Source organism: Fundulus heteroclitus, unplaced genomic scaffold (genome assembly GCF_011125445.2).
Source record: "Fundulus heteroclitus isolate FHET01 unplaced genomic scaffold, MU-UCD_Fhet_4.1 scaffold_42, whole genome shotgun sequence".
Classification (NCBI taxonomy): Eukaryota; Metazoa; Chordata; class Actinopteri; order Cyprinodontiformes; family Fundulidae; genus Fundulus; species Fundulus heteroclitus.
In genome coordinates, this window is record NW_023396835.1 from 792,608 (window position 1) to 863,402 (window position 70,795).

At 42.4% G+C, this 70,795-nt stretch overlaps 5 protein-coding genes and 1 long non-coding RNA gene across 10 annotated transcripts; 4 read left to right on the top strand and 2 right to left on the bottom strand.

Annotated features, from left to right (window-relative positions):
- Nucleotides 1-6,236: 6,236 nt before the first annotated feature.
- Nucleotides 6,237-8,523, bottom strand: LOC118556313 (E3 ubiquitin/ISG15 ligase TRIM25-like). The gene has a single exon (XM_036131357.1). The coding sequence runs from the start codon at nt 8,255-8,257 to the stop codon at nt 6,596-6,598; it is 1,662 nt and encodes a 553-aa protein (XP_035987250.1). The 5' UTR covers nt 8,258-8,523; the 3' UTR covers nt 6,237-6,595.
- Nucleotides 8,524-9,255: 732 nt separating this feature from the next.
- Nucleotides 9,256-9,680, bottom strand: LOC118560378. Its single transcript, XR_004929292.1, has 2 exons — nt 9,642-9,680; nt 9,256-9,552 (listed from the first exon to the last, which is right to left on the bottom strand). It is a non-coding gene; the product is annotated as an uncharacterized LOC118560378 (long non-coding RNA).
- A 1,652-nt stretch (nt 9,681-11,332) lies between these two features.
- On the top strand, nt 11,333-19,782 carry LOC118560377 (intraflagellar transport protein 57 homolog). 5 transcript variants are annotated; one of them, XM_036131353.1, is made up of 12 exons: nt 11,665-11,788; nt 13,852-14,403; nt 15,057-15,231; nt 15,499-15,617; nt 15,699-15,789; nt 15,921-16,004; nt 16,086-16,208; nt 16,291-16,362; nt 19,009-19,140; nt 19,231-19,293; nt 19,386-19,452; nt 19,542-19,782. In XM_036131353.1, the coding sequence occupies exons 3-12, from the start codon at nt 15,112-15,114 to the stop codon at nt 19,721-19,723; spliced, it is 1,053 nt and encodes a 350-aa protein (XP_035987246.1). In that variant the 5' UTR covers nt 11,665-11,788; nt 13,852-14,403; nt 15,057-15,111; the 3' UTR covers nt 19,724-19,782. The 5 variants fall into 5 exon arrangements, with proteins under 5 accessions (XP_035987248.1, XP_035987247.1, XP_035987244.1 ...); XM_036131351.1 differs by lacking the exon at nt 13,852-14,403 and having other exon boundaries at nt 11,337-11,788; XM_036131352.1 differs by lacking the exon at nt 11,665-11,788 and having other exon boundaries at nt 13,674-14,403.
- Nucleotides 19,783-19,858: 76 nt separating this feature from the next.
- On the top strand, nt 19,859-22,531 carry LOC118560375 (E3 ubiquitin/ISG15 ligase TRIM25-like). The gene is made up of 2 exons (XM_036131348.1): nt 19,859-20,958; nt 21,040-22,531. The coding sequence occupies exons 1-2, from the start codon at nt 20,499-20,501 to the stop codon at nt 22,161-22,163; spliced, it is 1,584 nt and encodes a 527-aa protein (XP_035987241.1). The 5' UTR covers nt 19,859-20,498; the 3' UTR covers nt 22,164-22,531.
- Nucleotides 22,532-34,734: 12,203 nt separating this feature from the next.
- LOC118560376 (E3 ubiquitin/ISG15 ligase TRIM25-like) lies at nt 34,735-36,776 on the top strand. The gene has a single exon (XM_036131349.1). It carries the CDS (start codon nt 34,735-34,737, stop codon nt 36,394-36,396), a length of 1,662 nt encoding a protein of 553 aa, XP_035987242.1. The 3' UTR covers nt 36,397-36,776.
- Nucleotides 36,777-45,780: 9,004 nt separating this feature from the next.
- On the top strand, nt 45,781-57,929 carry LOC118560304 (zinc finger MYM-type protein 1-like). Its single transcript, XM_036131217.1, has 2 exons — nt 45,781-45,836; nt 56,000-57,929. The coding sequence occupies exons 1-2, from the start codon at nt 45,781-45,783 to the stop codon at nt 57,255-57,257; spliced, it is 1,314 nt and encodes a 437-aa protein (XP_035987110.1). The 3' UTR covers nt 57,258-57,929.
- Nucleotides 57,930-70,795: the final 12,866 nt, after the last annotated feature.

The window sequence follows — 70,795 nt, forward strand, 5'->3', positions numbered from 1 at the left end:
AGTTCTCTGCAACATAATTTCATCAACATATTCGTTTCATGACATTTCCCGTTTTATTTTGAAAACCCAACTGAGAAAAAGAAAGCCTTTCCATGTGAAAGCCTTTTCCCTCTCTCCCTCTTTTTTTTTTTTAAAGAAAGCGAGGTGCTGTTCTGCACCGAAAAGACAAAATATTTACACCATGCTGTTACTGTTCAAGGACGCCAAGGTTCTACAAACAAAGCAATGAGAGAGAACAGGAGCTTTTGAAAACGCTCTAACATTGTAGAACAACTAAAGCTACTTAAGCAAATCAGAATTAGTTCCCAAATTAATCCTAAAATAAAGTAAACCATACATGTGATTAGTTATTTTCTTAAACTGAGGATTAAGGACTTTTATTAAGAAGTTCTTGGGTGAACGCGTCTCTGCATTCCTATTTGTCTAGGCCTCTGCAATCTGATCTATGATCTATGTATTCTGAGTGCCTGGTCAGGAAAGGTTAAGGTTCTCCGAAGCTTTCTGTTTTCAGCAACCCTGAAAACCCAGAACCCTTTACAGTCAGTGTAAGGTGTCAGATGACATGTGGGACCACCTTGTCGTCCCTCTGGTTCCACCAGCTGTGTCAAGTCCACAGCAGCTCGTCCTGGGTGCCATGCCCCAGGGGTCTCCACACCCCCCTGTGTGGAACGTCTCTCATTGTAAGGATCTCACCTTATGTCCCGTTCAAAACAGGAGTTCCAATGTGGGGTGTCTTTGCTGCTTTAATGTTCCTCAGAGAAAACCTTCATTCATTGATATCACCTTCAAGCTGTTACCCTTTTATCATCACAGCCCCCCAACCATCCTGACCAGATCCAAAATGTCCCCATAATTTAATCTAATTAAATTAATCTTACTTATTTTCCGTATGTAAGACGATAACCATTAAATTATCCTGATCTAAAAGCCCTCAGGTTAACAGGTTAACTGGTTAAAAAGACTTTTGAGTTATTTGTGTTCTAGTTGAAAGATATTAAATCTCCATAAATATTGTAACCATTGTACACTGATGCTTTAATCCTAAATTTACCCATGTTAGTTAGTAGGATGTGTCATTATGCTAATTTTTTGCAACCTTATCCATTTTAGCCAGTAACCTTTTCTTTGCGTTTTATTGAAGCCTGCCAGAGTAGCAGAAATCAGCTTACTCTTAAGATGTTTATTAAATGAAATGCTATTTAAGAGTTCAGATTACTCTACCTATATAGTGAAAACTAATTCATTCATTTATTTATTTAACTGTTGATATAATACCCACTTAATTTATTAAGTTGCTCCATGATTCCATCAAGGTGCTTCTTTAAAAGTTTTCACCTTTACATAATCTTTATGTGTTTTGTAATGTGTGTTTTGTTTTAATTGTGTACAACAAAATCTGAAGTGAAATGCATGAAGTCGTGTCTGCAGAACTCATCTGTGTTTGTTGTCGAAGGTTGTCCGATGCCTCAGTCATAGTCCTTCATTGTCCATTTTCAGTCCAATGTCTAAATTCAGCAGCCCAACATTCTCCTTCTCATCAAGAGCCCATCCTCCAGTCCTCACGCCTGCAAACAGAATGAATTCTGCCAGCATTTTTTGCCAAAGAAAACGCTCCATAGGTTGAAAAGAAATTACAGCAAAGCAGTCACAAACATTTTAACTACAGTGTTCCCTCTAACAGGACAAACATAAAAGAAACAAAAGGATAAAAAAAAAAAAATCAAACTTTGTCTCTGACAAAATAAAACTCAAAACTGGATCAGGCTGAAGTCAATGACATCACCTTTTCTCTTTTGTCCCAAGGATCAGCCCCCATGGCACTGCGGCACTGTTTCTGCATTCTCTCGCATCTGAGAATGTCTAAAATGAGACTAAATCTCTATGTTAGCACAATCCTATCATATTGACCAGGTTTCTTTGCAAAGAAAAAGAAGCAGAAAGATAGAGCTGTTAATAGCAGAAAGCAACAAACATCTTTAAGACACCACCTTTCCTGCTGGAAGATCTGGCATAACTTGGTTAAAACTAAGTATAATTTAGTGTCCAAATCTGATTATAACTCCTTTAATCTGAAAGCAATAACTCAGAGAAAAACAAGAGTGTTAATAGCATGCAGTTAAAACCCTGGTCCCCTTAGTGTCCCTTTAACGTGATGTTTTTTTCCCCCTTTTTTCTCTGATCCTGGGAAGGTTTCTATTCTTCCCCTTTCCTTTGAAACTTTGTTCAAAACACCTCCAAAAGGAAGGAAAAAAACCCGAAAGAAATTAACCAAACAAAACTAAAACAAAATTGTTTTCCAAGGAGCACAATTATGTCTTTTCTAATATGACATAGGTTTTTGACTTATTACAAACCTTTTTGATATCCTTCTGGTCCTTTGACCATGTGTATTTGCTGTTAGTAATACTTTTATTCATATATACCTTTTCAATCTTAATTGGTCAAGGGTGAAACTTTAAAACAATGATTTTTCCCTTTTAGTTTACTGAACTTCTAGTGTTTCTCTATAAATGATAAGAGTTTTCCCCATAATTCCGCACATTGAGAAGGCTACCCAAAACAAACCAAGATTAGAATTAGAATTTAACTGAAGGGTTAAAGCTGGCTTTATTTTATTTTTCCCCTCTGACATAGTTTTCGTGCCCCAGGCCAGAACACACAGACCCAGCCTCGCCATAAACATTCAGATGTTTACATCATGGTCAGATTTGTTTATCATATCTATTGTCCTTCTCAGGTTATACTGTCCCTCTGAGGATCGCCTCAGCTCAGCATAACTAATAACATCAGATGATTTTGTAACTGATGACGCGTGTAACGTGGCCTTCTGATATTTTGACGCTTTTCAACATTTCTCATTAGTTGCATTCAAATCCCAAGTAAAAAGAAATAAAATAAATGAATAGAAAACCCTAGAAAAGCAACCATATTTAGTTCCATACAGTTTGTTCAAAGCACAGTTTTCCCTCATCTATTTAAATCAAAAATCTTGTATATCTAAACTTCTTTCAACTGGACTGGTTTGTGATGAATCATTATTATTACAAGCAATGAGATCTCAGTAATTTTAAATTACTTTAGGGCTAAAAAACAAGTGATAGGATCTCAGCCTAAATTTGTAAAACAGTAAACTTAACAAGCTTATGTAACGCTTATTTCCAATTTCTAACAAAGCTGAAATATTTCCGTTCAAGCCATGTTAATCTCTCCGTGTATCAATTTAATTTGGTCCTGATATTTAATGTTAAAAAAACAAACTTTGTTATTTAAATCTCTCTTTTACTGTACCTCTATTGTTAACATAGTCCATGCTTAAAATGTCATTTGAATTACGGAGCTGCAGTTCTCCCAAAACAAATGAACATTCTGAAACCATGAACATTACTTTTACCCCGAATTAATTCACACAGACGAACGTTTAGTTACATAGATACATACATACGTACGGTTACATACAAATGATGACATTCAGACAGACAAACACGAGCAGGCCTGCTTTTTCACCATCTTAAATAGTTTTTCATAATTTTTAAACGTCAACGCCGAAAGATGTTTTCAACGCGTTAAGTTCCCGCTTAGTTTAAAAGGTGGAGAGCGTGCGCTGGTTACGACCCCCCGATGCTTCGTCCACACGCGGTTTTACGCTTCAGTCCCGCAAGAATACAACTCTGTGTCTCGCAGACACTTGGACGCTTACCCATTTTTGAAAGTTATACGTCGCTATTAGCAGTTCAGACCAGTTTTATCCACAACGGAAGTGCCTAATCGGTCCCCACGTAAACGCTTCCCCGGTGCAACGCCTTTTTAGTTTCGTTTCCGTGTTTTTATCGCTTTTCTTTTTTCTCTTAATTTTATTTTTATTATTTAGTAGCAGTACTGCAATAAAATAAAATAATAGTAATAATAATAATCCCTATGTGAGAAATCTGCATGTTTAATCAAATCATTTCAAATCATTTATGCATGTCATGCGTCTGGGCCCCTACGTTTTTCAGCATGAAATCGAACGTCTCACCCTGGGGCAAGGCTGGACCCTGAAAAACTCTGCCTTTCCCCCATTACACTGACTCTTCTGCTTCCAGACTTTTTTTTTATTATTTTATTTATTTTATCCTTTTTTTGTGTTTTTATTATTATTTTTTACGTCCTTAGCACGATCGACCAACTAAATGAAAGGCCTCACATCCGATGGTCGCCTTTTTGGTATAATGGTCGGGGTCCCCACTTATCAAAGCTGCAAACGTCTTCGCAACAGTCAAGGACTTAAGCATCCCTGCCGCTTTCATCCACAACAGAAGTGGACAGCCTCTTGAACAAACCCAAGACAAGAGGACTTTAATGGACCAGCTGCAAACTGCTCAGCCGGTCACCTGTTCTCCAGGTGAAAATCACTCTGCCACTCCTCCCCCCTTGTGGGAAAGTCCGTATTTCAGCTGAAAACGTATTCTAATTAAATTTTGAATTTTAGTCTAATGTTTAAACCTTAGTCACCGTTCGGTATTGCGAACCCTGTTTTATTTGCCTTAAGGATTAAATATAATTCATTATTTCTACCGGCTTTTACTTTTACTACCTTTTAGGTTTACAGTTTTAAATTTAAAAATTTCTTGAGGTATACTTTAAAATGGGGTTTAAAATTTAAAAGCTTGCAAGCATTTTTGACCAATCGCGTTTGTTTTTAAAAGAGCTGGAAAATAATCCCCTTACCGTCTCATGAAAGAAAGGTTCGGATCTTCGCGCCGACGCCCAGAGACGCTCCGAGACCAGGAGCTGCTCCACATCCCTTGAAAATCCATTCGGGGTACCAGAGGCCGGATAACCTCTCCGGGCCGGCCAAAGCAGCTCCTGTCCCCGGACTCCCTCGCTCGTCGGTCGGAGATCTTGTTCGTTTACGCCAAATTGTTGTGGGAGTTTTGGGTGGAATATTAAACAATAGTAACTGAGTTCCCATCTTTACTAAATGACGAGACGGTGGTATAACGTTCCAGCACTTTTATTGAGAAACAGAGCAGATATTCACATAGATGGAAAGTAATCGCACCCCACGGTTCCGCTGCAGTCTGCGTCTGCCCTGTCTCTGTCTGTGTCACTTTTCGGGCTTCCCCTAATACTGCACCGTGGCCTTCCCATGAGACAAAACAAAGACAGTCTATCGTAAACAATCAGTATCCCTCAGCAGCTGCAGCATTTGGCCTTGCAATCAGAAAACAGTGGATCTTATACACAGACATCAGGTCTCCAGGCCTCCTCTGTCCGAGTGGTGTGAGGCCATAGTGACTTCAGAATAATAATTCTTATAACAGTTGTCCTTTATGGAACTGATGGAACTTCATTTAGTTCCTTTTTGCAGTGAAGATTGATGCATTGATACAGGATGGTCTTTTTCTGGGCTCATTTAACCATTAAACTATATTTTAATCAGTCAAACTTTATTTATTGAGCATTTTTCAAACAATAAAACTGCTTATACTGAAATGGAAATAAGACTTTGCATGGTTGGGACGGTCATGCAGTCACGCCGCTGCAGTACTGTGGAAGGTATGTTTATTTAAATAAAAGGTAACTTGATAACTGCTACAATTATGATGTCATCTTGGTAATATTTCTCTCAATAAGCAGCAGTGTAACTTCAAGTGCCTCTGTTGTGCTTTGCTATGATGCTCTGCTTAGCAGCCAAGGTTAGGGCAGTTAGAAGGCCAAGTTTTTTCAGCTCACTGCTGTGAAAATGCTCATGTTAGGCCTCTTTCTAAAAGCTGACATCTCACTAAATTCAGACGCTTCATGGATTTAAAAGTTGCTTTCGATGGAAGTCAGAATAGAAAATTAAGCTTTTAGAAGCTTTCGCTGTTAATTTAGACTTATGTTACGGTCTGTACTGTCCACAGAGGTGGGCAGTAACTAGTTACATTTAATAATAATAATGATAATAAGAATACATTTTATTTGTAATGCACATTACATTTAAGAAAAATCTCAATCATCATAGAAGGGTAAAAGCAAAATTTTAAACTAAACATCGCTGTTTAGTTTTAAATTCTTGTTTCTTATGCACACATACATTTTTAACACAAAGATCAAACAATTGTACTTTTTTACTTTTACATGGAACGACTTGGAAATGATTAAAATATATTCCCATTATGCTAAGAAATGTGCGGCAAAATACAATATTAACACACACACACGTATAGATATATCTATCTCTCTCTCTATATATATATATATACACACACACACACACTTTTACAAGAGAGTAGAGAGAGATGAGAGTTGAAAATAATTCAAATTCAGATAATTTAAATCAAATTATCATGATTCTGAGATATGTGTGATTTATTTACATTTTCAAAAGAAAAAGAAAAAAACGTTACATTTTTTTCTATTTTGTTGCTGATCAGCTGGTTTAGAAAACAGTGCTGAGAAATGAACAAACCCAACAGAACCAGAACATCAATTCTGAAGGAAAACAAGTGCTGACAATCTCTGACTATTGATTTCTGTGCAGTTTAGACATAAAACAACAACCATCAAGAAAATAATCTGCTGGAGATTTAAAAACCAGAATCAAACTCACTGAACCTTCAGTGGATTCTGTCTATTTGGGTTTACAGAACTCAGCAGAACCTTCATAACAAACATTAACTCCAGCATGTAGCGGCTGAGTGAAGGTGGTCTGGACTCTGTGGAGGAGAGTCATGGTTTCAGAGACGCTGTAGAAGGACAGAATACCTGCTCTGTGATCCAGGTACACTCCTATTCTGGAGGAACCAGGACCTGAGATGGAGGTCCAGATGTTGTTGTGACCAAATTCATATCCATCTATGTCACAATCTAATGCCCAAGATTTGTCATTACGTCCAAATTTACATTCATTCCCTCTTCCTGCTCTGCTGATATTCTTGTATGTGACTGCTACATCAACTCTCTCTCTCCTCTCCACCTCCCAGTAACAACGTCCAGTCAGACTCTCTCTACTCAGAACCTGAAAACAACCAGTGAATCTGTCTGGATGACTAGAATCAGACTGAGGTTGATACATCCCTGTCACCTTCCTGTTCCCCTCTGATAGTAACAGCTTCCTGTGTGCTGTGTTTGGATCCAGTGTGATTTCACATGAATATCTCAAGAATCCAGCTCTGCTCTTTGGTTCTGGTTCTGACAGTGAAACATCCACCTCAGTGAGTCTCAGTGAGATGTTTGTCCATGCGTCTCTCAGGATGTCCTGTAGTTGATCTCTGAGCTCTGACACAGCTGCTGTCACATCCTCAAAGTAGCTCAGAGGACGGATCTTGATGCTGGATGAGTGTGTAGACTCACTGAGTGCTGACAGTGAGGGGTAGTTGTGGAGAAATTGGTTGTGATCCTCTGTGTCTGAGAGCTGCTTCAGCTCAGCGTCTTTCCTCTTCAGCTCAGTGATCTCCTGCTCCAGCTTCTCCTGAAGCTCTTTGACTCGACTCCCTTCAGTTTCCTGCTGGGATCTGATCTGCTGCTTCACATCAGAGCTTCTTTTCTGGATGAGACGGATCAGCTGAGTGAAGATCTTCTCACTGTCCTCCACTGTTTTATCAGCAGAGTGCTTGATGGCCTCCAGCTCCTGTTGAAGCAGCTTCACATCTTTCTCTCTGTCCTGGATTCTCTGCTGGATGTTTTCTCGTCTCACCTCCAGCTCTCTCTGCCTCTCAGTCCTTTCTGCTGCAGCTGACACTGTGTCGTGGCCTTTATGTTCATCCACAGAGCAGAGATAACAGATACACTTCTGATCAGTACGACAGAACATCTTCATCACCTCATCATGACGAGAGCAGATGTTCTCCTGGAGGTTCTTGGAGGGCTCCACCAGCTTGTGTTTCTTTAGTGGAGCCACATCATAATGAGGCTGAAGGTGTTTCTCACAGAAAGAGGCCAGACAGACTAAACAGGACTTGATGGCTTTCAGTTTTCTTCCAGAGCAGGAATCACAGGCCACATCTTCAGGTCCAGCATAGCAGAGATCAGCAGGAGCAGCTTGGAGTCCAGTCTTCTTCAGCTGCTCCACTAAAGCTGCTAACATGGTGTTTTTACTCAGCTCAGGCCTCGGTAGAAAAGTTTTCCTGCACTGAGGGCAGCTGTGGATTCCTTTCTGATCCTCTTCATCCCAGAAGTTTTTAATACACTTCATACAGTAGCTGTGTCCACAGGGAATAGCCACCGGATCCTTCAGTAGATCCAGACAGATCGAACAGGAGAAGGTTTCTCGGTCCAGCTGGTTCTGCTCCATTTCTCCTCTCGGTCACAGTGACTGTGTGAGTTTCATTTCCTGAAAACAGCAACAGCTCTGAGCTCTGATCTACGAATCACGTGTCAGAGCAGAGAGGCTGCAGCCAATCAGCTTTCACCTCCAGCAGATGTTGCTCCACCAGCTTCAAGGTGTGTCTGAGAGCAGGAAGAACAGGGAGGGTTATCAGGTTTTACAGCCTGCAGGATAAGGAGCAGGGCCTCATTTATACAACATTTTAGGGAATCTATACTAAAAGTGTACGAACACCAAGAAATAAACTATGTTTTCGCTTAGTTTTCTCAGCATTAAAATCGGAGTAGAACTGGAAGGTTATTTGTTGTCCACTTTAAAATGGATTTTTAAAAACTAAGCAGAGAACTTTAACGTTATCATTCAGTAAACTAATGACACACCTAAAGGTTTTTAAGAGAACTTCCAAACTAAAACTGGACTTGAAAGTTTATTAGAAGTAAATCAAAAGTACCTGGAAGACTTCAAAGTTCTTAAATTGGGCCACTTCAGTCCCAAGAATATATTTTTGGTGATCTTCTAGTATACCTGCATAGATTACCTTGGTGATTTTGGGATGTATACTTCTGTAATCTTTGTTCTGGTAGAGGTTCAGATGGTTTTCTGACTGTAAGAATTTTATTTTGAAGGGTTCAGCGTCGTCTACCGGCAAAAACATCCGGTTATGAGAGGTTTTTTGTTGAACTTTCCAGTAACTCTCAGCTGAAATATTGTGGGAAGTTTCTGCTTTCCTGGCGAGCTCTGCAGGAAATCTTTCTTTCTTTGCTCCCATCAAAACTAATCAGTTTTAATCCGTTTAAAGCTCAACAGACGCTGATTTAGATGCTGCAACGGCGACATGTGGTGGAGGGTTTGCATAATTACACCTAAAAAGAATTTAGCCGTTTAGAAAAAAAATCTGTTTATTTAAACAACAAAACAACAAAACAACAAAATATATTACAGAATGAAATAAATATATTTCATAACACAAAACAGATGTTTGCTGGTTTTCTGCTCAGTCTTCAGGACAGAACAACACTCCCGTCCCGTCTGGAAGAACAGAACCTGCTGAGGGCTCTGGGGCCCGTCCCGTCGGCGGTTCTAAGCCAAGGGCCCGGCGGCGGGCTCGGGGATGTTGGTGGCGTGCATGTCCCGCGTCATGTTGGACTTCTCTTTGAGTTTGGCCTGCAGCAGCGTGTGCTGGACCACGCCTATCCTCACGTCCATCTGGACCATCTCCTGCTTCAGCTTGGTGAGGCTCTGTTTGATTTTCACCAGCGGGGCTGGAGAGGAGAGATGGGAACACAGACAGAGGAGGGATGTCAGACACGCTGGGGGCAAAAACAAGGACTCCTCTAGAAGTCTGCTTCACCTCCATCACACATGCCGCAGTGACATTTTCTGGCCTAGATGATTTTTCCATGTCTGGCTTCTAAACTCAACGAGTCTTCTGGACGTTTCTTAAACAGATCCCCAGGGTCCGTCTCCCAGGGATCTCTGTTTCTGGTCCTCATGGACCGATGTCCAGCAACGCTTACATCTGTCTCTTCCTCATCACACATGAAACAAATAACCGGGCCCCTAGCAGGACTCTGCAGTATGTGCCTGCATGCTGAGGAGGTGATTCAGCCACTTGGTTCAGGTGTAGGTAGCACTGTTGCCTTGCAGCACGGAAATAAATGAATAAATACAAATAATAACAGCAATGAATGAAAACCATCAACATCAAAGATTAAAAGTACAAAATCACACAGTTTGCACACAATAACTCTATACAAAAGCTACATTTACACTCTGCAGATGCTTTATACAAAAAGTTAATAAAATAACTATAAACCAAAGCTATAAAACTACTTTTATCCAACTAGATTTAAAACTGTGGATAAAAAGGAGTCATTTTACAGACGTCTAGTGGTGCTTTTTACCACAGCCACTAGAGATGGAAACTATGCCTCAACTCAAGCTCAGCTCTCCTGCTACAGCTGTACTTTCCTAGATCTGCAAAGCAAAGTTTCTATGGTTCTGTTAATACCATTTATAGCAACATTCAACAATTTCCCCCTGGGATTATTAAAGTATGTCTGATTCTGATTCTGAAATGAGAATCACTTTATGTTTCAATCTACTTTAGCTTTTCCATTTTAAGACGTAATGATAGTAACTGATTTTAATATGAATATATTAAAGGGTTTTCTTCTGTTTTGTGGTGCCCACAGGGGGCCAAAGGGCCCTTGTTGTTTATTGCTGAATGGACCAATCAGGTCTAAAGGATGGATGGACGGATTTAGGTGTGTTAGACCAGAGAGACATCTTAAAGGTGCAGTCCTCAAGAGCTGGAGGTAGAGGCCCCTTTTAGAGCCATGAATCCCATCTCCAGCAGAAAGTGGTTTGTGCAAATGGAGTCTTTGCAAAAAGAAAAAAAACAAACAAAAATAACTCTACATGTTTGAAAACATGACCATCAAAGCTTAATAAAAAATAAATAAATGTTGATGCCGAGCGTGCAGCAAAATCCAGACAACTGTTGTCATTGTTTTCTCTCAGAATCAGTCATCAAGAAACAGAAATGGTGGAAATCATGATTTGAATGTAAAGAGTTTAATAAATAAATAGGAAATAAACTTGCAGATGAGCTAAAAGTGAAGGTTTGAGTTACAGCTAAAAAACTGTTTGGAGGAGAAAAGAGGAAACAGCATTTATATAACTGAAAAATGTGTCATTGTAAAATATTATAAGAAATATAATAGAAGAAACAACAAATAAATCAGGATTGGCAAGTAGCCTATAATGTTTGTTATATGGAACAGGAGCAACAGTTTGGCCTGCAGTAGATATGAAAGAGAAAGGAGGAGGAGAGTGGACTTTGATGGAGGTTTCAGGAACAGACTGGGAGGCAGATGGTCCAATAAACACCAAGAAAGCATTTTACTTGTTATTTTAAGCGAAACGGATGAAATAAATAAAGTAAAAAAATAATCAACTGCTGTTGCGCCACTGGTGTACAGTAGGTGGCGGTATGCACCTTTACGTTCTTGCAATCCTGCCAGTAAAAACGAAAAGAAGAAGAAGAAGAAGATGAAGACCGTGTAGCTTCGCCACCGCGTCACACTAAACGCAGTTTATCACCAGGATCGTATCTACACCATTTAGACTTTAAACGCAAATCTTAAATATATAAACACGTTTAAACTTGGACTTAATTACCATGCTAGCAGCTAGCATTAGCCACATCTGCGGCTAGCGGCGGTTAGCTTTCGGTTGCCGTGGCAACGGGCAGCGCGAGCACCGAGGAGGCCGCGGAGCGACTCCCTGGGCGCCATTCAGCTGTTTTTATTGTCAGCGTTAGTATTTAGGTGATTAACGGATGGCCGAGGAGGGGAGACGCGGAGAGGAGGAGGACCGGGGGCCCGGGGCGGCTCACCGGGGCTTTGTGCTGATGGAGGAGCTTGTGGAGAAGCTGAAGCTGCTGAACTACGAGGAGGAAGTTCTGGTGAAACACAACATGAAGAGCCTGAGCAGGTGAGCCCCGGCGGGCCCCGAGAGGCCCTGCAAGGCCCTGGAGCTCCATGGAGAGCCGCTTTCTTTCTCCTCCGGGGGGGAAATGTGCAGCTTGGGGTGTAGAAGGGGGACAACATGGCGCCCTCGGTGTGTTCAAAGTGTGGAGCAAATCTTTCAGGTTTTCCCAGCAGGAGGTCTGGAGACACGGAGGCGTGAAGCAGGTTCCTCCTCAGGTCTGTCATTAAGATGGTTAGAAAGCTTTGGAGCCTGAGCCGATCCGCTAGGATCCAGTACCAGAACCGCCCAGATCCACTCCTCTCCTCAGACTCCTTGCAGCTTTGCAGCAGTCAGCAAAGCAGCAATCTGACTGAAGCTTGTTTCCTTTGCTGTAGAAGAAGTTGAACTGTTTGAGAAATGCTCAATAAATCAAGTTTGACTGACTGAGATCTAGTTTAAGGTGTGAATGAGGCCAGAAAAAGACCTTGCATTTATTCTGCTGCCCTCTGCTCATCTCACATTCTGACCTTAAACATGTGGAAAATGATCTGGATTCACTTTGATGGTGAATCTTTCTGCTTCTAATTTAAAATAATCTGTGTAGAACCCTGACAACGTGCCTCCTTTACACAGTGACCATGTAAACCAGGCAGAACTGAGAACCACGTGTTAAAATCTGCCCATAAACTGAAGCACTGCAGGGGAACGAGTTCCACCGACGGAGAACCAGAACACATGAAACATGTGAGGAACACGTTCTGATGCTGGCCTGAATTTTAGAAGGTCTGCTAAAGAGAGAGCAGACGGTTGTGGACGCGTTGCCAGCGGCTCCATCCAGGAGCGTCAGAACGGTGCAAACAGGAAGGTTTAATGTGAGCTGAAGGAGACGTTTGTTTCCTCAGACGTTTAACGCTGCCTTTCTGCAGCTTTTGGTGAAGAAGGCCAACTGGATGTGGTTGGTGTGGATCAGGCCAGACATGAAGGGCTCAGAGCGTCAGTGTGGACCGGCTCCTTCTGCTCCTTTCCACACATCTGCTGCACGCCGCTCTCTTTGTTACACTTCTTCACAACAAGGAGAGCAAAGAGACTTTTTAGGTCTGTGTAGAGCCGTCAGAGCAGCTCACACTGACCTCAACTACAGAGTTCCTGCCAATCCTTAAAAAGGCTTAAAAGGCATTGGATTCTTCAGTATAAAACTAAGGCCTTTATTGGTATTAAAATGTCTTAAATAGGGCTGAACAATTAATCGCATTTTCAATATAATCGTGATTTAAAATAACGCAATTTCCAAATCGCAGAGTCTGCAATTTTTGGCTATGTAACAATTAGGGAATTAGACGCGTCCATTAGGTGTTGGTAAAATGTTTAAAGTGGGTTTGCCTCCACATGGAAGGGAAGACAGTTGCAGCAGTGAGATAATCTAATTTTATTACTTGTTTTAGAGTTTTTATAATCATACAAAGCATTAAGTACTGGTCAATGAGTTTAATACATAGACTTGCTTGTTGGTTGGACTTTGCACTTTATCTTCTACAAGGATTGATGTCTAATTAAATTAAAAGCTGTTCTCTTGAATAATATTCTGATCAATAGAAACATTAAAAGTTCATATTTAAAATAGTCCTTGTTTACAAACATCTTTATTTAGAGGCCATTTTTGTTGCTTGTGGTTAATGCGGAGAAAAGTCAAAATTGCAATTTTGATTGAAATATATTGTAGGCAGAACGCAATCATGTCTGCTCCGAGTTTAGATGCTGTGGGTCTTTTAGCAACTAATTCACATGGCGAGGAAACAAATTGATTTGTTGTTTGTATATATTTTGAAACACTTGATAAATTAAACTGGGAAAAAAAATTGTATTAAATCACAATATTAAGAAGAAAAAAATCGCAATTAGATTATTTTACAAAATCGTTCAGCCCTAGTCTTAAATCAGTCATTCATAGGTCTTAAATTTGTTACCACGTCATAAATAGGATTTTAGTTTTGTAATCCATATCAAGCATTAAAATAACTACAACAGTTATTTATTTATTTTACCTACTGAACGGCTCGCTGTACCCTTTATTGGTTCTGTCCCAATAGAGAAACCAATAAAAACCATGTTGTGGACTTTGGGGAGATGCGCCACTTTTTATCTGGACAACATGGGGAAGTGTAAATTCGTCCAGCCAAGAGTTTTCTGCATGGCTAAAACCAGGACCAGGGAATGTGTATGAGGCAACGGCGTATTTTGTGCAAGGAGTCATTGAAGCTCGGCATGATGGGAATGAAGGCGGTGGAGTCACACATGTGAAGGTGAAACACAAAGCGTCCAAATCAAGTTACCCAGAAATAGCAGGTATGTCTCAGTTGTGTTCCTCCTCGTCTCTGCGATGCCTCCACAGCCGTCTCCGTCATCAACGACAGTGATGTTGGTCATCGCTGTGGCACAGCAACAAACCTCTGGACAATGTTTGGCGGTACCAAAGCAGAGGTGTTGTGGACTTTGAACACGGTGACGGCACAACTTATCACCAAATCCAACACGCTAAGAAGGCGATATAAAGACAAAATGGCAAAGTTGGAGGTGGAGGAGGAACTGAAGAAAGCCTGCAGTACCACGCCATGCTAACACACTGCAAAAAGGGAACTCAAGTAAGGAATATTTTCTTGAAATTTTTGTATTTTTCCTTGTTTTGAGCAAGTAAACAAGATTATTTGCCAATGGAATAAGATTTTTGCACTTAAAATAAGAACAATTCATCTCCATCATCTTATTTCAAGTGCAGGGCATCTAAGTATCTTATTTTAGGGGTAAAAATACTCATCCCATTGGCAAATAGTCTTATTTAGCTGCTCAAATCGAGGAAAAATACACTAATTTCAATAAAATTTTACTTGCAAAAGGAGCTAGCACTGATTATGTTGTGGTTTTTGAAACTGATTTATTGTTTATTTTACTAGGGAACAAAACAAAGTTCATGAATTCAGTTCAATAGTTGTTAAAAAATATATCTGTCATTTATGTGCTTTTAGCTTTCTTCCTGTATGGAAAGTTTTTCAAAATTAGAAACATTCTACTGACCAGAAAGTAACGCTTTATGTTAAAATAAACATTTGGGTAAAGCAGTTTGTTGGTCTTAACTTTTTATTTCAAGTGGCCTTAAAAAGTGTAAAGTAGGAACCCTGAACTAAGTCAGGGATGGTTTCCAGCAGGTCTGCTAGAACGGTTGTGGGTTGAAATCCCAGCCCAGCTGGAAGGAAACGTGTTGAGCAGCTTGATGAAGCCTTCTGCTCTTCCTGCGCAGACATTACTTTGTCTCCAGTCCCTACCTGGCGTCCAACCCCGGCGAGCAGTTCTACATGTTCACCATCATCGCTGCCTGGCTCATCAACGTGGCGGGGCGGCCGTTCACAGAGCCCCAGGAGTACGACGAGCCCAACGCCACCGTGTCCAACATCCTGGCAGAACTCAGGGCCTTGGTGAGTCCATCATGCTGGAGCCGGAACGGCGCTGAGTTGCTGCAGCAGCGGCCATTTAAAGCCATCGCTGTGGTTTCTGTCTCTGCTTCTTAGCTGAAACGCTCCAGCTGGGGGTTTCTCACCTTTTTCAGCAAACGTCTGCTTTTTATCTGCTGCAGTAAATCTGCTGAATAAGTTTGCAGTGACGGTGAATGAGCTGCTGAATGGATGAAAGTGTTGAAAGAGAAGCAGCAGAGATGTAGGGATGGTCTCTCCCGTCTCTGTCAGGGTGTCCAGGTGGACTTTCCTCCCTCCAGACTGAAGTCGGGCTCAGGTGAGCACGTCTGCCTGGTGCTGGACCACCTGGCTGAGGAGGCGCTGAAGAGGAGAGGCTTCACCTTCACCAGGTTCTCCCACATTTCTTCCTCCCTGCGTGTTAGCGGCCGCTAGCAGAGCAGCTTGTTGATGCGGCCCGTTTCCTCCCTCAGACCCAAGTACCCTGCAGAAAAGCCGGAGGAAGACGGCGTGATGGACGACGACGCAGAGCTGACGCTCAGCAGAGTGGAGGAGGAGATGATTGTAGGGGCCTCGCTGGAGAACTTCACGCTTCTGATCAATGGAGGCCAAGCAGCCGCTGATGCAGCTGCTGCTAGAAGGTTCTCAGGGGTTCTGCTGGTTCTGATGCTTGTTGGCTTTTCATGTGACCCCAGGAGGAAGCTGACCATGAGGAGGAGGAGGAGGAGGAGGAGAACATGATGGACCTGGAGGCTCTGAAGCTACCGAGCTCTCACGCGGTGAGATTTGGTCCCGGCTGCTGGCAGAGATCGCAGCTTTGCTTTCAGTCAGGAAGTGAAACAGATTCTGTGTTCTGGCAGCAATCAGAACCGAGCTCCAAGCCGGACCGGATCCTGGAGTCCACTGTGGACGCTGCAGAGTGGAGGCTGGAGGTGGAGAGGGTCCTGCCGCAGCTCAGAGTCACCATCAGGACCGACAACAAGGCCAGAGCTCACCTTCAGCGCCTGAAGCTTAGCGGCTGGCTTCTGTGGCCAGCTTGGTTCTGACCGTGTTCTGCTCCTCCAGGACTGGAGGATCCATCTGGACCAGATGCACCAACACAGAGACGGGATCACGTCATCGCTCAGAGACACCAGGGTGAGTTCACCTGAACACGGTGGCCACCACAGCAGGAGCCAGCCATGGCTCGGTTCTGCTCAGTCCAACCGGGTCACTGCTTCAGCTGCAGAGACTCCGCTTTGCCTCTCTGTTGGTTCTGGTCCGGACCGTCGGTCTGTTGGTCCCTGCTGGTTTTCACTGAGTAACTGGGAGCCAGAAATCTGCCGGGAACAACGAGCCTCCTTAGACTTCAGGGATGAAGCGGCGCTGTTGACCCGCAGCAGAACCTTTTCACAGAACCCGTCTTAAACTGGACCTTTGTCTGCTCTCCGTTCACAGCGTCCCTCTGAGACCAGATCAAGCTCTCTGATGTCAGCAGCTAAAGGAGGAAAGGACCTCATGAGTCCTAAAGCCTTCATCCTTCTGCAGCAAATGCGTCTGAGAAAAGCTGCTTTCCACACTTTAGCCTCCCACAACCTGGAGGCACTTTTCTTCATTATTGCTGCAAAGAACTCGTTTCCTGAATGCTGATTAGAACAAAATGCAAAACTGAAGAAAAGCTTTGGAGAGGAACTTTGATGTTTTCTCACATTTTCTCACATTTTCTTCACTTCTAACTCTTGACGCACATTGACCAATAAAATGTTGTTGCTAACGTCTTCGCTGACCAATAAGAATGCGTCTTTGTTGACCAATAGGAATGCGTCTTCGCTGACCAATAGGAATGAGTCTTTGTTGACCAATAGGAATGCGTCTTTGTTGACCAATAGGAATGCGTCTTCGTTGACCAATAGGAATGTGTCTTCGCTGACCAATAAGAATGCGTCTTTGTTGACCAATAGGAATGTGTCTTTGTTGACCAATAGGAATGCGTCTTTGTTGACCAATAGGAATGCGTCTTCGCTGACCAATAGGAATGTGTCTTCGCTGACCAATAGGAATGCATCTTCGCTGACCAATAGGAATGCGTCTTCGCTGACCAATAGGAATGCGTCTTTGTTGAACAATAGGAATGCGTCTTCGCTGACCAATAGGAATGCGTCTTTGTTGAACAATAGGAATGCGTCCTCGCTGACCAATAGGAATGCGTCTTCGCTGACAAATAGGAATGCGTCTTCGCTGACCAATAGGAATGCATCTTCGCTGACCAATAGGAATGCGTCTTTGTTGACAAATAGGAAAGCGTCTTTGTTGACAAATAGGAATGCGTCTTCGCTGACCAATAGGAATGCGTCTTTGTTGAACAATAGGAATGCGTCTTCGCTGACCAATAGGAATGCGTCCTCGCTGACCAATAGGAATGCATCTTCGCTGACCAATAGGAATGCGTCTTTGTTGACAAATAGGAATGCGTCTTTGTTGACAAATAGGAATGCGTCTTCGCTGACCAATAGGAATGCATCTTCGCCGACCAATAGGAATGCGTCTTTGTTGACAAATAGGAAAGCGTCTTTGTTGACAAATAGGAATGCGTCTTTGCTGACCAATAGGAATGCGTCTTTGTTGAACAATAGGAATGCGTCTTCGCTGACCAATAGGAATGCGTCCTCGCTGACCAATAGGAATGCGTCTTTGTTGACCAATAGGAATGCGTCTTTGTTGACCAATAGGAATGTGTTTTTGTTGACCAATAGGAATGCGTCTTTGTTGACCAATAGGAATGCGTCTTCACTCTTCAGAGGAAATTTGCCCCAAAGGTGAAGACACTGTGATCTGAAAAACATACTTAGAAAAATTTAATTACAAAGTATACAATTTTAAATAAAATTGAAAAAATAAAAAAATAAAATATTTTTATATGTTGATCAAAAAGTAAAATATAAAATCTGTAAAAAAAAATTAAATAAAATTTGGGTATGAAATTTGAGTATGAAATAGAAAATAGAAAAAATAAAATATTTTTATCTGTTGATCAAAAGATAAAATCTGTAAAATGAAATAAAATTTGAGTATGAAAAAGTTATATTTTTTATATAAAATCTTAGAAAACATGAAAGTCGCCCTAGAAGTGAAGAAAATGTGATCTGAAAAACATTGTTAGAAAAAATAAAATTAGAAAGTATGAAATTGAAAAGAAAATAAGAAAACAGATTTTTTTTGTTGATCAAAAAGGAAAATATAAAATCTGTAAAAAAAAAAAAGAAATTAAATTTGAAAGAATATGGGGGGGGGGGGGGGGGGAAGAAGAATATTTGTTATATAAAATCAGAGAAAACATGAAATTTACCCTGAAAACCTTTTTTGATTAAGACATTTTTCAAAGTTTAAAATCTGGGCTGCATTTTTTTTCTAATTTCCTTTTCCAAACCGTGTTGTTTGTAACAATAAAGGAATGAAATAGTCTCCACAGCAGAAGCTCTTCAGCTGCAGTCTCAGCAGAGATCTCCTCCACAGACCGCCTGTTTTAACCTCAAACATCTTCTGCTGCTTCCAGGGTTCCTAGCCTCAAACTTGTGTCACGTCTCCCTCCGCAGCAACAAGTCCTGGAAAACCTGAACACCAAGGCGGCTGATTGTGGTCCAGAAATGTTCTGATTGAACCTACTTTCATCTCCACATGTATCATCTGGACATGAAAGCTTGGGCCTTGTAGTCGTTTCTCCAGCTGCTGGAGGACTCAGCGCTTCTCTCTCTCTGGACGTCCTTTGTTCTGTCCACCATGTTCATGTCCTCTCTGTGTCCGCAGAGCTACCTGGACAAGCTTCAGGAAGACATGGGGAAGACTCTGGAGAAGGTGGGCAGCAGAGAGAAGTACATCAACAAGCAGCTGGAGCAACTGATCCAGGAGTACCGCAGCGCTCAGGCCAAACTCAGCCAGGTGAACCAAGCTCACGCCTCCAACAGCCAAAACATGTGCAGCTTTAAAAGCTTTCTCCTGGAATAACTGCATCAACGTGTCCTCCATCAGGCCAAGGAGCGCTACAAGCAGGCGAGCGGAGGAGAGACGGAGAGAAGCAGAGTCCTGGCTGAGGTCAGCCAACACATCATCATCATCATCATCATCATCATCTTCTCTGCTGCAGCTCCAGCAAACATTGACACCAATTCTTCTATTTGTTTCAGATCAGCGAGGAGCTGGAGAAGGTGAAGCAGGAGATGGAGGACAAGGGCAGCAGCATGTGTGATGGAGGTGAAGCAGACTTCTAGAGGAGTCCTTGTTTTTGCCCCCAGCGTGTCTGACATCCCTCCTCTGTCTGTGTTCCCATCTCTCCTCTCCAGCCCCGCTGGTGAAAATCAAACAGAGCCTCACCAAGCTGAAGCAGGAGATGGTCCAGATGGACGTGAGGATAGGCGTGGTCCAGCACACGCTGCTGCAGGCCAAACTCAAAGAGAAGTCCAACATGACGCGGGACATGCACGCCACCAACATCCCCGAGCCCGCCGCCGGGCCCTTGGCTTAGAACCGCCGACGGGACGGGCCCCAGAGCCCTCAGCAGGTTCTGTTCTTCCAGACGGGACGGGAGTGTTGTTCTGTCCTGAAGACTGAGCAGAAAACCGGCAAACATCTGTTTTGTCTTATAAAAACTATTTATTTCATTCTGTAATATATTTTGTATTTTTGTTGTTTAAATAAACAGTTTTTTTTTTCTAAACGGCTGAATTCTTTTTAGGTGTAATTATGCAAAGCGTCCACCAGATGTCGCCGTTGCAGCATCTAAATCAGCGTCTGTTGAGCTTTAAACGGATTAAAACTGATTAGTTTTGATGGGAGCAAAGAAAGAAAGATTTCCTGCAGAGCTCGCCAGGAAAGCAGAAACTTCCCACAATATTTCAGCTGAGATTTACTGGAAAGTTCAAACAAAACCTCTCATAACCGGATGTTTGTGCCGGAAGTCGATGCTTAAACCATCAAAATAAAATGCTTACAAAAATAAAGAAAAGTAAGTGACAAAAATAGTTTATTTCTTAGTGTACGTACACTTTTAGTATAGATTCCCTACAATGTTGTATAAATGAGGCCCTGCTCCTTATCCTGCAGGCTGTAAAGCCTGATAACCCTCCCTGTTCTTCCTGCTCTCAGACACACCTTGAAGCTGGTGGAGCAACGTCTGCTGGAGCTGAAAGCTGATTGGCTGCAGCCTCTCTGCTCTGACACGTGATTCGTAGATCAGAGCTCAGAGCTGTTGCTGTTTTCAGGAAATGAAACTCACACAGTCACTGTGACCGAGAGGAGAAATGGAGCAGAACCAGCTGGACCGAGAAACCTTCTCCTGTTCGATCTGTCTGGATCTACTGAAGGATCCGGTGGCTATTCCCTGTGGACACAGCTACTGTATGAAGTGTATTAAAAACTTCTGGGATGGAGAGGATCAGAAAGGAATCCACAGCTGCCCTCAGTGCAGGAAAACTTTTCTACCGAGGCCTGAGCTGAGTAAAAACACCATGTTAGCAGCTTTAGTGGAGCAGCTGAAGAAGACTGGACTCCAAGCTGCTCCTGCTGATCTCTGCTATGCTGGACCTGAAGATGTGGCCTGTGATTTCTGCTCTGGAAGAAAACTGAAAGCCATCAAGTCCTGTTTATTCTGTCTGACCTCTTTCTGTGAGAAACACCTTCAGCCTCATTATAATGTGGCTCCACTAAAGAAACACAAGCTGGTGGAGCCCTCCAAGAACCTCCAGGAGAACATCTGCTCTCGTCATGATGAGGTGATGAAGATGTTCTGTCGTACTGATCAGAAGTGTATCTGTTATCTCTGCTCTGTGGATGAACATAAAGGCCACGACACAGTGTCAGCTGCAGCAGAAAGGACTGAGAGGCAGAGAGAGCTGGAGGTGAGACGAGAAAACATCCAGCAGAGAATCCAGGACAGAGAGAAAGATGTGAAGCTGCTTCAACAGGAGCTGGAGGCCATCAAGCACTCTGCTGATAAAACAGTGGAGGACAGTGAGAAGATCTTCACTCAGCTGATCCGTCTCATCCAGAAAAGAAGCTCTGATGTGAAGCAGCAGATCAGATCCCAGCAGGAAACTGAAGGGAGTCGAGTCAAAGAGCTTCAGGAGAAGCTGGAGCAGGAGATCACTGAGCTGAAGAGGAAAGACGCTGAGCTGAAGCAGCTCTCAGACACAGAGGATCACAACCAGTTTCTCCACAACTACCCCTCACTGTCAGCACTCAGTGAGTCTACACACTCATCCAGCATCAAGATCCGTCCTCTGAGCTACTTTGAGGATGTGACAGCAGCTGTGTCAGAGCTCAGAGATCAACTACAGGACATCCTGAGAGACGCATGGACAAACATCTCACTGAGACTCACTGAGGTGGATGTTTCACTGTCAGAACCAGAACCAAAGAGCAGAGCTGGATTCTTGAGATATTCATGTGAAATCACACTGGATCCAAACACAGCACACAGTCTTCTGTTACTATCAGAGGGGAACAGGAAGGTGACGAAGATGAAACAACCTCAGTCTGATTCTAGTCATCCAGACAGATTCACTAGTTGGTCTCAGGTTCTGAGTAGAGAGAGTCTGACTGGACGTTGTTACTGGGAGGTGGAGTGGAGAGAGAGAGTTTATGTAGCAGTCGCATACAAGAATATCAGCAGAGCAGGAGGAGGGAATGAATGTGGATTTGGATGGAATGACAAATCTTGGGCATTAGATTGTTACCAAGGAGGTTATAAATTTGGTCACAACAACATCTGGACCTCCATCTCAGGTCCTGGTTCCTCCAGAGTAGGAGTGTACCTGCATCACAGAGCAGGTATTCTGTCCTTCTACAGCGTCTCTGAAACCATGACTCTCCTCCACAGAGTCCAGACCACCTTCACTCAGCCGCTACATGCTGGAGTTTATGTTTGGATCACTGGAGGTTCTGCTGAGTTCTGTAAACCCAAATAGACAGAATCCACTGAAGGTTCAGTGAGTTTGATTCTGGTTTTTAAATCTCCAGCAGATTATTTTCTTGATGGTTGTTGTTTTATGTCTAAACTGCACAGAAATCAATAGTCAGAGATTGTCAGCACTTGTTTTTCTTCAGAATTGATGTTCTGGTTCTGTTGGGTTTGTTATTTTCTCATCATTGTTTTCTAAACCAGCTGATCAGCACCAGAATAAAAAAAATTTCAAATTGCTTAATTTTTCTGTTGAAAATGTAAAAAAATCAAACATATCTCAGATTCATGAGAATTCGTTTGAATTATTTCAAAAACTCTTTCAACATATAATTATAAAAAAGAATTATTGTTTTATTTTTGTTTTAAAATGTAAATAAATTACATTTCTTAGAATCATGATAATTTGAATAATTTTCAACTCTCTATGTAAAAATAAAAATATATATATATATATATATATATATATATATATATATATATATATATATATATATAAACTGTTTAATTTTGTGTTAAAAATGTAAATAAATGACATTTCTCAGAATCATGAGAATTTATTTGAATTATTTACAACTCTTTCTATATTAATTTAAAATATATATTTGTGTTAAAATGTTTGTGTGCATATAGAAAAATATGAATGCTGAAAAACAGTATTTGCGGACAACAAAACTACTCCTAAAAGTACATTTTGTCCAAAAAGTTGCTAAAGTTAACGTAACTGAGTAAATGTAACTAGTTACTGCCCACCTCTGTGGACAGTACAGTAACCGTAACATAAGTCTAAATTAACAGCTAAAGCTTCTAAAAGCTTAATTTTCTATTTTGACTCCCATCAAAAGCAACTTTTAAATCCATGAAGCGTCTGAATTTAGTGAGATGTCAGCTTTTAGAAAGAGGCCTAACATGAGCATTTTCACAGCAGTGAGCTGAAAAAACTTGGCCTTCTAACTGCCCTAACCTTGGCTGCTAAGCAGAGCATCATAGCAAAGCACAACAGAGGCACTTGAAGTTCCACTGCTGCTTATTGAGAGAAATATTACCAAGATGACATCATAATTGTAGCAGTTATCAAGTTACCTTTTATTTAAATAAACATACCTTCCACAGTACTGCAGCGGCGTGACTGCATGACCGTCCCAACCCTGAAAAGTCTTATTTCCATTTCTCTATAAGCAGTTTTATTGTTTGAAAAATGCTCAATAAATAAAGTTTGACTGATTAAAATATTGTTTAATGTCTCAATGATCCCAGAAAAAGACCATCCTGTATCAGTGCATCAATCTTCACTGCAAAAAGGAACTAAATGAAGTAAAATCTTTATGAAATGAGTGTATTTGTCCTTGATGGGTGGGCCTGGGTGGGTCTAGGCTCTCCCACTTGTTTGTTGTTAATTGTTGCTATATAAATAAAACTGAATGAATAGCGTGTTAGCAGAAGAAGAAGAGAGAAGAGGACAAGGAGAAGTTTCCTTCCAGCTGATTCAGACATGAGGGTCTTTGGTTGAGCTCCAAAATGTGCTGGAATGGTTGAGTCAGCTCTCCTCTTCCCTGCTGGCTTCTGCTGGGGGTTTTGAATGGAGCGCTGACAGAAGGGGAGGAGGAGGTGGATCTCAGAGGAGATGCCACTTTCACATCATGCTAGCTCTCCATCATTACCAACTATAGCTTTAAGGCTATTTAGATGGAGCCAATGACTGCTGAGATATTCACCAGCTACTATAAAACTCAGGAGCTGAGTCCAGAGAGCACAATCTGTAGCGCTAGCTGACAGTGGACAGCCCATCTCTGCAGGAAAACCTCACAAAGACGTTTAAATGTGGCATTAAAATAATTGGCAGACAAAACTTGTTCTTCTGCAGCTTTTTGTGGAACGGTGGTGCTCAACCAGTTCTGCTGGAAACTGATTGGTTTCACCACAGCACACAAGGCAACTTGTGTCAGAACTGCTTCATGGAGTTGGTGCTTCTGGTCAACTAGTGGTGGAAGGATTTCCATCCATGTCTCCAGGAAGCCGCCTGTCTGCACACATAATCCTTGTCAGAACTATGGACGGTGCCAGAGACGCCTGGACTCAGGCCAATGGTTTTGTTGATGTCCCGCTGGATTCTACAGGGAACAATGTGAGCATTGACTGAAGAGTAAGGTGACCAGATTTCTAAAATCAAATCTGGGGACATTTCTTGCTCGTGGATAAAAATCAATACATCTAATCAAGATGAAATTAGGAAACGGGGACAGTAATGGTTTCATTTATTTTTACATGTTTATTAATATTTAAACAATAAAAATCAAGTGTAAAAGACAGGAATGTGCCTCTCCAGACCTTTAGTGCATCCTAAGATTAATAAAATCAATAAATAGTGTTATTAATAGAAACTAGAACTGTGTCTCTGGGTTGGGGCAAAGTGGTGGGAGTGGGAGTGGAGGGGTCCAGAGTGGTTAGCAGGGTTTTTCAATTTTGTGGGGCCCAAAGAGCTCTGCCACCCCCTAAGGGGAAAGTGACATGAGGAAAAGAAAAACCAGTAAATACAAACATTTAGCCTGTGGCTGTCTGTGGAGACAGAGTCCCCCAAATTTCAAAAAACTGCAACAAATACTCATTCTGTTCACATCTACATACCTATGAGAAATAGTTTTTTCTGCGTTAACATCAAAAAGTAGCAGTCAAGCCCGCTGGTAAAGGATGATTTATGTTTCTTACTGTCAACTGACCACATAAGGGTTCTGTGCATCACAAAGCAGATTAATTTCTCCCATAATGGGCTATAAGCACATAGAGCACATAGTGCATAGAGCCTGTTTGGGACAAGACATTTTACAATCGATTGTGGTGATGTGAGGTAAAACAAAGGCACAGACTTGGAAAACCCCTTGACATGAATGCAAGTGATTGTGTGTAGTGCAGCATGAGCATAAACTTACATAAAGTGTGTATAACTACATTATGTGTATGTGTATGGTAGTAGTTGATGTGTGAGTATATTGTTTGCTCCTATAAGGTGAGTTAACTCCGGTCAGGGAGTCAGCTAACATGAGATCATCTCTGGTTTCTTCAAGGCCTTCTGTGTCTGAAGAGCCATCAGCCCCGGTATCCAGAGGTCTGGATAAAATGAGAGGAGAAGAGGATATATTATGTGCAGAACTGAAATTTTTAAAATACAAGAAAAAAACAACAACTAAACTGCCTCTTTATTGTGCCACAGCTAGGGAAGTGCAGTGAAACTCATGTTCAGTGCAGAGACTCAGAAATAGGTTATATCCTCAGACAATTGGGCTTCTCAGCTCAAACCTGAGTATATCATATCAGCACTTTATCACTTGAACTTTATTAATACTCTAAGTAAATATTTCTCCCTTCTCGTCAATCATTCTTTACATCAATATTCCTATTTTCCTCCACTCTCATTTAATCTCCTTTCTGTCTTCCTATTCTCTTCCTTTCACCTCTTGTATCAATCTTACATTATTCTAAAACAGAGACATTATATATTTAAAATCACTTCCAAAAACATTAGATTGTACAACATGAAAATGTCCAATTATTATTATTATTATTTCCTCTGATTAAATACAAAAAATGCTAATTACCACAATACTAGGAGATACAAGCAAAAACAACATAATAAATTAACATTAAACAGGCAGTTATCTCTTCCTCCATCGTTCTCAGATCATGTAAATATTTTCTCACTCAGTTTTCCTGTTACTGACTCCTATTTTTTCATGAGGAACTTTCATAAATCCAAACTGAGCAGTAGAAAAGCTAAACCTAAGCCTGGAAGTCTATGCTCATAAATCACAACCATAAATCAGCAAAACAACGTGTAATAACTCTACTAATAACTAACTATCTGAAATATAAACTAAAGGTCACCAATCAGTTCTAAAACCTCTTTAGACGAACCCTTGTTGATCCCTGGAGAACCAGCGAACCAGATTAGCGCCTTACAAAGAGTTTTCAATCATTCTGTTACATTTTATCTGAGTGTCTTTTACTGATGTGAGCAGCAACTCGTGGTCTTGTCTTACTTTTTATTGATTATTTTTTAACCTGAACACAAACCAAACATTTATCACAGGATCAGCTTGATCCAAATAAAATGAATCGATTAACACACTTACCATAACACAGCAGCTCCCCATCAGTTGCCACCAGTTGACAACGACTTTTCACTTCTTCTTCTTCTGTTTTAAAAGTGGTGCGCTCTTCTTCTTCTTCTTCCTCTTCGTGTTTTAATGGCATCTGACATCCAAAAGGATCATTACCGCCATCTAGTGGTGCACTCTGTTCCTCGTCTTTATATTATCAGCAGCGCAACCAGCTACCGCAACACATTTTCCCCCTCGGTAAAATCGGGGACATTTCCGGGGACAGCTTTAGCCGGGGACAGGTGGTCCAAAACGGGGACAGTCCCCGGAAAACGGGGACGTCTGGTCACCCTACTGAAGAGCAGCACCCTAAAAGGACGCCATCTTTCCCCCATCAGTTCCATAAAGGACAACCTGGAAAAAATCAGGACCAGATGTTGCATTTCTGCAGAATACTGATGGATGACACCAGGGATTTAATTCCAAGCGAGCGCTAAAAGTCATCTGAAAACAGATGTTAGAAATAAAGCAGAACTGATGGGTCCCCAGGCTGCCCCTGCGATTCAACAAACCACCACCAGATGGCGCTGAACTGAACCCTGATTGTTGAAGCTGGTCATGTTTGAGATGCTGTTACTGTTTCTTGGCAGGAACCATTCATGTTTCACTACAAGGATTCTGAGTAGATTAATAGATTCTGTTTCTGATGAAAATAAATGTCATTTTTATTCCTTTGAGTTTATTTTCTCTGTGAAGCCTTGGGTTCAGCTGTTTTTAGTTCTGTTTAAAAGCTGCTAAAATTTAAGATCAGACAAACAGTTGATATTGTTTGACTTTATAATCCCATCAGCTAAGATTTAATGTATAATTGCAGCAAATGTTGCTCAAGTATAAAGGAAAACAAAACCTAGAAAAAAGAAAGTAGTCTCAGAGACACGTGTGTGTTTCAGTAGTGATCAATGCTGCACCAGAGGGTTGTTAGGATCCTGAAATATGGGGACTTAGCCCCGCCCAGAAATAGTTGAAGTTTGATACAACAGCAGAAGAAATTTAATTTACTTCCATCTAATAACGATACTGAATATGCTGCAGTCCTTTGCCTCTAGACTGAGTTTTTTAGCTGCTATAAATGAAAAAGAAACATGCTTTATGTGGTTGTTTTTATTGGTAGCAGTCTGAGTAATCCCTGCAGGAACAGAGTTTGCTCGTTGTGTCTGATGAAAGTTGCTCTAGAACTCAGAAGCTTTGTTCAACCACTGTCTCATCTAAAGAACCAAACTCTCCCTTTTTCCTGGTTTTGTAATCATCATTGTAATTTATTTCACAAAGGACTAAGGCCTTCAGCTGATACAGTGTTTGTATTTATATTTACTGTTATTATAGTTTAGTAATATTTATGGTTTCTTTCATCCTCTTAGGCTAATTGATTCCTTTTCATCCAGTTTTTGTTTCACTTCACTAATTCTCACCTGGAAATGATTGAAGGAAACATCCTGGATGAATAAAGAGTGGTTCTGCAGCTATTTTGTTGTCTTATCTGTTCTTAATTTGCTCTGATTTCATGAATAATGACAGAAAGGTTTTAGAGGAGCAGCTCAGCTCTGCTCTTACTGCAGCATCAGGATAAAAACCTGTTTCTCCTCCACCAATCACAGCAGCTCTCTGCCTGAAGGAGGAAGAAAACCTCCTGATAAAAGCGCGCTTACTGTCCTCTGTCCCTCTGAACAACAACTATTTAACTATTTAACAACCACTACTTGTTTATTTCTGCACCTGCCATTCCAGAGCCAGATACAAGCTCATATTTTCTTCTTCTGCTAAGTTCAGAACAAACTCAGCTTCAATGGGAGCCAGAGTGCTGCTCAATGTTCCCTCTAATTTATTTAAATTATTTCCATTTTCTGCAGTGAGATTTAACCCCAGCATGTGGCAGCCTCTCTTCTGTCAGTCTGCTCCAGGGCAGCTGTGGCTACAATGTAGCTCACCACCATCAGGGTGTGAATGTGTGCATGAATGGGTGAATGACTGACCAGTGGAAAGCGCTTTGGGGTCGTCAGATGATTTATTTCATTATTCTCAGCTCGCACATCGCTTTTCTAACACAATGAGGGAACACTCTCAGTTCTGAACAGTTTCTTTGTGCTGCTCTCCGTTTTTATGCCAACGGCAGCTTTTTAATAATGGAGGAGACGCAGAAAATCTTTCAGAGGCAGCTGGATGTGGCGCTGTCAGGAATGTTACTGTTACAATGTTCCATAGTCAGAGACCCATAAGATTAATAACAGAACTATATGAAAGCAACAAAGCAATAATTTATTCTGTATCAAATTGTGGCACTTCCAGCTCTAATTTTCCATTCATATATCTTTCTCCCAAAAAAAAAAACAATTGGGCTACGGCAGATTACTTCACTTAAATCACACAACCTTACTTCAGCTGTAAATATTCACATAGCCTATATGATTAATATAAAGTCAGGCTGGCGCAAATTAAACACCTACAACTCTTTTTTAGAAGGATGGGTGAACAATGCTGGCAAACAGATGAACATCCACTTTATTTATATAGCACGGTTTAAAAAAAACACAAGGTTTCCAAAGTGCTGCACAAGGAGATAAAAAAAATAAAAATAAGTAAAATCGCTGCCAGCACAGAATAAAAATATGCATGTATATACACAAAATCAACGCTCTACGTGGTGTCAAAAGCCAAAGAAAAGAGGTGTGTTTTAAGAAGAGTTTTAAAATCAGACAGAGAAGTTGCCTGTCCAATGTGCAGTGGCAACCCATTCCAAAGTTTTGGAGCTGCAATGGAAATTGCTCGATCCCCTCTGAGCTTAAGCCTTAGTGCTTTAGGCACTGTAGGAGCAGCTGGTCAGTTGACCTGAGAGTTCAGCTAGGGGTGTAGGGGTGCAGCAGCTCAGAGAGGTAAAGTGGGGCAAGGCCATTTAAGGCTTTGAACGTAAATAAAAGAATTTTAAAATAAATCCTAAAATGGATGGGTAGCCAGTGGAGTGAAGCTAAAATAGGCGAGATATGCTCATACTTGCGTGTGCCAGTTAGAAGACGTGCGGCAGCATTTTGTACCAGCTGAAGACGAGCAATTGAGGACCTGCTAATCCCCATATAAAATGCATTACAGTAATCCAGCCGAGTGGTCACAAAGGCGTGGATTACTGTCTCAAAATGCTGTCTCTGAAGGACAGGTTTGATCTTTGCCAGCTGCCTTAACTGGAAAAAGCTTGATTTCACTACAGCCTTTATCTGGCTGTCAAATTTAAGATCTGAGTCCACTTTTACCCCAAGATTTTTTACAATTGGTTTGAAATATTGTGCTAAAGAACCCAGATCAACTGGGGGGAGTGGGGTCACAGACGAGCCACCAAAGACCATGACTTCTGTCTTTTCTTCATTAAAATTCAGAAAATTTAAAGACATCCAAGCTTTGATGTCGTGTAAACACTTTAGCAGCGGATCAACAGAGTAGGAATCAGACTTTTTGAGGGGGACATAGATTTGGCTGTCATCCGCATAACAGTGAAAGGAAATGCCATGTTTCCTGAGAATGGAGCCGAGTGGGAGAAGATAAAGAGAAAATAAAAGAGGGCCAAGCACAGAGCCCTGCGGGACCCGACATGAGAGAGGCGCAGTGGAGGACACAGTGTCATCAAGGCTGATACAGAAAGTCCGATATGACAGATAGGACATGAACCATTCCAGTGCTGAGCCACTGATGCCCACCCACTGCTCTAAACGAGCAATCCGGATTTCATGGTCCACTGTATCAAATGCTGCAGTCAAGTCTAAAAGTACAAGGACAACACAGTGTCCAGAGTCAGTAGCTAAAAGAATGTCATTAAAAACTCTTAAAAGCGCTGATTCTGTGCTGTGCATTGTTTTAAAGCCGGATTGGAAAATCTCAAGAACATTTTGTTCATTTAAAAAAATCCAAAAGCTGGGAATAAACAATCTTCTGTAAGATTTTAGAAACGAAGGGCAATCTAGAAATGGGTCTAAAATTTGACAGAACAGTAGGATCCAGACCAGGTTTTTTTTAACAGAGGCTGCCCAACTGCATGTTTAAGATTTACAGGGACTACTCCAGAAGACAGACTGCTATTAATAATTGCGAGACACGATGGCCCAATAGTGGGAAAAACTTCCTTAAACAATCGGGGCAGGACAGTGTCATCTGGAGACCCTGAGGGCTTCAGGTGACCCACAATCTCCTGCACAAAAGACAGGGTCACAGGCTCAAACATGTCAAACACAGCAGGATCAGAAGCAGGAGGTGAAATAAGTGCTCTGGTAGAAGTGACTTTATCAATAAAGTAGTGAAGAAAGTTCTCACACACAGCAGGGGAGGCCTCAATTCCAGTCTGTGGTGCATTCAGAGCAGAGTTGATAACTTTAAACAATACACAAGGCTTACCACAGTTTAAAAGAACAGAATCAGAAAAATATCTTCTTTTAGCCTCTTTCACAGTGGATTGATAATGACGCCAGCAATCCCTCAGTAATTGAAAAGATATTTGCAATTTGTCCTTTTTACATTTTCGCTCAGCTCTTCGACAGTCCCGTCTAGCAGTCTGGGTTGTTTCATTCAGCCAAGGCTCTGATATAGCGTTCTGCTGCCTGAATTTTAATGGAGCCGCAATGTCTATGGCAGTTTGACAGGTGTCGAGAAACCATGAGTTAAGAGCCTCTGTATCCTCACAGACAGACTCGGGAATAACACAGTTTTGACTAAAACTGCGGAGAAGAGAGCAGCAGTGGAAGGGTTAATAACTCGACATCTGCGAGCAGCAGGGCGAGGTTTAACTGTGTGACAACAAACAGGAGCTTCAAAAATTACAGGCATATGGTCTGAGAAAAAAGCGTCACAGACCTCCAGGTTAAGAACAGGCAAACCATAAGATAAAACAATATCAAGTGTGTGACCACGTTTATGTGTAGGCCCAAGTACAGACTACACGAGATTAAAAGAGTCAATGATGTTTAAAAAGTCTCGCGCCAAAGGGTTTTCGGGGTAACACACATGAATATTACAATCTCCAACAAGGAGATATCCTTGAGTCCTCATGGACAGAGAACTTTGCTGCACATCTCTCTGCCTCATTTTCTTTAAGACCACATAAAAAAAACAGTAGGGCTCAAACAAAGTAGGGTTTTAGTGATTCCCAAAACGATTTAAAGTACTTCTTGATTCTCAGATCATACAAGTTGCTAAATGTTAGAAAGTTCACATATTAATATGACCTGAGGAAAAAAAAATTAAAAATTCGATGAAAAAGTGGATTTTTAAGGCTTTTTAGCTCAAGGCTCATAAAAAATGTTGGATGACCGATGACATAATTCGTGGGTAGGCGTTGATCTGTTGACATGGTAACAAGATACTTCCTGGTTGCAAACTTGCTTTCTCAAAGACAAATAGATGGATTAAACATGGCTAAAAAGTGTGTGGCTTATGGTTGGTCAAATACCAACAAGGATAATGTCTCTTTACACACATTTACGAACCCAAAAAGTCCCGGTGTTGTGCGAAATTCAGCTCCCCTGTGAAAATCTATTCCCCTCTGTGTCGGGAGCTTCAGCCAGAGAGGCGGGGTTTCACGGCGCTGCTGATCGGTTTCTCGGTAAAACAACTCATATAATCATGTCAAGATTGTAACATTCAGTTTAATCGGCAGCTGTTGTTTACAAAATTGTAAAATAAAAATAAATAAACGCTGTCTTCAGGCAGCTGAAATGTCCATATTCTCTCCTCCTCGCGCAGTAAAGCGGAGAAATCTCGCCGTCATCACAGCAGCCTGCTGAGAAGCGACATGCTCTCTACACTACCTCTCAGCACGGCGCTGCTGTGCTGAGAGGTAGTGAGCGGCATGGGGATTCCGAACCAAAAGGGCCATGGGTCTATCAGCCATCATAAACGATGCCAGACAATCGAGCTTCAACGAGTTGTTTCAGTGTTTACATCCGAAAGGTCAGCCATGACCGCGATTATGAGCACCATATCCAATTATACATTAGCAAACCTGTCATGGTTTTCAGATGACGAGCCCACATGCAGATACGATCGGGAAGCAAAGCACAGTTTTAAGATGTTTATTTAGGAAACAGGCAGATATAACGGACGGGACTACGGACAACTCGGAACGTCACGGCTGGAGAGACTGCAAAGAGAAGAAGAGTAAGTGACTCAGGAAGGTGAACCAGGAGAACTACTAGAAGCTGTCCTGCTTACCATAAAGCTGGGCAGACCTAACCGGGGAGAAGTAGCGTCGAAGGAACTCTGTGATCCTACCCCTGTTGGTGTTTGGCGGCTAGTGGCTGAGGGTGGCAGATGTTACTGGTGAGGGATCCAGAGCGAGCCTCCTCGGCAGTGGGTGACAGATGGATTGACCAGAGTGAGGGAAGAACCAGCAGAATCTGGGAGGGGGAATCTCAGGCCCCGCTGGGTAACATCCAGGGAGTATGAGGGGTGAGCCAGAGCAAAATCTGAGCGAGAGAATTCTGAAGATCTGGTTCTTCGGACAAGACGTCAAGACAGGTGCGTGCATCCAAGCACCAAAAACACGACTGGTTAAGGCTCTGGCGTCTTCCATCTGTCAGCGCTCTGCTTAAGAAGCCAGAGGAAGCCGCCTGCAACGAGCTGCAGGTGTGGGCCACGCCCCCTCAGCCAACTAGACACACCTGAGGAGCAGAGTTAGAGCAGGACAACACAGAGAACCCTGACAAAACCATTCTGTTTATTCTCCTAAAATGTTTTTCTCAGACTTACCCGAGTCATAACAGACACTTGCGCTGTCTTTCGTGTTAAAATCATCACTTTGTGAATCGCCATCTGAACTTCTCGTGGTGTACTTCATTGAACTCTCTGTAGCGTAGCCTGGGCAACGCCCACAACTACGTCATCGACCCAAATTGTGGATTATCAGCCTAGCAGCCTGTCTTCAGGCAGCTGAAATATCCATTCTCTCCTCTCCTCCTCCCATAACTTTGGGAAATAAAGAGCAACTGTTTCCAAATACTCAAAAAAAATTCTGTGTGATAGCATGTAGTATACCAGAAATATCCTTAATCCAGTAATCTGTCATATTTTACATTACAACGGAATTTACCAGGAAGTCTACACTCCCGTCTTTTCAGGAAGTCTTAAGTTTTTGTGCCCTGCTATCAGCCAGTTTCCATCCTCTTATGTCAGCAATGGAAAAGCATAAATACACACTAAGTGTTGGAATACTGTGTTTGGTGACTTACTTTTGTTTGTCAGGTTTAAGTTGCTGAGGGACAATTTTAAGTCCTTAAAAAAACTTTTAACGGCGCAATCATGAGCTTAATGCCACTTTTTTTCAAATTATGGTCACTAATGCATGTATTTCCGAATTGGTTGATCTCAGAATCGAGAAGTACTTTAAGAAAGCCTTCAGGCCTTTCAGGGCACAAGGCAGAAATTAATCTAATCGAGCTTAGGGTCTCTTCAGGCAACTCCTCCCGTTGAAGAATACGAAATCAAAGTTCTCTGGCTTCTTCATCCCCAGTCCTCTCTTTGGTTCCTCCTCGCAGGCTGGACGATTGAGCTGGATGGTAATTAATGTTCAGTTCTGGATGGGCACTGAGCATTTTATTTTGCATTTCTCTCTAAAAAAAAACACTTAATAAAGATGGTTGGCAGGCATGAGTCTTTGTTTCCATTGGGGAACAGAAACAAGGTGTAATTAGTGTTCTTATCAAAACTCCATTAATGTGTCATTTATTAAAAACATCTTCCAAGCACTTTCACATTTAAGATATTTCTGCGCACAATTATTTAGCTCCCAGAATTCTGCAATTTAATTATTAATTAAAAGAGTAATCTTTAGGTTCAGATGTATTTGCAGTAGTTTCCTAGTAATTCTTAACAGAATGCTTTCAATGTGTGTCTTAACTTTTATTGTCTGACATTTGAAGTTCTCTGCAGCATAATTTCATCAACATATTGGTTTCATGTCATTTTCGGTTTTATTTTTAAAAAACCCAACTGAGAAAAAGGAAACCTTTCCATGTGGAAGCCTTTTCCAACTTCAGCTTGCATCAAACCTTTTTCCCTCTCTCTCTCTCTTTTTAAAGAAAAGGAGGTGCTGCTGCTTAAGAAACGAGGAGCAAATCTGCACAGAGAAGACAAAATATTTATATGATGCTGAATATGATGCTGAAAAGAAAAACAAATCAGATTTTTTTTAAACATTAACTATATGAACTGTTTCTTGTGAACCAGGTGGTCAAAGGTCAGATTTACAGCTCTGCAGGCTGTAAAACCTGATAACCCTCCCTGTTCTTCCTGCTCTCAGACACACCTTGAAGCTGATGGAGCAACATCTGCTGGAGCTGAAAGCTGATTGGCTGCAGCCTCTCTGCTCTGACACGTGATTCGTAGATCAGAGCTCAGAGCTGTTGCTGTTTTCAGGAAATGAAACTCACACAGTCACTGTGACCGAAAGGAGAAATGGAGCAGAACCAGCTGGACCGAGAAACCTTCTCCTGTTCGATCTGTCTGGATCTACTGAAGGATCCGGTGACTATTCCCTGTGGACACAGCTACTGTATGAAGTGTATTAAAAACTTCTGGGATGAAGAGGATCACAAAGGAATCCACAGCTGCCCTCAGTGCAGGAAAACTTTTCTACCGAGGCCTGAGCTGAGTAAAAACACCATGTTAGCAGCTTTAGTGGAGCAGCTGAAGAAGACTGGACTCCAAGCTGCTCCTGCTGATCTCTGCTATGCTGGACCTGAAGATGTGGCCTGTGATTTCTGCTCTGGAAGAAAACTGAAAGCCATCAAGTCCTGTTTATTCTGTCTGGCCTCTTTCTGTGAGAAACACCTTCAGCCTCATTATGATTCAGCTGCATTTAAGAAACACAAGCTGGTGGAGCCCTCCAAGAACCTCCAGGAGAACATCTGCTCTCGTCATGATGAGGTGATGAAGATGTTCTGTCGTACTGATCAGAAGTGTATCTGTTATCTCTGCTCTGTGGATGAACATAAAGGCCACGACACAGTGTCAGCTGCAGCAGAAAGGACTGAGAGGCAGAGAGAGCTGGAGGTGAGACGAGAAAACATCCAGCAGAGAATCCAGGACAGAGAGAAAGATGTGAAGCTGCTTCAACAGGAGCTGGAGGCCATCAAGCACTCTGCTGATAAAACAGTGGAGGACAGTGAGAAGATCTTCACTCAGCTGATCCGTCTCATCCAGAAAAGAAGCTCTGATGTGAAGCAGCAGATCAAATCCCAGCAGGAAACTGAAGGGAGTCGAGTCAAAGAGCTTCAGGAGAAGCTGGAGCAGGAGATCACTGAGCTGAAGAGGAAAGACGCTGAGCTGAAGCAGCTCTCAGACACAGAGGATCACAACCAGTTTCTCCACAACTACCCCTCACTGTCAGCACTCAGTGAGTCTACACACTCATCCAGCATCAAGATCCGTCCTCTGAGCTACTTTGAGGATGTGACAGCAGCTGTGTCAGAGCTCAGAGATCAACTACAGGACATCCTGAGAGACGCATGGACAAACATCTCACTGAGACTCACTGAGGTGGATGTTTCACTGTCAGAACCAGAACCAAAGAGCAGAGCTGGATTCTTGAGATATTCATGTGAAATCACACTGGATCCAAACACAGCATACAGTTATCTGTTACTATCAGAGGGGAACAGGAAGGTGACATTTATGTATCAACCTCAGTCTTATTCTAGTCATCCAGACAGATTCACTGATTGTTTTCAGGTTCTGAGTAGAGAGAGTCTGACTGGACGTTGTTACTGGGAGGTGGAGAGGAGAGGGAGAGTTTTTGTAGCAGTCGCATACAAGAATATCAGCAGAGCAGGAGAGAATGAATGTGGATTTGGATATAATGACAAATCTTGGGCATTAAATTGTTACCAAGGAGGTTATCAATTTGGTCACAACAGCATCTGGACCTCCATCTCAGGTCCTGGTTCCTCCAGAGTAGGAGTGTACCTGGATCACAGAGCAGGTATTCTGTCCTTCTACAGCGTCTCTGAAACCATGACTCTCCTCCACAGAGTCCAGACCACCTTCACTCAGCCGCTACATGCTGGAGTTTATGTTTGGATCATTAAAGGTTCTGCTGAGTTCTGTAAACCCAAATAGACAGAATCCACTGAAGGTTCAGTGAGTTTGATTCTGGTTTTTAAATCTCCAGCAGATTATTTTCTTGATGGTTGTTGTTTTATGTCTAAACTACACAGAAATCAATAGTCAGAGATTGTCAGCACTTGTTTTCCTTCAGAATTGATGTTCTGGTTCTGTTGGGTTTGTTCATTTCTCAACATTGTTTTCTAAACCAGCTGATCAGCACCAGAATAAAAAAAAATTCAAATTGCTTCATTTTTCTGTTTAAAATGTAAAAAAATCAAACATATCTCAGATTCATGAGAATTCGTTTGAATTATTTCAAAAACTCTTTCAACATATAATTATAAAAAAGAATTATTGTTTTAATTTTGTTTTAAAATGTAAATAAATGACATTTCTTAGAATCATGATAATTTGAATAATTTTCAACTCTCTCTTTGTAAAAGTAAAACAATATATATATATATATATAAACTGTTTAATTTTGTGTTAAAAAGGTAAATAAATGACATTTCTCAGAATCATGAGAATTTATTTGAATTATTTACAACTCTTTCTATATTAATTTAAAAATATATTTGTGTTAAAATGTTTGTGTGCATATAGAAAAATATGAATGCTGAAAAACAGTATTTGCGGACAACAAAACTACTCCTAAAAGTACATTTTGTCCAAAAAGTTGCTAAAGTAAATGTAACTGAGTAAATGTAACTAGTTACTGCCCACCTCTGTGGACAGTACAGTAACCGTAACATAAGTCTAAATTACCAGCTAAAGCTTCTAAAAGCTTAATTTTCTATTTTGACTCCCATCAAAAGCAACTTTTAAAATCCATGAAGCGTCTGAATTTAGTGAGATGTCAGCTTTTAGAAAGAGGCCTAACATGAGCATTTTCACAGCAGTGAGCTGAAAAAACTTGGCCTTCTAACTGCCCTAACCTTGGCTGCTAAGCAGAGCATGATAGCAAAGCACAACAGAGGCACTTGAAGTTACACTGCTGCTCATTGAGAGAAATATTACCAAGATGACATCATAATTGTAGCAGTTATCAAGTTACCTTTTATTTAAATCAACATACCTTCCACAGTACTGCAGCGGCGTGACTGCATGACCGTCCCAACCCTGCAAAGTCTTATTTCTATTTCTCTATAAGCAGTTTTATTGTTTGAAAAATGCTCAATAAATAAAGTTTGACTGATTAACATATTGTTTAATATCTTAATGAGCCCAGAAAAAGACCATCCTGTATCATTGCATCCATCTTCACTGCAAAAAGGAACAAAATTAGGTAACATCTTTTTGAAATGACTGTATTTGTCCTTGATGGGTGGGCCTGGGTGGGTCTAGGCTCTCCCACTTGTTTGTTGGACATGTGTTGTTAATTGGCGTTATATAAATAAAACTGAATTGGATAGCGTGTTAGCAGAAGAAGAAGAGAGAAGAGGACAAGGAGAAGTTTCCTTCCAGCTGATTCAGACATGAGGTTCTTTGGTTGAGCTCCAAAATGTGCTGAAATGGTTGAGTCAGCTCTCCTCTTCCCTGCTGGCTTCTGCTGGGGGTTTTGAATGGAGCGCTGACAGAAGGGGAGGAGAAGGTGGATCTCAGAGGAGATGCCACTTTCACATCATGCTAGCTCTCCATCATTACAAACTATAGCTATAAGGCTATTTAGATGGAGCCAATGACTGCTGAGATATTCACCAGCTACTATAAAACTCAGGAGCTGAGTCCAGAGAGCACAATCTGTAGCGCTAGCTGACAGTGGACAGCCCATCTCTGCATGAAAACCTCACAAAGACGTTTAAATGTGGCTTTAAAATAATTGGCAGACACAACTTATTCTTCTGCAGCTTTTGGGGAACGGTGGTGCTCAACCAGTTCTGCTGGAAACTGATTGGTTTCACCACAGCACACAAGGCAACTTGTGTCAGAACTGCTTCATGGAGTTGGTGCTTCTTGTCAACTAGTGGTGAAAGGATTTCCATCCATGTCTCCAGGAAGCCGCCTGTCTGCACACATAATCCTTGTCAGAACTATGGACGGTGCCAGAGACTCCTGGACTCAGACCAATGGTTTTGTTGATGTCCCGCTGGATTCTACAGAGAACAATGTGAGCATTGACTGAAGAGCAGCACCCTAAAAGGACGCCATCTTTCCTCCATCAGTTCCATAAAGGACAACCTGGAAAACATCAGGACCAGATATTGCATTTCTGCAGAATACTGATGGATGACACCAGGGATTTAATTCCAAGCGAGTGCTAAAAGTCATCTGAAAACAGATGTTAGAAATAAAGCAGAACTGATGGGTCCCCAGGCTGCCCCTGCGATTCAACAAACCACCACCAGATGGCGCTGAACTGAACCCTGATTGTTGAAGCTGGTCATGTTTGAGATGCTGTTACTGTTTGTTGGCAGGAACCATTCATGTTTCACTACAAGGATTCTGAGTAGATTGATAGATTCTGTTTCTAATGAAAATAAATGTAATTTTCATTCCTTTGAGGTTATTTTCTCTATGAAGCCTTGGGTTCAGCTGTTTTTAGTTCTGTTTAAAAGCTGCTAAAATTTAAGATCAGACAAACCGTTGATATTGTTTCACTTTATAACCCCATCAGCTTAGATTTAAGGTATAATTGCAGCAAATGTTGCTCTAGTATAAAGGAAAACAAAAACTAGAAAAAAGAAAGTAGTCTCAGAGACACGTGTGTGTTTCAGTAGTGATCAATGCTGCACCAGAGGGTTGTTAGGATCCTGAAATATGGGGACTTAGCCCCGCCCAGAAATAGTTGAAGTTTGATACAACAGCAGAAGAAGTTTCATTTATTTCCATCTAATAACGATACTGAACATGCTGCAGTACTTTGCCTCTAGACTGAGTTTTTTAGCTGCTATAAATGAAAAAGAAACATGCTTTATGTGGTTGTTTTTATTGGTAGCAGCCTGAGTAATCCCTGCAGGAACAGAGTTTGCTCGTTGTGTCTGATGAAAGTTGCTCTAGAACTCAGAAGCTTTCTTCAACCACTGTCTCATCTAAAGAACCAAACTCTCCCTTTTCCCTGGTTTTATAATCATCATTGTAATTTATTTCACAAAGGACTAAGGCCTTCAGCTGATACAGTGTTTGTATTTATATTTACTGTTATTATAGTTTAGTAATATTTATGGTTTCTTTCATCCTCTTAGGCCAATTGATTCCTTTTTATCCAGTTTTTATTTCACTTCACTAATTCTCACCTGGAAATGATTGAAGGAAACATCCTGGATGAATAAAGAGTGGTTCTGCAGCTATTTTGTTGTGTTATCTGTTCTTAATTTGCTCTGATTTCATGAATAATGACAGAAAGGTTTTAGAGGAGCAGCTCAGCTCAGCTCTTACTGCAGCATTAGGATAAAAACCTGTTTCTCCTCCACCAATCACAGCAGCTCTCTGCCTGAAGGAGGAAGAAAACCTCCTGATAAAAGCGCGCTTATTGTCCTCTGTCCCTCTGAACAACAACTATTTAACTATTTAACAACCACTACTTGTTTATTTCTGCACCTGCCATTTCAGAGCTAGATAAAAGCTCAGATTTTCTTTTTTGCTAAGTTCAGAACAAACTCAGCTTCAATAGCAGCCAGAGTGCTGCTCAATTTTCCCCTAATTGTTTTAAATTATTTCCATTTTCTGCAGTGAGATTTAGCCCCAGCATGTGGCAGCCTCTCTTCTGTCAGTCTGCTCCAGGGCAGCTGTGGCTACAATGTAGCTCACCACCATCAAGGTGTGAATGTGTGCATGAATGGGTGAATGACTGACCAGTGGACAGCGCTTTGGGGTCGTCAGATGATTTATTTCATTATTCTCAGCTCGCACATCGCTTTTCTAACACAATGAGGGAACACTCAGTTCTGAACAATTTCTTTGTGCTGCTCTCCGTTTTTATGCCAACGGCAGCTTTTTAATAACGGAGGAGTGCAGAAAATCTTTCAGAGGCAGCTGGATGTGGCGCTGTCAGGAATGTTACTGTTGCTCTGTTCCACAGTCAGAGACCTACAAGATTAATAACATAACTATATGAAAGCAATAAAGAAATAACTTATTTTGTAACCCTACCGTTAAACATAAAACTTAGAACTTAACCTTACCTGATTAAAATTTATTTTCATACATCATCATGATTTGCTGCCATGTCCTTCCAAAGCCTTTCCTAATCAATCCCCCTTTGTTGTTTAAATGAGTGTAGTGTGAGAAAACAGCTGTAATTCTCTATCAAATAACTCTCATTTCACTCATGCATTGACTTTATCAGCTGTTCTCTGCCACCAACTCGCCTTTTCTGCAGCAAAATTATTGTTTCTTATGGTTAAATATTCTCCATTTGCCTTCATTAAAGGTTTCTAACTCCACTCGTGGGAAATTCCACTTCCAGGCTTCTTGTTTCCTGCCGTTTTCATGCTGAATCACCTTATCTGCGTTCAGGAGGACTTTTTTCATGCTCCTGCTCGCCTTCACCTCCTGGTTGATCGGACGCTGTGTTTAGTTACCTGACTGATATCACCTGTTCTGAAACCGGAAACGCTGAGTATGACACAGTGAGGTAGAACTACTCAGAGCAGCAGCTTTCTAATCAGCGTAGTGTAAATATTAATACCAGCCTGCTCCTGCTTATCTCTGAAGACCCGTCTTACCCCGGTTTAAGATTTGGCAGTAAAGGAGAAACAATGATCAGAGGCAAAACATTTAAAATATGCATATTTAATTCATTTGGAATTCCAAAAGAAGACAAAAGTTACATTACCATTGTTACCCACATCCTTCTCCCAGGCATTGCAGTTTTTGTCTAATCAAAGGTTTGCAAAGGCATCCTTTTATCACACCAACAAACCCCTCCTGTGGCTGAGGGTCTGCGGGGGCAGCCCCCGTGGGTCCAAGAGTGATCTATCCTCGAGGTTCCCATGCAGTACGGCTAATTTATTACTGAAACGGTCTTATCAGGGGTCAAGCCAAATGACCTCTCCAACCATAAATCGGCTCTCAACACATCCTGCAAGCTGCGTGTTTACTTTGCCCTGAAGGAGAGACAGTCTTAAAGGCCAGACATTCCTCATTACTTCCATACAAATGCCTGATTAATATAACAACTAAGATATTTTCCTCAACAATTCCCTCTGTTTGATCTATTCATTGATCAAATCAATAACTGAGCTAGACCTAATTTAATTTCTTGGAGCCTTCAAACAAAGTGTAAATGATAAGATGGAATTTCCTAAACCACTCTCCCCTCTGTTGGTGAATAATAAAATCATAACAGAACAGAAACCTACAACCCAAAATGAAATGCTAGACATATTTTTACACCAAATTAAGTTTGAATGTTTCCCTGAAAAGTGAGAAATACCAACTTATAATCTGAAAAGCTACTTAGCTATTTGACTCCTAAAATATACTTGAACTAAATAAAAGAAAGCACCTTCCTCAGTGAGGATTTATCCCATTATATATGTGCAACTACCAAGAAACTGTTAATCTTATAACTGAGGAGGAGGTCTTATTTCCCAAACTAAAAGATTTCCTACTAAATATATGCTCCACCATATAATGACTGAATATGTCTATAGGAGTCTTAAACTAGATTAACAAGGATGCCCTTTAGAAATGAATATAACTTGTGAAAGTACTACAATCTGATCAAACCACAGAATAAAGACCAAATTATCATGCAATGCACAACCAAGACCCTAACATTACTGGTATTTAACATCTTAGGAATATGGAATTCATAAGACAAGTTCAGTGATTACAAAATTATTATTTATTGTTTTTTTTACAATGTGTACAGTTGTTGTCATAATGTCGTCTTCTTTCCCTTAGATGTCTCCTTCTTTCCCTAAAAAATAATGTGTTATAGAGTCATTTGTCCCAACCGTGATCTCCATACAGCTGCATGGTAATCATTTTATTAAAAAATAAAAAACGAAATAAAAATCCTGCCTCTCCAGAGTGGCTCTGCGCTTCAAGCTGCCCTGTCACTGGCCTGGTACAGGTGGGCTGTAGTTGAAAGCCCCTCTAGTCAGGGGTTCTGACCCGAAAGATGCTCTGGTGATGTTCCCTTGAACCCACTCTGTGGCTGGCACGCACCGGCTCTGCATCTGGTCAGTCTTCCTGATCCTTGGCCCCAGCCTCATTCTTTTGATGACCTCAGGGAACACTCAGTCGATGTCTGGGGGTGGTGCACCTCACTCACATTCCTTGGGATTTTCCGATATCCTGGTTTATGTCTCCAATACATTCTGTAACTACAAGACAATCTTTATATGTCAAATTTAGCGAGTTACCTGTGAATCCTGGCGGTCGATGTCGCACCCCGAAAAACTCCTTCCAGTCATAGAGAATGTATCCTGTAGTGGAATTAACTGAACACACCGATTTGACACCCCAGCAAGAAACAAAACATCAAAACTTTAGCCCATGTTAATTTAGTCTGTGCACAGATTTTAGCCAATTGTTTTTTCAGACTAATTAATCCTTACCACCTTCTATTGTCCATCTTCATTCTGTCATGTGATAAGTAGAGCATATCACCCCAGTTCTAAAGTCATTCTAAAGTCCTTCCATGGCTCCCTGGATCTTAGAGAATAGACTTTAAAATCCTCCTGTTAGTCTATAAATCCCTGAATTAGCTCCTAAATACATCACAGACTTGTTATCAGGGCATCAACCCTCCAGACCACTCAGGTCTTCTGGCTCCAGCCTGCTCTGCAGAACCAGAACCAGAACCAGACATGGAGAAGCAGCATTTAGTTCCTATGCTCCACTGATCTGGAACAAACTCCCAGAAAACTGTAAAAGTGCTGAAAGCCTGAGTTCCTTTAAATCAACATTAAAAACACATTTGTTTAGGATTGCCTTTGACTGTTCTAGTTAAACTGTTTTTAATGTTCTTTTTTGTTTCTACATTTTATTCCTACTTGCTTTTATTCTGTTTTGTTTTCCTATATGTTAATCATGAAGCACTTTGCATTGTCTTTGTACTGAATTGTGCTATATAAATAAATTTGCCTTGCCAGGAAACCTATGCCTAGAAATGTAATAGTTAAGGAGACATTTTATCACAGTTTCTCTGTCCTCTCCTTTCACAGACCTCTGGTCGTCCTGTAAAAGCCTCCACACACACACACACACACACACACACACACACACACACACACACACACACACACACACACACACACACACACACACACACACACACACACACAAATACTTTAAACCTCTGATGGGAATCACCATGTCTGTGGAATCAAAAATTAGTTAATTCTGGTTTGAAAACAACAATGGTCAGTGTCATCTGAGTGTGCCATGCAGCTACGGGATAAACAGCTCATTCCACTTGATCTCGTTGATATCCTAACAATACGTACATTTTTCCTGAAACAATGTCGGAATCTTCTTTGGATTAAAGCGACCATCCATCGCACCACTTTACACAAAACATTTCACTAGGGCTGTGCATAAAAATCGATATAAAGATTAATATCGATATTTTTAAAAACGATTTAATATCGATATTCTGGCTTTCAATATCGATATACCTCCCAACCTCTAGGGGGCGTTATTACAGCGCAACCATTACAGTTCACAGCGAAGGAGAGCAAGGGAGACGAATTTGTGGAACGGCCGACAGGATTTTAGAAGCTCCTTTGTCCCTAAAATCAGATGTTTGGGCACATTTTTGGTTTCTGTGACACGTTAAATGCATTGAAGCAAATGCACTTTATTTTCCTGTTAATATGTCTGTGATCAATAAATAGAACATAAACATAATATTTGGCTGATTTTGGTGATTGAATCACTGAGCATTAATTCAAAGTAATAAATATCGATATTGGAATCAAAGCAAGCTGAGCTATGTATCGTGAATCGTATCGTATCGTGAGCTGTGTATCGAGAATCGTATCGAATCGGCTCATCCTAGATGATACCCAGCCCTACATTTCACCATGTCGGATCTAACTGCATGACACCACTCCATTAAATGATGTAAGCTCTACTCTGTGTGCTTCAGAAAAAAGTTCCTGTTTTAATCCTGGAGAAAACACAATCCTCCATCAGGTCATTTCCAGCACCTGTTCTACTCTAACGCTCCTCTGAAGCTCCTCTGCTCCACCTTCACTCTTCCTGTAATCAATTACTCTCTCAGTTCCCCTTCAATAGATACCATCCTCGTGTCAAAAATCCTGCATTTACCCTTTAACATAATTTGACATGCACTGTTTTTTCAACACATACTGAATCCATATACGCATTCACTTATCTGTCTATCAACTTGTTACAAACTCTGATCCAGTTAGTTTTATCACACCTTGTATCTTCACGAGGTCCCTCAAAGGTTGCGTAAGATCAACATAACCAGAATATTGTGACAACTGCAGCCTGATATTCTCTGTCACACGCAGTAGTTCGGCTTCGTGAGGATGCTCTGTTAGTGGCCAGAGTAAACACTGGGTGTTCCTGCAGAAATAACACACCCCAGGAAAGGCACATTTTCTGGCAATTTACAAGTTATCTGTACTGACCTTAAAACCATGTTAATGAAGATGTCTCAAACTAACTCAGTGGCCTGAAGGCAGATCTCAGCAGTAAGAGAAGCCAACAGCAGGTCATTAACATACTGAATCAGGGTGGTGTTTGTAAAACATGTCTGTAAAACATATTTTACAACCTTATTAAAAATACCTGGTAATATAGCAAATCCTGGTGGCCATCTGGTATATCGTAGCTGGCAACGTTTATATGTAAAATAGAAATAATCTTAATATTCTTTAGCTAATGAGAAATAGCATAACAGATTTGTCAAATCTATACATGTGTACCACTGATAATAAAGGCTCCTAAGTAGAAATAGCCACTTATGGATTAAACTAAAAAATTATAGATATTTTGTTTAAAAACAGAATGTTTAGCTCTAAGCACATGTGTGCATTCCAAGCTGGGGCCCAAAGTCGTAAAACTGCCACCGCAGGGAGGACGCGCTGATAGTAACCCCCCCTGCTCCAGATTTATGGCTGCACTAATTAACCCAGAGAGACAATTCAACAGTGACCTTAAATGTAACTGGAGCAAGTGAAAGTATTCCCACCCCAGTGGATTTTCTGCTCATAATTGTGATGGCAAAGTACACCTTCTGCTGCTTAATGATGATCAATACGTTCTTGGCCATAAAAGAAGCAAAACTCATGTTTAAAAGGAACTTATAAGTTATATCGCAGACAATTTAATAGATATTAGTATATTTTCAAAACAGCAAACCTGTACGCTGGTGGGTGCTCAATCAGTTGCCTGAAGAGAACGTTTAACCATTCCCTTGATCCATTTGCCTGGTGCTCAAAACACGGAGAGAAAGGAAAAATATGAGGAAGCATGTCATCCAACATCACGTACCAACTGTTCAGCAGCAGCAACCTCCACACGCTCGGGTGCCACATACATATTCCTAGAAATAACTGTCTGTGTTTTACCTTAAAGATTCTTGTTACCAGTCTGTGTGGTTCCTGTCATAGATCAGATTGGCATGTGGCAGATCAGGTGAAGGGAGAAAGGAACTTTAGACTTTTCATTCAAGGCTTCCATGGCTGGAACACTGAGAACACCAGATGAAGCTAATTCTGTTCACAGTCCCCAACAGTGTCAGCAACCCTTTCCCACATGTTGCAACGGCAGACGCTGTTATTTCTCTGAGAAGCCTCTCAGTGACAAAGTCTTAGTCCACAACTCAGAATCTGATGAAATACTGTATGTGGCTCCGGTATGTGCTGAAAGTTCATGCAGTCATTTCCCTTGACAGCTCGGGATCTGCACCATCATGATGTTCAGTCATCCTTCTCAGGGCTGTGTCAATATTGTTCATAGGAAGCGTTGTCCCCTTGCCGGGGGTATTGACCTTTTGGAGGTGAGGTCATGTTAGGATTTGGTGGAACCATGCCACGCTGACCTGCCGGTGGAGTAAGATGAACTACACAGTCCTGTGCCCAATGTCCAGGGCAACCATAGTTGTAGCAGATGTCGGTGGGTGTTCTTAAAGTTCTACCATATCTGCCTCATCCTTTCGGCCCTCTGCTCCTTCCCCCATGCCCATGCTGACCACCACACTGCCATCTGCCTCCAAGTCCAGGACCAACAGACCTGTAATTAAATGGAGGATAGAAAACAGGATGAGAAAAAAACCCTCCTTGGAGTAAATTAGACTGAAGTGAGACCGTCAGGGTTGGAGCACCATAAGATGCAACTGCTGATACATTCATATATTCAATCTATTGCTTTCTCTTACTTACTTTCCATTTTACTTCCAGTAATTGTAATTTTAGTAATTGAACTTGTAATTCCTCTACCTCTTGCTTTGTCTTCCTCTCCTCCTTTTGAGCCACATGCAAATAGTGTACCAAATATTTTTCCCAGCGAGCGTATTCACAACCATTCATATCAGGATTTAGTTTCATTAGCTGAGATACTGAAGAGGGTACACCTTTTAACACTACTTCTCTAAATAATTCACCCAGATTGGACCGACTTGTTTTAGGATCCATTGATCCATTCTTCTGCGGCCTGATTTATGTATTTCTTCGGTTGCTGTTGTAAGTCCCAGTCAAATGTAGGAAACTCTGCTGAAGTAGACAAGGGAAAATGCTCTGTAACTGCATCTTCCAAGGAAGAAATTACTAAAGACAATAAAGTTTCATCAGGCATATGGAACGTTTGAGCATCATTTTCAATAACAGCTGCAGCAAAAGTGAACACGCAACGTTCTAAAATCACCCAGGGCCAGTTTTGTGTCTTTGGTCAAATGATCTAATTCAGCCAGCCACAATCGACCACCAGCAGCAATGCTGGGAAGTTTATACACCAGGAGTTGCACATGACCAAATAAATAAGCAACAAATTCCTCTGCTCCTAAATTACTTTGTAACAGTGTTGTAGTACTCGAGTCCGAGACTCGAACTCGAGTCCGAGTCATTAGCTAAATTTAGAGACTCGTGACTTGACTTGGACTTGAGCACTGATGACTCGAACTTGGACTCGGACTCCTACATTCAGATCATTCTGACTCGGAAATTGAGAAAAAGACTCGACTTTTTTTTATATCATTAGGCTATAATTTTAATGTCATTAGAATATTATTTGGTGTATGATTTTAATATCTAAATGTCGTACCGCGCACGTGACGTCACCATCTCATGAGCAACGCCCCTTGCCGCTAAGGTTGGGCAAACAGTGTGAGAGCGCACGTAGCAACCAGCCATTACACATGCAACAGATACAAGGATATGACCGACTTTTCCGCTGTTAAACTTTCACAAGAGGATGTCCAGGCGCCCATTTTACTGGTAGAACTGTGGAACAACATACCAACGTTCAGCTCAAACGATGGCTTGAGTGTCGAGGGCTCGGAAAGACGGGCCGAGTTGATAGGAAGGTAAGTCGTTGTTTTTCTCCTGCTCGGTGTTCATGGTGTCATTTGCAGTTTTTTTCTGTTTGTAGTCACCGTCCAGGAATCGGTATACATTTTCCGGCCCGCCGAACAATTTAGTCCGGTCCGGTGGCGAAATGCATTATCATTATCCAACGGCTGGATCTCCTCGCTACATCGACCGATCTGCACCAGATTTGTTGTGCGTTTGTGGGAATCGCCCGGTGGACGAGCGAGGAAAATGCGTGACAGCATCTGCGGTGCCGGCACCGCGGCGGTGCGCGAACCCCGCCGGCCGGCACCGCGGCGTTGCGCGAACCCCGCCGGCCGGCCGGCACCGCGGCGGTGGCCAATAGGCCGGAGTGTGCTTGGCTGCGAGGGCCGATCGACGCCGCTTGCGGCTTTAACATCCTTCATATGCGGCCTATCAGCGTACCTCGAGTCGCTGTTGCGCGTTCCATAACAACAATGTTTAAAAACCATGGTTAGGAGACATCTTAGACTTGGAAAAAGCGGTAGTTTTACCGAGTAAAACCAAGGGTAACTACAGCGAAAGAGTTATTAGTGCAATGGAATGTTACTGCTTCATGTCATACATCACACATCAATAGTGACTCGACTCGGACTCGACTCGGATGAGTAGTGGACTCGACTCGGATTTTTTTTTAATGACTTGGACTTGACTCGGACTTGAACACTGGTGACTCGAACCTGGACTCGGACTCGAGGCATAGTGACTTGACTACAACACTGCTTTGTAACAAGGGCATCTGCATTTTGGTGGGACTTTGAGAATGTAGTTGCATATGATGAATACTTTGGAATCCGTCCTTTAATTTTCCCTTAGTACTTTCTGTTCCTGCTAATTTCTGCCTCTTTGCAATATCTATAGTAAAGCGATGCAAGCCATTAACATTTTTGATAGATTCCTCAACATCAGCTCCTTCATTTGAGGATAACTCCAAAACTGACTCATGACTAGATGCAGTGTTAACAAAATCTATCAAATCAGCAGCACTTTCAGAAGAGCTTTTACACTTCTGAAAAGTGTAAAAGCTCATTTAGACATTTTAATATGCTATTTTGCAATAAATGACACTAATTAAAATTATGCTTGTGTGAAAGGTATCTTCCTTTTTTCTTTTTCAGTCGTCACAAACAAATGTTTAATTCTCTCCCAAATTTACAACAACTTTTCCCAACTTCTAACCTCTTTCTGACTTTTAGCCTACGGTTTATAATAAAAATTTGTCCAAAAACTAACAGTCATCCAACTGTTTTTCCTCACATAAAACTGTCTCCACCAGCTTCTTGTTACACTTCAAACCACATTTCTCCGTTCAAATTTCTCCTTCGCTTCAACAAAAAGCCATTAATATATTGACCTGTTCTCCCAATGATTTCCAGAGTCCCCTTCACTTTCACCCATATCCTAGCCAGATTCTTGCTCCATAATGAACACTTTTACTACCTCCTCAACTCAAATGAAATCAACTTCACAGTACTTTTCCACTGCAATGCCAACAAGTGCAGGCAGATTCTCACCCCCTTGCAGACACACACACACACACACACACACACACACAGAAATACACACAGAGACACCCACACTCCCAAGAGCCGTGGACTCAAGCAGTCTCTCCTTCTGTCTCACACAATGATCCCATTTTAACCAAGACAAAATATTGGACAACACATGACAAAAACAAAATTTAAAGACAGACAGCTTTGCACGCAAGAAAGAACTTTTTCCGTTCGCCGGAATCTCTATTTCTTTTAATGCCTTTTAATCTAACTGCCATTCCTTCAAAATCCCGTTTTGAGGGCTTAGAGATAATCCACATTATCTTTCTGGGATCCCGTTTTTAATCTCTTCTCTTTTTTCTCTATTTATCTTCTCTTATTTCTCTCCTCTATTTCTCTTCCCTTTTATTCTCTATTTCTCTTCAGCCTCATCATTTCAAGCTTCTTGGCTCTCGGTTTCAACATAAATTCCATTCAAACCTCTCATAAATGTTGCTTTGTTTAACCCCTGATATTTTGAGAAGAGAGTTTTTCATGTACAGCACCGCTTGATTTAGCCTATGTCTAATTTACAGCCAATGGAGAATCAAAAATCTCCTTACCTTTTTTCGGGTCGACCCTGTGGTGCTGTAAACGATTACTCCTTCGTGCCCAAATTCAAAAGGTTTCTCCACTTACTGTCAAATCCGGGTCACGGCACCAAATTGTAGATATTAATACCGGGGTACTGAGGGTCTGCGGGGGTAGACCCCGTGGGTCCAAGCATGATCTACCCTTGAGGTTCCCATGCAGTACGGCTAATTTATTACTGAAACGGTCTTATCAGGGGTCAAGCCAAATGACCTCTCCAACCATAAATCGTCTCTCAACACATCCTGCAAGCTGCGTGTTTACTTTGCCCTGAAGGGGAGACACAGTCTTAAAGGCCAGACATTCCTCATTACTTCCATACAAATGCCTGATTAATATAACAACTAAGATATTTTCCTCAACAATAGATCAGCCATTCTTTCTGAAACGGAGCCCAGAACAAAGACTCACACCCCAACCTGCCCAACTATAAAGACGTCAGCCCCACCCACCAATCAGCGGTGAGCTCCAATCAGCACCTGCCGCTTACAGACCGGGCCGTGGAACACCGTCTCAGCAGAGCTGCTGAAAGTTACACAATAACTTGTTTTATTATTATTTTCAGCTTGGATGTTATTTACTGCGATGGTTAAGACATCACTGCAGCTTACTTGATGGTTATGACATCACAGCAGCTCCTCTGATGCTTATGACATCACAGCATCGCTCTGCCTTAGTAGACCCTGTAACGCAGATTTTCTTTCCTTCTGATACTTTCCTTGTGAGAGACAGACGTGTCTCGTGAGAGAAAACCAGTTAGCGATAGCTTGTGATAGTTTGCCATCAATAGATAATCTCGGAGTTTGCTTTAATAACCAGCGCAAACAGAGAATTCATGAACGCCTCCACCAGTTCAAAGGCTCCAATAGTCCCAGTTATTACTGTGGACATGATCACACCAACGATCCAAGATTTCTTTTTGTCCATCTCCTTGGAGCAGAGCATGGACTTGGCCTCAGGACAACCTGATGTTGACACCAAGTCCAAGGTAAAGAAGCTGCTGTTGAAGCTAGAGGAGACATGTACCGCCTTCATTCTGCGTAAAATCTACAAAGGACGCCTCAGATCTTTGGACGTGGAAACTGTTGTGGGTGACTCAGTGCTAAGATCATTTGCAGACGTCCTTTGGATTGATGGAACAACTCCCCCCAAGAACTTTGACAAGTTCAACAAGTCATTTGTTAAACATGTCAAAGAAAAAGTTAGATCTTCACTCTGCTCCATGAAAGATCCAGCAGCTTCCTTCGTCCTGCAAATCTCTGAGAAGGACACGGTGGATTCAATGGTTCCACTTGCAGTGAGATTGATAAAGGAGCTGTTAGAGATGAAGAATAAAGAATGTCAGCAGAGGCTGCTGCGAAAAGCTGCAGAAGGCCAGCAAAATGCCCTCAAGGAGCAGCTGACAGGAGAGCTTCAGGACATTGATTCCTAGACTGGGGAGAACAAAGACGTCCGCAATCCACAGAAGAAAAAGCGGCCTCAGAGCTCTAGGAAGTCCTGCCGTAGGTACCGCCATGGACGGTACGAAGTGCTTCCGGTCATCCCAGAGGAACCAGAACTTGAAGAGGCAGCAGCAGAGATGAACGAGGTAAATTATTTTAACTTTATAGAGATGAAATCACAACTTTAGATGGTGGATTAATTTATATCTGATAATATTTCTGAAATGATTGAGGTAAATTATTTTATCTCTTAGGAAAAGGAGTCAGAGTTGAAGATGGTGGATGAATTCATCTCTAGGAGAGGTCAAAGGCGTAAAAGAGATTGTCTCTAAACAGCAAAGTTTGGAGACCCAATATGTTTCAGAGGACATCATTCAACCCAGTGAATATGGAGGCTTGAAGGATAGAGCTGCTACAGCTACAGCAAAACAGCAGAACAGAGGAGTTGGAGTCAGGATCCAAAGGTTCCTTCAAAAATACAGTGAAGGACGATACAAGAGAGTTTCACCAGAGGAGTTACTGGCTGTTAAAGAGGAACTGAGATAGCAGGAGACGGATGTTACAGAGGTTCAAAAATCTGTGTCTGTGGGACAGATTTATCAAGTAATGAGTAGAAAGCAAAGTGAAGCACCAGAACCTACCACACAGGTTGATGAGCTGCTGCCCATGGATTCAGGCTCAGAGAAGGAGGAGCAGCTGTCATTCATCAGCCTGCTGGTTAATGGACTGATTATACAGGCTGTTACTAAATCAAAGATGAGGTGCAAATACACAAAGTTTCAAGAAATCACCAAGAGGCTGTCTGAGAAACTCTGTGCTGAGTTGGAGGGAGGAGATTTTAAGAAGATCCAAAGTAGCCTGAATAAGCTCAGCGCTGACATCTTGAGAGCCTCCTGTAAAAAGACTGGCTGCTCACATACAAACCTTCTTTTAATACTGGGCCATAAGGACTCAAATGTAGAGGAGGCTGAAGCAGTGGTGCCGTTTTACTGTTCCATAAGTGTAATAGGTTCTATTTTTACTGTTGAGAAGAAAACATCTGTGCTCTGTACAGCTGTGTTGCCTATTAAGACAATAAATCTCTTCTGTCATGCAAAGTATTCTAGGTTGTCAGCTGTTTGCGTTAGACAGGACATGGAAAATTACACAAAAAATATGCTGGAACGGTCAATAGTGCCGAATTAAAAGCTTATACAGATAATACAAGTCTTATCTCTATAAACTCTGTGGTTAGAGTTTAACACTTCCCTTTTTTCTAGTGTAGGTATTTGTAAAGGTTTGTTGGGCAATCCTCGTACGTTACTTGTCTGTGAGCTCTTCTGTTAGAAATGTGTGTTTTATTTTCCTGCGGTTATTTTTTATTTGAATACTCAAATAGAATAAGAAAATAAAAATGTATATTATTATTTTACTTTATTGTATAACTTTAAGGTGTCACGGGGAAGAAATAACTTTTTTGATCATTGCTGATGCCTTTGAAATTGTTGCACTTTTGTATTTTATTTTGAAGATCCCGTCAGTGAACGGGTGATACCTATAAATACCTTTATCCAATGGGAAGCCGGCATCTTTTCTCAAAAAGAACGTTGGTTACGTACCGTAACCCCAGATTCTATGAATATAGGCTTCGGCCTTTAAGGCTCTCGCTAGTGGGTTTATCCCTTTGCGCGTGCGAACACTGAAAATTTTAGTCCACGCCCACCTGCTGTGTGAGCATTACTCCGGTGGTCAGTATAAATAACAGTCAGACCAGACAATCGGCTCCCAAATAGCTATTTTTCTTCAGCCATTTAGGAACCAGTGATGCCCAGAATTTAAAGGGCTATGCCTATATTCATAGAATCTGGGGTTACCGTACATAACCAACGTTCTATTTCATATAGACTTCGCCCTTTAAGGCTCTCGCTAGTGGGTTAAAGGCGTAGCAGGATGTGGTCCATGCCTCACTGGGTCCAACCGAACCACAAGCCTAAGCCACCTGTTCTCACAAAGAGCTTGAACTCAGTCTCCAGTGTGCGTAATTACACACTCAGAAGCGCCATGTGCTGAGCAACCCAGAGGAAACTCTTCTCTGTTCAGGTCGGAGGCTGAATGACAGACCTGAGTCTGTGAACTGTGAAGACGAAGGTTACCAACAGTAACAGTAACGATGAGTAGAACAGGCCAAAGGCTCAAAGAGATAACTCTCTTCAGTCATTAAGACGTCATCCTCTCTGTGGTGGTGCACACCACAACGCAGAGGTCTGGGCAGAGGCTGACACCAGTGTCGGCGCCAGCCGATTTTGCCGGGGCTTCAGCCCCGAATGTTTTGAGTCAAGCCCCGAATGTAATGACTGTCACTGAGCAAATATGAAACTGGACAATAGCCTTTGTAAACCCCAGAAATGATAAGTTGCTTTATTTCATTGTGCTTTGGCTTTGCATATACTGCATACAGCCTGTAAAAATAGACCTTAAAAATAATCTAGCCTAAAGAATACATTTATTTGCTGTCGGTAGCCTATGGGCTACTCCGTTTCTTCCACTCTGTTAAATATGCAGCAGCAGCAGGTAGGGGAGGGGCTAGCACAGTCAAGCGCTACAGTGCGAGCTGCTGCTACAGCTACAGTCAATAGATGTATGAATGAGTGTGAGTTAACAACGGAGACAGAGCGAGCAGGAAAGAAATAAATATAGAAAATGAAGCAAACAAGACTTTGGGGATTTTTTTGGAAAGAAGTCAGTGGGTAAGTCAAGAATTCATTTTTTATATCCTTAAAGTCTGAAGATCATCATCATCATTCACTGTAGGCCTATTTGTTTAACTAGCTAGTTATTATTACCATACAGGCTAACATTATACGTTAGCACTTGTACTGGCATCTTCTAGTACAGAATCTCATCCGGATAAAAACACAGGAGAAGAAGAAGCTGAAACAAGTGATAGAAGATTGCTCACTCACTCAAATATAAAATAACATGATCATCATCAAACATTAAACAGTGTGTAAATCAAAAACCCGCTAAATATTATCAAACAGGGACAACCTGTCCCGCATTTTTGTGAAGCTGTGAAGAATGTGAAGCTTTGTTGTCACGCAAGTCATAAGCAGTGTGCTGCATTTAATAATTTTGTCTGCATAATTTTATTTAATCGTCCTTTAAATTACAATTCTAAAAAAAATGTAATAAGAAAACACTGAAAATGCACAGCAGTTATAATTGTTTCTAGGCTAGCTAGAGCGGGAAAACAAACAAAAAAAACTACTTCGTGGAGAGGGTCTCTGCTGCATAAGCATAGACTGTAAAAAAATTAGTGCATGATGACAGAGACAAGGAACCGCGTAAATGTAGACCTCATAAAAAGTGAACTACTAAAGCTATACCTGCCAGGAGTTCTACTGACATAATAATGTAAGGTCTCATAATTGATGAGAAGACCCTACTCAAACCTGCAAGATCAGACCAAAAATATAAATTCAAGATGCACTGAATCCATTCAGAACGCATTTAATCGTTCTAGTCTTTCCTAATGGATTGAATGTATGTGCTTTTTAGCGATCGGATTATTATTTTCACTTAACTATTTAGATTGAATAGACACGTGACGTGCTGTTAAAATTAGTTTTATATTATTAGTGACGTGGTCAGCGACGTCATTAACATTTTTATAAAGTCGTAGTCTTTGACATGCATGTGATTTTCTCAACTTTTTTGTTTAAAATGTTTCCTTTCTTTATGAAACTTACCAATATTCAAGTTTTGATGAAAAATAATGCATGAAGCTAATGAAATGTCTTTAAAATTAATGTACAGTTAAAGCAATATCTACATTTGAACATAATAGTATACTGCAAGTGCAAAAATAATACATAGGCTAAATAGTAACCTATAACAAGTATAAGTTTATGTTCACTTAAAGAAAACTTGCAAGTATACTTGCTGTATAAACTACTAAACTAGTAGTTTACTGAGAGTACACTTCAGTGTGTACTTTCATAAACTAAAAAAAATACTAATTGTAATAAAATAGTAAACTACTACTTCATGTATTGCTTTAACTTAGGATCTCATACATCATTTTAACTTTTTATGTCAAAAAATAAAAATAATTTATATTAAAGGGCCCCTATTATGGCATTTAAAATGTTCCTAATATGGTTTTGGGAGTCCCAACAACAGTTTTACAGGCATGCAATGACAAAAAAAAAAAAAAAATCTTTTGTTGTCTTATAATATGCATTTATTTTTATCTGATTTGCTCAGCGACTCCCTTACTCCCTCTCTTACTTTTGAGTGACAATAACTTTTTATACGATGAACTTTCATATTTAAAGGATATTTTGGTTCACTTAGATCTATGTTACACAGTACATGAAAGGTAATTTTCAAAATTCCATAGGGGCCCTTTAAATATTTTTGTTTTACCTCACTTTACTCAATATAACATGACTCTTTTGTGATAACTTTATTGTAATGTACATGAAAATTCAAGAATCATGATAGATCTCAGAGCAATCCCACTGATCTGTTCTTTCCAATACATTTTCTTCAATGGTATTGGTCTACAATTTTAAATATGTAGCACTTGATGAATTAGTTGTTTGAACATATTTGTAATAAGTTATGTGCCGTATCTGTTGTGTTGCATCACAGATGATTCAGGGAGGAGAGAGGATGAGTTAGTCGAGGTCGATAGTGCTGTAGTGGAAGATTTAGGAACTGTAGAAACAGGCCCAGCCAGAGCAAAACTCAAAGAATACCCTCTCACCACCTTTGGACTACAGAGAAGGGCCTTCCTGCCAAAATGGTTTGAGACATTTGAGTGGTTAGAGTACTCTGCTAACCGAAATGCAGCCTTCTGCTTCTCATGCAGGCTCTTTGGGAAACAAGTGTCTAGAGTAAATAAAGATATGATAACCAGCTCTGTTGGATTTTTAAACTGGAAACGAGCTTTGGACAGCTTTAGAGAGTATGATACTTGTTCAGGACACAAAGCTTCAATGCTTGCTTGGAAGAATTACAAAGTCAGTTCATCACAAGGCAGTGTTGTTGAGAGAATGCATGTGGCCAATGTTGACCAGATAGTTGAAAGAAGAGAATACCTCCGTCGTATCACTGCTGTCATTAGCTTTTTGGGAAAGCAAGGCCTCACATTCTGTGGCCATGATGAGAAAGAGTCCTCTGACAATCAGGGAAATTTCTTAGAGATAATGACATTTCTGGAGAAATTCGACCCCTTTCTCCAAAGCTACACACCTCCTGCGCATTCCACATATCTCTCTGCAGGCTCTCAGAATGAAATGATACAATGTTGTGCGGAGGAAGTTACTGTCCCCATTATTGAAGACATGAAGCATTCAAAAATGAATGCAGTGATGGCTGATGAGGCTCGAGATGGTCATGTGGAACAGCTTGCTGTGTGTGTTCGTTATGTGGGATGTGAGAACACTGTCAAAGAAAGTTTTCTGGAACTTAAAAGTCTGAAGTCTTTCGATGCGCGTTCCATCACAGAGACAATTGAAGAAGTTTTAAAATCCAAAGGCCTGCAAGACCTGCGATGCGTGGCTCAGGCTTACGATGGGGCCTCCATCATGAGCGGTGCTGTTCGGGGTGTTCAGGCTCAATTTCGCGTGAAGCATCCAGAAGCAGTGTATGTGCACTGCTATGCACATGAACTGAATTTGGTGCTTTGTCACACTTGTAGGGCTGTGCCAGAAGCCGTAGATTTCTTCGACACACTGGAGAGTGTGTACTGTTTCTTCAGTGTGTCTTTAGTAAATCATCTGTCTTTCTCTGACACGCAAAAAGCCTTGAGCTTAGAGAAGACTGAGCTTGTACAGCTCTCGAAGACGTGATGGGCATGCCAGCTCTTATCAGCCACTGCTGTGATCGCAAATATGCCAGCATTGTTGGAGTGCCTCAGAGAAATGACCACTACTACCACAGCAATTGGACTGCTTTCCAAATTTTCAAATGTCTATATGCTTGTTATGTTTAAAGCCTTGCTGTCCACTACAGAGGGACTTCACAAGTACCTTCAAAAAGAAGATGTGGACTTAGCGCAAGCTACATTGTATAAAGATGCGGTCCTTGAAACACTTAGGTCCATGCGGACAGAGGAAATGGCAGAGAAGTTTCATAATCAGGGCAAAGAAATTCTCGAGGCCAACCATCTGTCAGAGACCCCTACTCCAGGATGTTCTCACAAACGCAAGCAGAAGCGATTAGATGACTATGTGGTAGAGTCCACCACTGGCACAAAGGCTTATGTAAGCGCTGGGGATGAGATAAGAAATCACATATTTTACCCATGCCTCGACAGAATGGTGAGTGAGTTGGAGGGTAGATTTTGTGGTGTTGGTGCAGAGCTAATCAAAAGGCATCAAAGCTTGCCATCCAGCAGCAAATGACTTCCTGTGTGAGGAATCTCTAGAACTGATTGCTAAACACTATAACATGAAGGTCAGTAAAGAGGCTGTAGTGGCTAGACACTTCCTAATCAAAAGACCAAGGGTGTCATCTCAGATATGGCAAGTGTATACAAGCTCCTTGACCCTGACATGTTCCCAAGCCTGAGATCAGTCTTTCAAGCAGCTCTAACGATTCCTGTCAGCAGCGGCAGTTGCGAAAGATCATTCAGTGCTCTGCGTCGCCTACACACATGGCTGAGAAGAACCATGGGTCAGCAGAGGCTCAATTACCTGGCAGTGATGTCCATTGAGAGGGGAATTGTGGGAGTCACAGACCATAATAGTGTCATGAACCGATTCGCAATGCTCAAACCAAGAAAATACCCTTTAATGATACCCAGCAAGTGGTGAGAGTAATATAACAAATATAGAAGGACACACCAGATAGACAGCAAGAGGTGAATAGTGCATGTTGACTGTGTGTGTATTTATATATATATATATATATATATATATATATATATATATATATATATATATATATATATATATATATATATAGAGAGAGAGAGAGAGAGAGAGAGAGAGAGAGAGAGAGAGAGAGAGAGAGAGAGAGAAGAGAGAGAGAGAGAGAGTGAGAAGAGAGAGAAGAGAGTATGTGTTTGTGCATAATGTTAAAGATGTATTTTGACTGAAAGTAAATTGTTACTTTAATAATAATAATAATAAAACACCTTGAGTTATCCTGTATTTAAATAAAATGATCTAGGCTAAGCCCCGGATGTCCTTCAAAGCTGGAAACGCCCCTGGTATGCAGGCTAGAGGACATGAGAAGGGATCCACGCCTTTCTCTGCACACCAGCGCTCATAAGCTTTTCATTCTGACGCACATAGCGCTGTTGTAGAGGCAGCCCGTCCTCCCTGAATGGTGCGCACAACTTCTTGCGGAAGGCTGAGCCTCTCTAAGCGCTCCGGTTCAGCGGCCAGGCCCAGAGACGTTGGCCTATTTCCGGGTAGCTCCTGATCGCCCCTCCTGCCTGAAGGAGTGCATCCTCCCTCCACGGCAGCTGCCAGGGGCGGACTGACAGCAGCTGCTGCAGGTTGGGGAACCACGGAGCTCCTGTGCGCTCGGGGGCTACGAGAATTACCAGAAGCTGTTCACCAACCCGGTCTAGGAGCCGCGGTATCAGCGGGACCGGAGGGAAGACGTAAAGGAGCGTCTGTGGCCACGGAGGAGAGAAGGCGTCCACTCCTAGAGGAGGATCCTCCGTCAGGCTCAGGGAGGACCACAGCTGACACTGTGCGTTCTCTGGTGGGGAGAACAGGTCCACTGCTGACCTGCAGAACCTGCTCCAGATCTGAGAGATCAGGTGGTGATGGAGGGTCCAGTCTCCGTGACGAGGGCCCCCTCTGGACATGATGTCCGCTCCTCTGTTCAGGACACCGGGGATGTAAACTGCAAGAAAAATGCTGAGTCAGCTTCAGCACCGTGAGGAGCTGCAGCACCTTTATGTGGAGAGACGTGTGGTCTGGCCACTCGTCTGCCACTACCTGGGACTCCCTCCCTCCCCAGCCTGACAGCGTCTGTGAACACCGGGACGTGTGACGTAGGTCTGCTGAGGGGAACTCCCTCTGACAGAGTGGGGGGGGGGGGTTTCCCCAGTGGGCCAGGTTGGGTGGAGCATCTCTGCAGGTGCCTCCTATGAAGCAGAGCCAGCAGAACCACCAGGTGGGCCGCTGACGTCATCCCCAGCATGACGGACAGAGCTGTCACTGTGCTGGGAGGTCTGAGCCGGCGGAGCAGCGCTGACAGCGCGTCTGCTCTGGGCTGGGAGAGTCGGGCTCTCATGGTGGCCGAGTTTAGCTCCACCCCAGATAAACTAGCAGCTGGAACGGGAGAACAGAACTTTTCTCCCAGATTCTGGAGAAGCCCAGCTCTGTCAGGTGTGTAGCCAGAGCAGGGCCGGCCCGAGCCTCTTGGGGGCCCTAAGCACAATTTGATTTGGGGGGGCCCCCCTCCCACCACGCAGAATCACCTATACTAGAACATTACTGACACTAATGTCACACTTTAGTTTTTAGTGAATATTATAAACGAATACAGTGAGGTCATGTATAAATACAAAATAAATAAATAAATGATACTTAAAATACTTCACTCTTATTAAAACTTCTGAATACAAACATATTAAATAAATTATTTGCAAATGTGCATTAAATGTGCATTAAATGTGCATTAAACGTGCAATCTTTTACATAAAACCAAAATACACAAACATTACTATAATCAAAAATAGAATGTTACAAAAAAAGATACTTAAATAATGAAAGCAAACATAACAGCAAGGGTTCAACAATGAATTGTACAACAATGCCTCAAAATCGTTCCTTCCTAGCTTTTCTGGAGGCAAAATCACTGATGACATCATTGTATGGTATTGCTTGGCCAACTTTGTTATTAATACTAATGACTGCAAGTCCACTTAGTCTTTCCTGGGCTATTGATGATCTCAAGTATGTTTTTATCAATTTGAGCTTGGAGAAGCTCCTCTCTGCTGAGGCAGCTGTCACAGGCAGAGTGCAGGCTATCCTGAGAGCTGCCCAAAGATTTGGGTAAAGCTCACACATGTCATTCTGTGAGAGGTATGTGAGAAGCTCAAAGGTCTTCATAGTTTGGGGAAGTTCAGGAAGACTCTCTATCTCTGATGCCAGTGTGCTACCATCAATATCAGCTTCCTCTCCACAAGAGAGTTTTTCCCCAACAAGCTCACATTGTTCCCTCCGGACCTTTTGATCTAGCTCCCTAAAACTGAGCAGCACTCCAAAGTTATCTTTAACCTCACTTAGAGACTTAAATCTATCCTTCAATGACTGAATGCTACAGTCCACTACAGCATTAAAAAACAACACTTGCAGCCTCTTCGTAGCATCCACTATAGGCTCATCTGCAGCCTCATAGGCAAAGTGCCTTTTTGTAGAACGCCACCGCTTCTCTTTCAGCACTGCTCCTGTGTTCATCCGCTCAGAAATGTCTTTAGCAGATGTCTGTGCATCACAGAAGCCTGTTTTTCGGTAACTGATAAGTTCGCCTTTGTTCTTTTTTAGAAGGTTAACCGCTACATCAAGCTGCATGTTGGTTGACTGTAGAAGCTTGCTCGTGATGTTAATTTTAGAGAAAATGTCACACCAGACAACACAACAAATCTGGAATCTAAATGAACCTCTCTCTAATGCTAGGGAGTTGGCTTCAGCAGCCACTACAGGGTCAGTCGCTTTACTTCTCACTTCTAGCAGGGCTTCCCTCACCTTCTCTGACTGGTAACAAATTGTACACCTTCTCCACATTTCCAAAAAAAAAACAAGAAGCATCCATTGATGCTTTATCCGCATCTGAGACGGTCAGATTTAGTGTATGGGAACTGCAAGGCACATAAAAAGCTCTTGGATTCTTAGCCAATAGCCTAGCCTGCACACCTTTGTTTTTTTCCCTTCATATTAGCCCCATTGTCATAGGACTGCCCCCGACAATCCAGAAAAGGGAAGTTCAATTCCTCAAGCCTGTTAAGGATTAGATTGGACAAACCCAGGCCAGTGGATTCTGGAGCTATCAGAAATCTTAAAAAGTGCTTTTTTATTTCTGCTGTTTGGCCCAGAGTGACTGTGCGCACCACAACAGACATTTGTTCATGGTGACTAACATCAGGTGTACATTCTAAAATTATTGAATGATATTTGCAGTCCTTGATTTCTGCCACCATTACCTCAGTTATTTTGTCACTGACACTCTATCAGCTCATTCTAGATACTCTTACCCAGGTACGTGTTGTGCTGCATTCCACTATCAATTCGTCTGATGTGATCTTTTAACACCGGGTTAAAAATTTTGCCATCAGTTCCACCTCTTTAAGGAATTTCCCATTGTTGTCCTGATGCAAAGTATCGACAGAGCCCCTGAGTGCAAGATTCCTCTCTGCCAAAGACTGAATGATGCTAATCAGACGGATGAGAACATCCATCAAATTAGCCAGCTTCGCTTGATTTTTTTCCCCCATTAATTAATTGTCTGTATGTATAGTGGTAGTGAAAGCTTCGTCCATCTGACTTCTTGGTGTCACTTATTGGCACTGGCCCTCTTCTTACCTGATCAGGCCTTTCTGAGTCTGACAGGAATGCTGACCATTCAACTGGATCAATTGGAGGAGCTGTTGATCTCTCTTGGTAGCTGGAGCTTGTTGAGGGAGTGGATGGGAAATCTATAGCAGTGGGTCGAGATGTAGAATGACCTTTAGGGATATAAAAAAATATAATAATAAAATAACATAGCAGAATATTTTATAGTAAAGCCAACACAAAACAGAAACTTTTAGATTAACTGACCTGTCATGCCGGCTGAGGTTGAAACCGATGTATCAGTGAATGTAACTGCTCCTCGCTTTCAGTCGCTTGTGCAGTGGATGAACCTGCAATGATAAAACAAACAAATAAATAAATGAAAAGCTAAATGTGTCATGTCTTATTAACAGTCTATGTAACCGTTTGCCATCAAGAAACCCCTCATCTGCTGTATCATCAGCTGTGGAGGCACTGACACTCGATGAAACATTAGGGACTAAAAAATTAGCATTGCATAAGTGCATAGTTGATTGAGCTGAATGAATTGCATTATGGTGAAAACTTAACGTGGTGATCTACTGCAGCCTATAAATATGAGGATAGCACTGCTACATCACTCACCACCATATTAATAAAACTGAAGCCTATTTTAATTTTTTTGGATTATATTTTCTCTTAAAGATCAATACCATGTCTCACTAAAGGTTTTAGAGCAGAGAGCGCACGTGCTTTGCCTATGAAGCTACATTCACTTCAACACAAACAGCGATGCTAGCTAAGCTGTTTTCTCCAACTTAAACCGATATCTATCAGTACGTGAAATACACACCTACCTAGATAAATGTATATTAATAATGGGAGATATTTCACTGTTGATGGCGGGGATTTAGCTCTGGTGATGGATGTCTGATAAATACCACCACGAGTCATGACTAGCTAGCTGCTAGCTAGCTGCTACCTCAAGTCACGTGAGCACAATCTGTGCTGCTGCTGCACAAAACATACCATAAATAATCATGCAAACAAACCTTTATCTTGCTCTTTTTTCTCCTCTTCTGTCCTTTTCTTTTTTCTTTTTTCGGCACCAGAGGGATACGTCCTTTTTTGTGACATGGCTTAGGCTTATTTATTATCGTGACGTAAGCGCCCACGCGAATTGTCAATGCACGCGCGCGCGAGCAGCGACAGCCGTTGCGAGGTGTCTAGTGTATGCACATGAGCAGTTGTCGGTAAATCAGAAATTTCTTGTCTTAAATTATTTATTCATTCATTTATATTCATTCATTTCATCATTTATATCACTTGTTTAAGTTATTTAATTGTAAAAAATAAAGAAATAAAAAAACGATTGACCAGGGCCTGGTCAATCGTTTTTGGGGCCCCCTTGCCCCACATGAGCCAGTGATTCAACTGGGTCATGTCGTGTATTTCTTGGAACCCTTCAATGACTGAATAACAGATGAAGGAAGCAACATTTTTACCTTCATCTTTAAATAAAACCGTGCCAGATTTTGAAGAAACAAGTTCTCATCTGTATTTTCTGCATTACCATCAAACTGCTCTATGATGGCATCGTTTAAAGCTTCATTACATCTATCACCTGAATGACCCATCACAGTTGTAACATGTGAGCTCTCCTCACTATGACCTTCACTTGTATTGCTTTTCTGGACAATGCCTTCAAGCAGATTATGTTCTGTTCTTCTTTTGTGACATCTTGATAAATGTGATGTGAATGTAGACAAAGTCGTAAAGGTTCGGGTGCCCTGTTTAAATGGACAACTTGTCATGGTTTTCAGGTGACGAGCCCACATGCAGATACGATCGGGAGGCAAAGCACAGTTTTAAGATGTTTATTTTAGGAAACAGGCAGATCTATGGACGGAACTACGGGTGAGTCGGCTGGGTCAGAACGTCAAGGCTGGCGAGTCTGTAAGAAAGAGAAAGTCAGAAACTCTGAAAGTTGAACCAGGGGAATTGCTAGAAGTGCGCTGCTTACCATTTAGCCGGGCGGACCTAACCGGGAAGAAGTAGCGTCGGGAATACTCTATGATTCTACTCAGCTGGAGTAGGCGGCTGGTGGCTGAGGACGGCTGATGTAACTGGCGAGGGATCCTGAGCGAACCTCGTCGGCAACGGTTGACAGATGGATTGACCAGAGTGAATGCAGAACCAGCAGGAACCGGGAGAGGGGAACTCAGGCCTCGCTGGGTAACATCCAGGAAGTATGAGGGGAGCGCCAGAGCAAAATCTGAGCAGGCGGTTCTGCTGGTCTGTTTCTTCGGAACGAGACGTCAAGACGGGTGAGTGCATCCAAGCACAAAAATCTGAGGCAAACAGAGATCCAAAAATTAGTCAAAAAACGAAGAGCAAAACTCACAAGCTGGTGTCCGAGCGTAGGGACAGAGGCCACGTCGTACCACGACTGGTTAAGGCTCTGGCGTCTTCCATCTGTCAGCGCTCTGCTTAAGAAGCCAGAGGAAGCCGCCTGCAACGAGCTGCAGGTGTGGGCCACGCCTCCTCAGCCAACCAGACACACCTGCGGAATAGAGTAAGAGTAGAGCAGCACAGAGAATCCTGACACTACCCCCCCCTCAACGGCCGCCTCCTGGCGGCCCAGACGAAGAGGTGCTGGGCTGAGTAGCCCAAAAATCTGAAATCAAGTCCTTATTCAATATAGTAGCTGCGGAAACCCACGAGCGCTCCTCAGAGCTACAACCCTCCCAGTCGACGAGGTATTGGTGACCCCTACCTCGCCGACGGGCATCCACAACCCTGAGAACCCGAGGGTTCAGACTGTCCTGGGAGGGTGGAGGGGGTCCGGAAGGAGGGCACAAGTTGCTGTCCAAAACGGGCTTGATCTGGGACACATGAAAAGTAGGGTGTACTCGGGAGTGAGGGGGCAGACGTAACCGGACGGTGCTCGGGTTAATCACCGTCTCTATCTCATAGGGACCAGTGAACCGGGGAGCAAGCTTCTTAGCGGATGGGTTGGACAAAACGTCTCTGGAGGATAACCAAACCTTCTGACCGGGGCGATACTGAGGAGCTGGTCGGCGGTGCTGGTCGGCAAACCTCTTGCTCCGCTCCGCGGTGCGAGTGAGGGCAGTGATAGTTGTTCTCCAGATGTCCTGGCAGCGAGCAATGTAGTCGTTTACGGAGGTGAAGGGAATCCTGAGTTCATCTGTAGGTAGCAGTGGAGGCTGATATCCTAAAGCAACCTCAAAAGGTGAACGTCCAGTAGCTGAGGTAATGTGTGAGTTGAGGGCATACTCCACCCAGGGCAAAAACTTGTTCCAGTCAGAGGGTGAAGAAGACGTCAGGCAGCGGAGAGTAGTTTCTAATTGCTGGTTCATGCGTTCCGTTTGGCCATTAGTCTGAGGATGATATCCAGAGGTGAGTGTATAACGGGCACCCAGAGCAGAGCAAAAGTGTCGCCAAACCTGGGAGATAAACTGAGGACCCCGGTCAGAGAGGATGTCAACAGGGATGCCGTGAAGTTTGAACACATGTTTGATAAGAAGCTGGGCTGTCTGGAGTGCGTTGGGTAATTTGCGGATGGGAATAAGATGACAGGACTTAGAAAACCGATCAACTACCGTCAAGATAGTTGACATACCTTGGGACAAGGGGAGACCGGTAACGAAATCAATCGCTATGTGGGACCATGGACGTCTGGGGATGGGAAGAGGATTTAACAAACCGGAAGGTGGCTGCGTAGAAGACTTATTCTGAGCGCAAACGGGACAGGCGAGAACATATTCTCTAACATCCTTAGTCCATGAAGGCCACCAGAACCGCCGGGAGACCTGGGACTGGGTTCTATAAATGCCCGGATGGGCGGAAAACTTCGTGTCATGACTCCAACGTAGAACCTCAGGACGAACAGACTGGGGAACGTACTTAAGCCCAGGTGGCCCTGTACCTGGGTCCGGGTCTAAGAGTTGGGCCTGTCTGATTCTGTCCTCCAGATCCCAATGCAGCGCTCCAACCGTACAGGTGGGAGGAAGAATCGGTTCCGGCTCCCTCTCTTGTTCAGAAGATGTAAACAGACGGGACAGTGCATCAGGCTTGACATTTCTGGAGCCGGGTCTGTAGGTGATGGTGAGGTTGAATCGAGAGAAAAACAAAGACCAACGGGCCTGTCTAGAGTTGAGTCGACGGGCTGACTGCAGATAGGAGAGGTTCTTGTGATCTGTCCATATTATGATGGGCTGCTCGGATCCCTCTAACCAGTGCCGCCACTCCTCCAACGCTAGTTTAATAGCTAGTAGCTCACGATCACCTACATCATAGTTCTGCTCTGCCGGTGATAAACGACGGGAGAAGAACGCACAAGGGTGCAACTTACAGTCTACCTCCGACTGTTGGGACAAAACCGCTCCCACCCCGGTATTAGAGGCATCGATCTCTAAGATAAACTGTTTGGCTGGGTCGGGGTGAACTAGTATGGGAGCCTGGGAAAAACGGGCCTTAAGTTTACTGAAAGCCTCCTCGGCCTCTGGACTCCAGACATAAGGTACCTTGGGGGAAGTGAGAGCATGTAAAGGAGATGCTACCTGACTATAGTTCCTGATAAAGCGCCGATAGAAGTTAGCGAAACCAAGAAAGCGTTGGAGCTGTTTGCGCGACTCAGGAACAGGCCATTCCACCACTGCCCTTATCTTTTCCGGATCAGACTTCACCTGTCCGCCCTCTAAAATCAGACCAAGAAAGGAAACAGAAGACTGGTGAAAATCACACTTCTCGGCCTTAACAAATAAGCGATTCTCTAATAATCGCTGGAGAACAAGACGGACGTGTTGTTTATGTTGTTCTAGGTCACGAGAGTAAATCAGGATATCGTCAAGATAGACGAAAACAAAAACATTCAGAAAATCCCGAAGAACATCGTTCACTAATGCTTGAAAGACTGCCGGAGCATTGCACAAACCAAAAGGCATGACTAAGTATTCAAAGTGACCTAGCGGGGTCTTAAAGGCCGTCTTCCACTCATCCCCCTGTCTCACCCGAACCAAATGATAAGCGTTGCGCAGATCAAGTTTAGTGAAGATCTTAGCATTCTGGACTGGTTCGAGGGCTGAGGATAATAGAGGGAGCGGGTACTTATTCTTAACGGTTATTTGGTTAAGCCCTCGATAATCGATACAGGGTCGAAGGGTTCCATCCTTCTTACCAACGAAAAAAAACCCGGCGCCCAATGGGGAGGATGAAGGACGGATTAACCCCGTAGCTAGAGATTCCCCTATATACTTCTCGAGCGCTTGACGTTCTGACCTGGAGATGTTGTAGAGCCGACTCACCGGTAGTGGAGCCCCAGGCAATAGGTCAATAGCGCAATCGTAAGGGCGATGTGGGGGAAGTGAACAAGCCTGAGTTTTACTGAATACCCTCTGAAGATCGTGGTATTCCTCTGGAACTAGCGATAGGTCAATAACGTCCCCAGATTCTGTCTCAGGGGAAGGGGTAACAGATACAGGGCGAGCGGACTGTAAGCAACGAGAATGACAAGCTGGAGACCAAGATTCTAATCGGGACTCGGCCCAGTTAAACTGCGGGCTGTGGACACTTAACCAGGCTAAACCCAAAACAACGGGTGAACGCTTTACAGGGAACACGAAAAACGAAAGTTGTTCCCGGTGGTTACCCGAAACTATCACTACTAGAGGTCGAGTGCGATGGGTGATTAAGGTTAAACTCTGCCCATCCAAGGACGACACCCGGAGAGGCTCGGGTAAAGGTTCGACCGGCACACGAAGCTGATCCACTACGGTTTGGTCAATTAGGTTGAAGTCCGAACCGGAATCAACTAGAGCCGAGACATCGAAAGTATCTTGATCAAACATTAACGTCACTGGTAAATGTAAGCGAGAAAGAGATGGCGCCTTAGTGACTACTCGGGGGCTAGAACTCTTAACGTCCACCGTTCTCCCCGTTACGAACGGTGGACTGGATCTTTTGGCCGAACCGGACAATCCTTAAGGAAATGACCTTCCCCTCCACAGTATAGACATAAGTTGCCCGCGAAGCGCTGTTGACGCTCCTTATTGGTTAAACCAACCTGGCCCAACTGCATGGGTTCGGGAGGTGATGGAGCGGACCGCGGTTCCCTATGGGTGAGCGTGGAAGAGGTGGATGATCGCATGACTTGGTTCGGTCTCACTCGGCTCCGACTACGTAGCCGGGTATCCAACCGGATAGCTAGCGCCACAAAATCCTCAAAATCCCCGGGTTCCTCCACCCGGGCTAATTCATCTTTAAGGGATTCATCAAGAGCCTGAAAAAATACTGCCTTTAACGGTCTTGGTTGCCAATCCGCCGCTGCGGCAACCGTACGAAACTCCACTGAGAAGTCAGATACGCGTCGACCGCGCTGTCTTAACGAGAGGAGATGACGAGACTGGTGAGCCGAATCTAACTCGGGCGAAAAAATAGTCTTAAACTCGGTAACGAATTCCTGAAAAGTAACCCCGAATGACTGACAATCAGGGAATCGAGCCTCAGCCCAACTAAGTGCCTTACCTGTTAGGAGTCGTAATACATAAGATATCTTAACCTCATCTGAGGCGAAAGTCTGGGGGGATCGGTTAAACACCAGTTTACACTGAAAAAGGAAACCTCCGCAACTCCCATGGTCACCAGAGAATTTCTCCGGACTAGGTGACGCGCCCTCAAGTGGCGGAGCCCAAAGCTGATTATCAGTGCTAGGAGCGACGGGAGGCGGGGTGCTAATGTTTTGAGTGACAGGCGACGTCATCGCGGAAGTAACTGTGTCCATGAGCTGGCTAAACTGAGCGGCTAATCTATGAAGCTGCTCCTGTGTTGAATTGACGGCTAAACCTAGCGACTGCATCTGCTCTTGCTGTGCGGCTAACTGCCGCCCGAACGTATCCGCTGGACTTTGGTGGCCAGAGCCTTCTTCTGTCATGGTTTTCAGGTGACGAGCCCACATGCAGATACGATCGGGAGGCAAAGCACAGTTTTAAGATGTTTATTTTAGGAAACAGGCAGATCTATGGACGGAACTACGGGTGAGTCGGCTGGGTCAGAACGTCAAGGCTGGCGAGTCTGTAAGAAAGAGAAAGTCAGAAACTCTGAAAGTTGAACCAGGGGAATTGCTAGAAGTGCGCTGCTTACCATTTAGCCGGGCGGACCTAACCGGGAAGAAGTAGCGTCGGGAATACTCTATGATTCTACTCAGCTGGAGTAGGCGGCTGGTGTCTGAGGACGGCTGATGTAACTGGCGAGGGATCCTGAGCGAACCTCGTCGGCAACGGTTGACAGATGGATTGACCAGAGTGAATGCAGAACCAGCAGGAACCGGGAGAGGGGAACTCAGGCCTCGCTGGGTAACATCCAGGAAGTATGAGGGGAGCGCCAGAGCAAAATCTGAGCAGGCGGTTCTGCTGGTCTGTTTCTTCGGAACGAGACGTCAAGACGGGTGAGTGCATCCAAGCACAAAAATCTGAGGCAAACAGAGATCCAAAAATTAGTCAAAAAACGAAGAGCAAAACTCACAAGCTGGTGTCCGAGCGTAGGGACAGAGGCCACGTCGTACCACGACTGGTTAAGGCTCTGGCGTCTTCCATCTGTCAGCGCTCTGCTTAAGAAGCCAGAGGAAGCCGCCTGCAACGAGCTGCAGGTGTGGGCCACGCCTCCTCAGCCAACCAGACACACCTGCGGAATAGAGTAAGAGTAGAGCAGCACAGAGAATCCTGACACAACTTACACTTGTATCTTCGTTTAAATGAGTTTTTAAATGTGAAAAGAAACTAACTGAATCATCACAATATTCAACATGACAGGTAAAATCATTGTAGACTGAATTCATAGCTGCTTGTTGCTGCTTATGAAACCTGTATTAATGAGATTTGAAAGCATTGAAGTTTTTTAACACCATGCTGCAGGTTGTTATTCCACATCTAAAACTGACATTTGGCAGGTTTCTGTGAAATTTCATGTGCCTCAAATATGAAAAAAAGAGTTTCAGTTTTATGTGTGTAAAACCTGACAGGTAATCATCCTGGTCCTGAAATTAAAGCTTATTTTAGTCCACGGTGCACATTCAAAGAGTTCCAGAGTAAAAAATAATTCAGATTTTATATTTCTGCCACAACCTAAAACAAACCTATTGGATCATTTGAGATATACGTTTATTCAGTTGTTAAACTACCAGTAAAGTGTAGCAATAAAAGCACAGGTGAGGCTCCCTGACCGAGGGAGGGAAAAAAGCACAAATCTGTTTTTTTACTCCAGCTAAAGAAAACTCATGCTGGGGCTAAATCTCACAGCAGAAAATGGAAATAATTTAAAACAATTAGGGGGAACATTGAGCAGCACTCTGGCTGCTATTGAAGCTGAGTTTGTTCTGAACTTAGCAGAAGAAGAAAATATAAGCTTTTATCTGGCTCTGAAATGGCAGGTGCAGAAATAAACAAGTAGTGGTTGTTAAATAGTTAAATAGTTGTTGTTCAGAGGGACAGAGGACAGTAAGCGCGCTTTTATCAGGAGGTTTTCTTCCTCCTTCAGGCAAAGAGCTGCTGTGATTGGTGGAGGAGAAACAGGTTTTTATCCTGATGCTGCAGTAAGAGCAGAGCTGAGCTGCTCCTCTGAAACCTTTCTGTCATTATTCATGAAATCAGAGCAAATTAAGAACAGATAAGACAACAAAATAGCTGCAGAACCACTCTTTATTCATCCAGGATGTTTCCTTCAATCATTTCCAGGTGAGAATTAGTGAAGTGAAACAAAATCTGGAGGAAAAGGAATCAATTGGCCTAAGAGGATGAAAGAAACCATAAATATTACTAAACTATAATAACAGTAAATATAAATACAAACACTGTATCACCTGAAGGCTTCAGTCCTTT

Coding starts and splice junctions, on each gene's coding strand:
- LOC118560377 (XM_036131351.1), top strand. CDS start 11,634: ATGGCCGAGGAGGGGAGACGCGGAGAGGAGGAGGACCGGGGGCCCGGG. Junction 11,789..15,056: donor AACATGAAGAGCCTGAGCAG/GTGAGCCCCGGC, acceptor CTTCCTGCGCAG/ACATTACTTTGTCTCCAGTC. Junction 16,005..16,085: donor AGCTACCGAGCTCTCACGCG/GTGAGATTTGGT, acceptor GTGTTCTGGCAG/CAATCAGAACCGAGCTCCAA.
- LOC118556313 (XM_036131357.1), bottom strand. CDS start 8,257: ATGGAGCAGAACCAGCTGGACCGAGAAACCTTCTCCTGTTCGATCTGT.
- LOC118560304 (XM_036131217.1), top strand. CDS start 45,781: ATGTCATCCAACATCACGTACCAACTGTTCAGCAGCAGCAACCTCCAC. Junction 45,837..55,999: donor AGCAACCTCCACACGCTCGG/GTGCCACATACA, acceptor TTGATGAATTAG/TTGTTTGAACATATTTGTAA.
- LOC118560375 (XM_036131348.1), top strand. CDS start 20,499: ATGGAGCAGAACCAGCTGGACCGAGAAACCTTCTCCTGTTCGATCTGT. Junction 20,959..21,039: donor CCAGGAGAACATCTGCTCTC/GTCATGATGAGG, acceptor ATGAACATAAAG/GCCACGACACAGTGTCAGCT.
- LOC118560376 (XM_036131349.1), top strand. CDS start 34,735: ATGGAGCAGAACCAGCTGGACCGAGAAACCTTCTCCTGTTCGATCTGT.